Below are 71,771 nucleotides of genomic sequence, written 5' to 3' on the forward strand. Positions count from 1 at the left end.
ACAGATGGGGAAAACTGATGCAAACAAGGATAAGTAACTTGCCCAGGATCACACTGCTAGTAAGTGTCTAAGGCTGGATTTGAACTCAGGAAGATGAGAGTCCCTGACTCTAGACCCAGGGCTCTATCCATTGCGCTAACTAACTGCCCACTAGCTGTGAGAGAACTTGGCTGTTTTGTTTCTACTCGGTCTGCCATCTTGAGGAGACTGACCACAATTTCATGAGAAAAGAAACATTAGAACAAAATCAAAAGACTTAAAAGATTAAAATGTGTAAGGTATGTACTATCAAGAACAGCAGACCTTAAAAAAACAGTTTAAGGAGAGAATTTTAAGTATCACCAATTATGAATTTTATGACCAAAAAACTTGGATATCATATTTCAAAAAAAGACAGCTTCCCAGTTCTGCTGGAACCACAGGGCAAAGTAAAACCAGAAACCACCAATCACCTCCAGAAAGAAATCCCAAATTGAAAACACCCAGAACCAAAATCCAGAGTATCCAAGTCAAAGAGAAGAAAAAATGCAGCAAACTGCCAGAAGTAGAGTTCAAGGACCAAGGAACCACAGTCAAGATCCCACAAGACTGCTGTACCTTAGTCACGAAGGAGATTCGATCTTCTAAAAAGGCAAAAGAAAAGGCTTTTTATCAGGAATAACTTACTGCAAAACTAAGCATCATTTTACAGAGAAAAATGGCCCTTTAATGGGCCTTGAAAGAGAACTTTCAAGCATTTCTGATGAAAAGACCAAGCACAAGAAATAAGAGAAACCCAGAAAAGTACATCTGAGCATTTGGAAGGGGCTTGATGTTAATGAAACACATACTAATACGAGAAGAGATGAGCGTCTCTTTTGGATCCCACCATCTTTAGAGGTCACGGAAGGAATAACAAAAGAAAAAAACAGGGTCTGGGAGTGGTTTTTGTTCTGTCTTCTTGGTTTTAAGAAAGGAAAGAAAAGGGGGGAGGAAGGAATACACTAAGGAAGAAGGGGAAAGAAGTGACTTTTGCATAACTGAAGTGTATAAGAAGAAGATAAGCAGAGAGGGTGAGAGGACCAGGCATCTCATGAACCTCATGCTTACCCGATTTAGGCCGATGAGGGTTCATCATAAACACTGTTTGGTGTAGAAATACATTACATCCAAGAGGGAAATGGGCTGGGACAAGAAAAAGGAAGGGGTGAGTTAAGAGAGGGTAACTGGAGAGGGAATAATCAGTACGGCAAACCAACATCAGAAAGTAGGCCATTAAAGTGGGGGATTAAAAAGAGAGCAGAAGACGCAGTCGCCAGGAGAGACACAGGAGTGGCATCAGACCATACTAGAATAGATCCAATCTTTTCTCTTTCACCACCATTTCTCTTTGTAAAGAGGGGGTTGGGAGGCAAAGAGAAGAAGAGGTATGAGAGGTTTTGATGGAGGGGAAAACAATCATTGCAAAGAATGTGGCTGGAATAAACTCACTGGTCAAAAGGAATGGGTAGCAGAATGGATCAAAAACCACGTTTATAGGAAACACTCAAAGAATCACACTGTGTTGGAGCTGAATTGATTATGCTTCAGGTGAATTTTAAAAAGCGGGGAGTGACAATTATCTCAGACAAGAGTAAAAATAGACATGGTTAATAGAGATAAGCAGGGAAGCTTCATTTTGTTTATAATAAAATAATATCAATAATTTATATGCACTAAATGACATGTCATCTAAGTCAGGGGTGGGGAATCAATGGCCTCAAATTGGCCCTTTGACAGATTCCAGACTTCACAGAACAAATCCCCTTAATAAAAGGATTTGTTCTATAAAACTTGGACTCAGTCAAAAGGCTGCACTCAAGGACCTAGAAGGCCATATGTGGCCTCAAGGCCGCAGATTCCCCACCCCTAAGTACTCAAAGGAAAAGTTAACCAAATGACTACAAAATTATAATAGCTGCATACCTCAATGTGACCCTTTTAGATCTGGACACACATCTAACAAAAAGATAAATAAGAAAGTTAAGGACCTGAATAGAATTTTTAAAAATTGAATGTTATTTATTGATCCTTGGCAATTATTAAATGGGAATAGAAAGAATTATACATATCACTCAGCTGTACATGGCACATTTACAAAAATCAAATGCGCTATGGCATTAAAAAAAAACCCTCCAAAATCCAGAGAAGGAAAAGTATTTTAAGTAGATTTTTATTTTTACCTTTTGTTTTTATATCACCTACATTTTCTCCTACATCCCTTCCCTTCCTTCAGAGAGCCATTCCTTATAAAAAAAGAATTTCTTTTAAAAGGAAGAAAAAAATTTACAAAAACAACACATTTTTTAAAAATGATGTCATGTAATGTCCCACACCTGTGCCCCTCAAAAGAGCCAGGGGGGATGTGTCTTTTTGTATTTTTTTTTGGAGACTGGTTGGAGCAATATCTAACCTGTCACTCCTATACAAATTAGGAGAGTTTTTCCTTAAAGGATATTGAAACCGCCCCCCAAGACTTAATTGGTTCAGGGGACTAAAGGCTAAGGCTGTTGATATCACCTGGTCACTTGAGTATGAAACAGCTGTGAAGAGCTGGAGGAGCTGGAGAGCATCATGGACCACTTGGAAGGGGAGTTTCACTCAGGATGAATCAGCCTGTTGTTAACCATTAATAGCCTAGGAGTGTCTTCTGTCATTCCATTATCACACAAAAACTAGCAGGGGACTGGCCTGAGGAAGGGGCCAAGCACAGTCTTTCTAATTTCACCACACACAACTTCATTTGTTTCATGGTTGTTCTTTCCATTTATTGTAGTCATTGTGTATATTGTTCTCCTGGCTCTGCTTATTTCACTTTGCATCAGTTCACAGAAGTGTCTTATGATACATTAATACTTTACTGCATTCATGAACTACAATTTACATAGCCATTCCCCACTTCATTGGCATCTACTTTGTTTCCAGTTCTTTAACACAAAAAGTGCTGCTCTAAATATTTAGTGTCTATGGAGCCCTTTTTAAGCCACTATTTGCATACTTCCAAATTGGAAAAATGAAGCATCTTTGCTTTCCCATAACAGTAAAAAAAATAATCAATAAAGAGCATTTGAAGAAAGGAGTCAAACTTAAATGGAGACTATAATCCTAAAGGGTAAGTGGATCAAAAAACAAATCATAAAAACAACAGCTAATTTCATAAAATAAAATAGAAACAATAAACAACATATGAAGACAGCCCCAATATAGTCCTTGGGGAGAAGTTTATATCTTGAAACACTTACAACAAAAGAAAAATAATAGATCAATGATATAGGCGTGCAACTTTTTAAAAAAACCAGAAAAGCCACAAATCAGAAAACCTCAACTAAGTACAAAAATAAAAATTCTGAAAATAAAAAAAGATGAGGAAATGAAGATAAAAAATGTGTTGAGTTGATACATAAGCCAGGAGCTGGTAATTTGGAGAGAAAACAAACAAACCCTGATAAACAGCTTATTTAATTAAAAAAAATAGAGGAAACCCAAAGGGGCAAAAACAAACAAAAAAAAAAGCACAAAAAATAAAATTATTATAAACTGTTTTGGTCAATTTTATGCCAACAAAAATGATAAATGAAATGTATTACTATTTGTAAAAGTGCAAAATGTCCAGATTAACATAACAAGAAATGATTTAAACAACCCCTAAAGCTTTGTTTTAAGTAACAAAAAAACCCTTTAATTTTAATGGATTATTATAGGTATAAATGGACATTTCCTTAATTTTGATAAGCAATATCTCTCTAAAACCAAAAGCTAATATTATCTATAATGGAGGAATGCTAGATGCCATTCTAGTAATATTAGGGGTAAAACAAGGATGTCTCTACCATACACCATTATTTTCTGATAAAGTTCTTGAAATTCTCACTATAGCCATGATACAAGAAAAACTGAGGGACTAAGCATAAACAAAAAAGAAGGCAAAATTATCACTTTTTCAGATATTTCACTTAGAAAACCCTAGAGATTCAACTAAAATTGATTAAAACAGTAACTATATGGACATAAAATAAGCCCACAAAATCATCAGCCTTTCTATATATTACCAATACAACCCAAAGACACAGAAAAAGAAATTCCATTCAAAATTGCTACAGTATGTATAAAATATCTCAAATTCCACTTACCAAAACAGAGGAATTATATTAACGTAACTACAAGACAGTTTCCAGAAATACAAGAAGACTTAGATAACTGAAGAGATACTAATTGTTGTTGAGTCAGGCCAACATAATAAAAATGGCAATACTACCCAAATTAATTTATAGATTTATTGCCATAGTAATCAAACTACCAAATAACTATTTTATAGAACTATACATAATAATAGCAAAATTGTAGGAACAAAATATTAAGAAGTTCAAGATGAAAAAAATGGGAAGGAAGGGAGCTTAGGAGCAATAGATCTCAAACTATACTATAAAGCAGTAATCGTCAAAACAATCTTGTATTGGTTAAAAAATAGAACTACTGAGATAAGGACTCACACTATATGACAAAAACTGCTGGGAAAATTAGAAAGCAGTTTGGGAGAAATTGGGTTTAAACTGGCGTTTCACACCACACACCACAATAAACTCCAAATGTGTCCCTGACCTCGATGTAAAAGGTCATGTAAACAAATTAGGGGAGAAGGAAGGAGGTACCTGTAACAGCTATGAAGAGTTCTTGACCAAACAGGGAATAGAGATATTCTATTATCTGAAAGGTAAAATGACAGTTGTGATTTTGTAAAATCAAAATATTTTTGTACAAACAAAATGAATGCAGTTAGAACTTGAAAAGAAATAGTTGAGTTGGGAAAAATTCTCTGATTAAAAAAAGCTAAATATCCAAGACACAGGGAACTGATACAAATACATAAGAACAAGAGCTATTCCCCAATAGATTTAATAAATTATCAGGTAATGTGAATGGGCATATCCCAAAAAAATAAAGGTAAGCTATCAACAACACATGGGGGAGGGGTCCAAATCATGAATAATAAGAGAAAGGCAAATTAAAATGACAGTTTCAATTTTACCTTCATCAGACTGGTGAAGATGGCTAAAAAGAAGGTAAATGACAATTGTGGGAAGATTGACCACAGCTGTCCTGTTGGGGAAGGTGTGAATTGGTCCAACTAGATTGGAAAGCAATTTGGAAGTATATCCCCAAATTCATTAAACTCTGCATACCTTTTGACCTAGGGATACCATTTCTAGGCAAATACCCTCGAGAAGCTAAAAATAGATGGAAAGGACTCATATATATATATATATATATATATACACACATACACACACATACGAAAATATTTATAGCAACACTTTGTTGTAGCAAAAAACTGGAAACAAAATCTAATCAAATTATGGTATTTGAATGCAACATAATATTGTGCCTTAAGAAATGACAAAAAAAGACGGATTTGGAGAAACACAGGAAAACTTGCATAAACCGATGTGCAAAGTGAAATGAACAGAACCAGAAGAACAATTTCTACAATGACCCCAATATTGTAAGGGAAAACAACTTTGAAAGACTTCAGAACTAATCACAACTTTATATATATGACTGATGACGAAGGGTTCGTCCTACCTTTTGGCACGGAGGTGGTAGTCTGTGGATGCAGAATGGAACGTTTTCAGATACAGCCAATGCATCTTTGCTTTACTTAACTAAACTTTTAGTTATATGGAGAATTAGGTGGAGGGGTTAGTGATAGTAATAAGAAAAATTATATTAAAGAAAAACATCAATGAAACACTTAAAAAACAGAAGAAATCAGAAATGTTTAGAAGGGGAGAGAGAGTAGCAGGACAGCGTTGATACAACCATGTTAAATTTGATCTATGCTTGGAAAAAAAAAACAAATGTGATAGAGATTAACAGTTCCATATACAAACTTTTGCTGCTCCTCGTATATGAAAATATTCATGTTTGTCAAATTTATGAAAAGGGAAAGACGAGACCCAAAAAATTATGAGAGATTAGCTTGTTTGGCAAGCCTGGATGGACTTAAACAAACAAAAACCCCAGTGGACACATTTTTAGATTATGGCACTAAGGATTCACACGGCCGGGGCCGCAGGGGCCAGAAGAGTCACACTGATGAATGTGATCGGTCTCCATCCTTCCTCCCCGACCTTCTGGTTCCAGTTCACACCACAGCCTTGACTGACCTGCGTGCTGGGGTTCTGAACAGCGGCATAAAGAGTGCTGGAGGTGGAGTTAGGAGACGGGGAGGGGATTCAGTCTGTCTCCACGACTCTTCCTCTCTCTGGTCCCGTTTCTTCTTTCTAATGGGGTAAGTGTGTAATAATGCTCGCACCGCCTACCTCACAGAGTCATTGGAAGGAAATGATAATAAGCTTGGACATTTCCAGAGCAAGTTAAGGTTGACAAAGGGCTTTTCTGTTCACTTGGAGTCTCGTTGCAACGCTGGGGGTGGGGACTATAGCGATTATTCTTTCCACTTTGCAAATAAGGAAATTGAAGTTAACAGCTACTAATAGGCAAAGGCAGCACTTGAACTCAGATCTTGACTCCATCTGTGTTGCATCTATTACAACAAAGGAAACCTTAAAGCACTTTTACAAATGTGGCTCATTGTCACCATGTAATTTTATAACAAACACAGGGAGCCTAAGAGAACAAAAACTCGCTGTATCTGATGTGGAAGGAGAACAGAGATTAGGAAGGAGGAGACTGTATTTCAGAGAAGTGGATTTTATTGTGTGTAGGTTGTGCAATATGGTCAGTTCCAAAATCTATATGGTTGATACATTCAATGTATTACAAGATTACATGACTAATAGGGAAACACACATGTAACGGGCAGGATGTCATACACTGTACGAGTCAGCTCTCAAAAAACGTGTCCTCCCAGAGGAGGCCGGATTCCTTTGCTCCAGAGATGTGGAAGGAGAACCAGCAGCGGGGCAAGAAAACATCTCCAGGGACATTCCTGCGCAGGGATGAGCATCCAGTGATAAGCACGTGCTTAAGGACCCCCATGGCTGCAACGTGGTTAGCAGCGGCAGAAGCCATTTTACGGGGACACAAAAACCCAGGGCAGTAGACAGAGAGGACAGTTGTCCAGGAGGAAGTCGTGCTGGATCTACAGTGTGAATGCTTCCATCCATCCATATCTCCCATAAAGGATCTCTGTCCAAGAGGACAGCAAAAACACAGATGTGTCATTAAATCCTGATTTAAAAAAATCTCCATAGACCTGCCCACAGTTTCTGAGAATGCAGGTCTTCTCTGTGATCATTTAAGAAGATGGTCTTCATCACTATGAAAAAAAATGCGTGCTGCCCACACAGCCGAGGATTGGACAGCAGTCATAGGTAGTGTCAAAGGGCTTCGAAGTCAACGTGTTCACCCTATCGCTTTACTGATGAAGAAAATGAGTCCCAGAGAGGCAGACAGGCTGACACAAAATTACCTAACTTGCTCCTTATAGCTCCCTCCTCCCTACCTCCGGGCAATCTTTGCTCTGGCCATCTCCATTTCCTGCCAAAGTGCTATATGTTGTCTAAATTAAAAAGAACTGAAATCCTTTTTTTTTTTCTCCTTAAAAAACAATTTCAAATCACCCCTTTAAGATAATAGGAACCGACTTGGGCCAACACAGAAGGTCAATAAAACAGATTTAAATCCAGACTGTTATGCTCCACCCCTTCAGCAGTGTATAGCAACAATGAACTGGTTATAAACCACTGAGCAAAAGCGAGTCAACGAGAGTAAACGAACAGCCTTTATTCCTTCCGCACCCTGGAATCCCCACATCAGGGGTGGGCAGCAATCCTCCCTACCTGGTGAAAGGGGAAAGTGTTTTGTTCATTGAGGTGAGTCAGGGACTTTGCTGCCTGGGTCCGGTCTTCAGGGAGACACTGACGAGCCGTCTAGCCATGCTGATTCCAGTCCCGGCAATGCATGCATTTGACATCGTCATTTGGGGTCCGTGTCACAAAGTAGGATCCCAATGGCACCAGCATGCAGTCTACAGACATGTGCACTGCATGGCATATTCCTGGCCCTATTTGTGATGGATTTGCATGAAACATGCAGAACGTTCATCCTCCTGCACAGAATAAGCCATCTGTAGCTCCAGTCAACGGAGACATCGCTATTGTTAATGCTGTGGGGACAGATATCAGATCGCATTTGACCCTTCTTTACAGGACAGAACAAAGACCTCTCTAGACAGACTGACTGCAAGACGATTCATGGGCCTGTTGGACTCACATGGAGAGAAATCAGGAGCTCTCATCTGCAGATACGACAGTAAGACACACAAACGTTCATACACCTGGAGAGGTGTCACAAACAGTTCACTCAGGAAAGATGAGAAACACAGAGACATCATTTTCAGTGGCAGAACCTACAGATTGGACACCAGGTTTCCCGAAGGACTGAGAGAAGATGACAGACTGCACCCAGGTAGGAAAACCACATCTGTGAACTTTACAAGACAATGGTGTGTGTGTGGGGAGGGGGGTCACCAGGACTGGATCATGAAGCTCAGCTCAGAGAAATGGAACCAACAGAGAGAAAAGAAAGGCTGGGACGCAGACACAGGCTCCCCCTTCAAGTCAATGCCAGAAAAGGGACACCAGCCTCAGGAGAGTTTTTCTAGCTCGTCCAGAAAGGTCTCAGTAAGCCTCTGTTTTCACAGGGGTCAGAATAAGAACTGACCTTTCATCTCTTTTTTGAGGCTGGCTCTCTATAGGAAGTCTAAGGGAGACAGTGACTGCTCAGGCTGGGGCTGAACCAGCCTCTCCCCAGGGAGGGATGGCTGCGTGCCCTCTGCAGTTCTCCTACATTCCAAGAGCCTTCTGGGGCCGACCAGTGGCCAAGCGTCCCTTCCACAGCAGCGCGGGAGAATCGCTGCGTCAGTGACTGGCATCTTTGGCACTTCATGTCACTGATGCTAAGTCTGTACTGTTGTGTGGTCCTGACCCTGCTCAAAGTCAGAAGAGGAGAGAAGAGTGTTGTTGTGACCTCCACGCTGGGCTATATACCCAGAGACAGTCAAAAGCTGCAGATCAAAACTCAATTCAAACAACACCCCCAAAAGTCTGTGTATGGATAGCACTAAACTGAGGTATCATTGTCTTATCACGTAGTTTTCTGAGAGATGGAGACTCGTCGCTGTTTTCCAGTTAATTTGCCTTTACAGTTGGGTGGCAGACCAGCTCCCACGAATGAGCCTATGAGATGCCATCTACGTTTTGGATTAAGACAAGGATACAGTGGTCCATTTTTCTTCCAGTCAGAACTAATTAAGCATACATCTCCAATAGCCGTCAGCAGCAAGATGGTTGGTTTTTGTTTTCTTCATGCAGAGATTTGGCATGACTATGCCAGTCTGAGTTGGTGTCATGGCAGCTGCTGTCCATTCCACAGGGGATACCGCCCACCCTGCATCCCTTCATGTGAAATAGCGACATGGTGTAGAGTCAATGTAGCAGTGTGAAGTACATCTCAATTCCCCATAGGACCTGAGGCGAGAAAGAAAACACTGGGTCAGAAAGAATTCCATGGGTACCATGGGACCTTAGGATTTAAGAGCTGGAAGGAACCTGAATGATAACAGCTAGGAGCATTAAGAGCTTTGCAAAGACCCTCTCAATTCATCTTCGGGACAACTCGGGGCGGTCGGTGCTATTCTCATCTCCATTTTACAGATGAGAAGACCGGGAGATTGACTTGCCAGGGCTACACAGCCAGTAAGCAGCTGCAACGGGATTTGAACTCCTGAATCTGAGCCCAGCACCCTATGCACCAGACCACCTGGATACCTTCTTAAGGATCATCTAGTCCAAGTGCTCTTAACCCTTTTGGGTCATGGACCCCTCTGGCAGTGTCCAGTGAACCCTGTAGTCCCCTTCTCAAATCCTCACTTCAAATGCATAAAATAAAATACAGAGCATTGCAAATGAAACCAATTACATTGCAATGCAGTTATCTAAATATTAAAAACAAGTTCACAGACCTCTCAGAAATTTAGCCATGTCCCTCTTAGGAATCCATGGACCCCAAAATAAGGACCCCTGGTCTAGAGCAACATTCTCACATTTTAAAGATGAGGAAAAACCAGCCCAAACAGGGGGAGTCAAAGAACTGGGATTGGAACCTGAACTTTTGGATCGAGTGCCCATGAGATGGAGCCTCTCGAGAATCTCCCTCTTGATAGAGGAATAGTTAAAACTAATCAATCAAAAACATTTATTAAGCACCTACTACATACCAGTCACTGTGCTAAGTGCTGGGGATACAAAAAGAGGCAAAAGACGGTTCCTGCCCTCAAGGAGTTTATAATCTAATGGAAGCTCAGTCCATTATCCCAACCTTGGCTTCTCTTCGTTCCCTCCTGTAGTTAATCAGTCCAGCAAGGCACTGTCCTCCTCCTTGGAATTCCCTCCCTCCTTGTTGCCTCGTTCTTGCCCGCCAACTCATCATATTGGTTCACCCCCAGCCGCTGAACAGCGCCGGAGGAAATGACACAACCGAGGAACCCGGTCCACTCTGGATTCTTATCTTGCTTCACCGCTCCCTTGTTCTCACGGTCCTTTTCTTCTTCTTTGGTTGATATTCTATTGCACATCCACAATGGCCTTTCTAAAGGTCTTTCTCTCTTCCGAGGCCCCCAAGTGCACCCCCAGCACTCTTGCAACAAAGGACCCTGGCTCCTGCCCTAGTAAGTACCGGAGGCCCTGCGCGGGACCTCCCTTGCCTCCACTGCTCCCATCTGCCCCCAACTCTCTTCACCTTTACCTTCACTCTGCTGCTCCAGCCTCAGAAGAAGGGGCTCTTCTTTTCTAAAGGTACAAGGTTCGATTGCAAAGTTAGCAGGTAAACACCTCTAGCTTGCAGCCTTGGTCCTATCTCACCTTCTGGGAGTTTGCCTCATTGATTATTCCATCTCTCCCTCTCTACTGAGGCCTTCCCAGCTGCCTGACCACTTGATGAGGTCTCCTCATCCTTAAAGACAAGAAACAAACAAACAAACAAACAACCCCTTCACTCGACCTAACCACCCCCTTGAGCCAAACTCCTGGAGCGGCAGCATCGACCCTAGCTGCTTCCATTTGCTCACCAGCCACCCCTTCCTCACCCCTCGCAGTCTGGCTTTCCACAGAAAACACTTCCAAATGTTACCCATAATCATTCATTTCTCAATCAAGTGACCTTTTCTCAGTCCTCAGCCTCGCTGACCTCTCTCCAGTTTTGGACATTGTTGACCACCCCCTTTTACCTTAGCTTTTCCTTTTTTTTTTTCTTCTTATGTGAGGCAATTGGGATTAAGTGACTTGCCCAGAGTCACACAGCAAGCTATTAAGTGTCTGAAGCCAAATTTGAACTCAGGTCCTCCTAAATCCAGAGCTGGTGCTCTATCCACTGTGCCACCTAGCTGCCCCCAGGGCTGTGCTTTCTTGCTTCTCATAAATACTTATGTGACTATTCCTTCTCAGTCTCCTTTGCTGCATCACCCATCTTCTTGCCCCCCAAAGGCAGATGTCCCCCAAAACTATGTCATGAGCCATCTTCTCTATCTACTCTCCCTTCAGCTCCCATGGATTCACTCATTCTTATGCAGAGGATTTCCAAATATCCATCCATAATCTCTCTCAAACTCTCATCCTGCATTTCCACCCAGATGTTCTGTTGGTACCTCAAACTCAACATCTCCAAATTGGAAGTCACATCTTCCCCTAAACCCGTGCTCCAGATGTCTCTGTTTCTGATGGCTGCACCTTTGTTCATGCTCACTGGGTTTATAACCTCGACGTCCTCGTCGCCCACAGAGCCAATCATTTTGCCGAGTCTTATTGATTTTACCTCCACATGCATCACATGCATCCTTTTTTCTCCACTCACGTACCCACCCCCTGCCTCAGACCCTCATCACCGCTCTCTTCCACACTGAAATGGCCCCTTGATTGGTTTCCACAATTCTGGTCTCTGCACTTATAAGGCACGAGTGATCCTCCTAGAGCACAGGTCTGAGCACGTTACTGCCTTGCTCAAATACATTCAATGGCTCTCTGTGGCCTCTTGAACAAAAGACACGTTTCCTGACCTGGAACGTCTAGTTCTTGACGCCCGGGTTCCTCTCTCCAGCCTCATGTTATACGCTCTACACTCCTGTCCGCCTGGGTGATCAGCTTTCCCTGGACTAAGCATACCGTCACCTGGGGCCTTCCACACTTCCTGCAGACCAGTTCCCGTTTGTCTGGTGTATTCCTGCTCCTCTCTGCCTTTCGGGCTCCTTATTTTCCTTCCAGGAAGCCTTCTCTGATACCCCCGAGGCTGGAGCCCTCTTCCACCTCGACTTTTCCTGGTTCGTCCCAAGCCCCTGCCACCCCGTCTCGCACTGCATTCTGGATGTACAGAGCACATGCCCAGCTCCTGTCAAACGCAGCAGGATGGGGCTCCTGGAGAGCGGGGGCAGTTTTGTTTCTGCCTTGGCACCTTCAGTAGCCCACACAGCACCCTGCACAGAGCAAGCACTTGATCAGTGCTGGTGGATTTAGAGTTTGGAATGGAAAGGAATGGAATCCCAGCCTGGCCCAGGTTCCCACAATCCACCTGAAGGCTCCACAGTCTGGTTAATGAGTAGCTCCTGCTTGCTCGTCTTCCACTGATAGATAGGATGGCTGACAGGAAACAGAAGGTCAGACTGGAGAAGGAGGAATGCTGATGAAGGGACAAATGAGGCTAGTCAATAATGAGGAGATAATGTGGCGCTCCGGAGCCCAGCTCGGCTCCCCAGAATGGCAGCATTCCAGCCAAGGCCATGTGCTGCCCTGGGAGAGCCAGGAGAGCCACCCTTCAGGAATATGGCGGCCATACTCAAGAGCTGGGTTACTGCGGGCAGGCCTTCACCCACAAAGTCAGCAATGTAGCCTCAACAATCTCTGGGGTTCTTCTTTGCTCTCATTCTATACAACCCACCTCTTTCCTTGCCTTGGTGAGGGTTGTGATGTTTTTCTAGTGTAGAAAACCCAACAAATCTACCAAGGAAAAAAGAATGCATTGGGCCCTATTCCTCCACCTCTCTGAAAAAACGCCGCATCCCCTTCATCAATGAAAGGCATTATTCCCATTAGACTCCAAACTTCTTGGCAGCAGGGACTAGGGTTTTTGCCTTTCTTTGTAGCCCTAGTGCTTAGCACAGTGCCTGGCACACAGTAGGTGTTTAATAAACACTCATTAACTTGTTCATATGGAATGCTGAAAACAATGTACCATTTAGCGTAGCTACAGAATTTGAGAGCCTGAAAGTACCTTCAGGGACATCTATTCCAGCCCCTCCTTTCTCAGATAAGGTCACTGAGGCCCAGAGAATGCAAAGCAATGGTGTGGCTCCCCTCTACCACGCTGCCTGTCTCGTCTCCTTCACTAAAGTCCCACTGTGACCTCCTGACAGAAGATGGAGAACACAGGCTGTCCATGGGTCAGCTAGTCCCCTCTCTCATCTGGGACCAGTCCCTCTTTTTTTTCTCCTTATCACGCATCTCTGGCATAGCAGCCATTGGGCTACTGCTTCTTTATGTATAATAAGGTACAACCTGCTTATACCTGCCATGAGCCCTTCACTGTCCTGGGGTAACCTTGAAATACTCCTGTCCTCTATAACATCACCTTTTGTCCCCTCTCTAGGTATGTTAGGGGTGGCTCAGTGGAGAAAGCACTGGACCTGGAGTTAGGAAGGCATGGAGTTCAAATCTGGCCTCAGATACTTATTAGTTATGTGATCTTGGGCAAGTCACTTAACCTCTGAATACCTCCATTTTCTCATCTGAAGAATGGGGATGACAATGGCACCTACCTTGCAGGGTTGTTGTGAGGATCAAAGGAGATAATAATTGTGAAACAGCACCATGCCTGACACATAGCTATGTAAATACTAGCTATTATAATTATGTAAAGCACTTTTCAAACCTCAAAGAACTCCATAAACGCTAGTTGTTGTTATTTTGTCTTTCATTAAGAATATAAACTTCTGGAGGGCAGGGACTGTTTCTGTCTCTCTTTGCAGCCCCAGTTCTTTACATGGTGCCTGGCACATGGTAAAAGATACGGATGGATTTCATAGGTTTCAGAAGCCTTGGAGAGGAACTTCCTCTGCCAGGGCATACTGGCACCGTTCCTTTAATTTAGAGTCTTCAAGAGTTCTCTATAGCACTGAGATGCTAGCAAGTGTTTGATCCAGGATTGTACTGCACAGATATGTCCAGGGTACACTCGAACCTGGGCCTTTCTGCTTCCTAGGCTGGTCTACTCTCATAGGCACATAGTAAGCACTTAATAGTTGTTCAGTGATTGATTGATTCTTTACAAGCTGTAGGCATTCCACGTTCATTTTAATCCTATTTCCCTTTTCAAATAAGCAAGCTGAGCTACAAAATGAAGGATTTGCCCCAGATTATAGTTACTGGTGGCAGCAGGCCTACAATTCAGTTTGCCCGATTCCTGCCCATTCCCCTTTCCCTAGAGGACACTGCAGAGGGTGGGAACAGGACCCAAACGGGCAGGGGAAGGAGCCAAACAGTGAATCATCTCTGTCAGCCCACGTGGCTTCTGGCTGAAGTAGGTTCTCTGCCAGACTTAAAGCCAGACTTCAGGGATGGTTTAATCAAGACATCAGACTGGATGGAGGTTACTGAATGGGTGGGCCAGAGGGCAGCAGTTTATGGATGGAAATGCTTTAAAAAAGCAGTTTGTGGCTGGATGGCCACCAAGAATGGGTTAATGCCAAAGCTCCAAACATGAGCCCGTGTGATCTTTTTTTTTTTTTTTTAATCTATTTCTCTGTCTTGCTTGAGGCAAGGTAATATCTTGTAAGTAATTGGGTCCTGTCAATTTTCATAAACACAGCCTATCGCTATTTAAAACTGTCTATTCCAGCCACCTAATTTGGAGCTACCAGGAAGAAAGACCATGGGAAAATATCTAAAATTGTGATCCTACCAAGGTGATGCAAGGACAGTGTCGCCTTCTTCTTCATATCCCCTTCAGCACTTACCACAGTGTCTTACGTACAGTAAGTGCTCAATAAGTATTTGTGCAATTGAATGGGATCTGATGCAATTGCTTTGTTCCACTTGACTCTCCTTTCCATTCATCCCTAACTTCCTTCTCCAAACCCACGGTCCAGGAAGCACAATGTATTGAAGATTGTCTGGGGGCGGGGTGAGAAGATGCTTTTCTCATGAAATAAAAAAAAGGTTGCTTAGGAACAGATAGCTTTGTCCTCCCATTGGATCAAGGGTGATGCAAACTGTATCCTTGCTTCCCCGCCCTCTATCCCTTTTGGTGCCATCTGCTCCTAGGAAGAAACAGCTTTTGCTCTCAATTGTAGCTCTCTGAGGACAGACAAAAGTAGACTTGCTCAAACCCCTTTTGCATTTACTTAACAATGTATCGTTTATCCCTACCCAGGGAGATAGGTCTCACAAGTCAGATAGCCAAAGTCTCTTCCGTCACAGTCTTCCACACCTTCATGTCGATAACCATCTCCACAATATGCTCGATGACATCCTAGATGGACACAGGAAGGCAGGAACACTAAGGTTAAGGCTAATTGTGGAGACTGGCCTTGGATCACATGTAAATGCTTTATTTGTGAGGATGCTGTGGCTAAAAGGCCTTTCCCAGTTAGCAGGAAGCCTTGTGTAATGAGATCCATCAATGGGCTATGTTGACCATCAATCTCCATGTATGAAATTGAGAGATTGGGGCAAGTCAAGGCCCAGAGCCAACCAGTGTTCCAAGAGACCCTAGTAATTTGAAGTGGGATTCAGTAGTTTAAACAAGTATAAGTTGTTAGAAGGGATAGTCCTCTCATTTATTTGGGAAGGAAAGATCTAACTTATGGACCATCCAGACCCTTATTTACTAGTTCCTCCCCTGCCCCTCCCTGCCCCTAGCCATTTCATTGCTCATCAGTGTCTCTACTAATGAAGAAAGTGGATAGAACTCAAATCAACCTATTTGGAGGAGTCTGTGGCAAACCCTTTCTCCCCACCCCGTTAAAGAAAAGTCCATTCCCCAGTGATTAGATAAGACCCTTCATTTTACTCCTAAAAGCATCCCGAGAAGCTTGCTCATGATTCTAAAGGAAAGGAAGTTAGTGCCCAAGCCCATTATTACATTGCACCGACCTCCCCTATACCTCTCCCTCTCTCTCCTGCCCTCCCCTTCCCAATATAACCTCTGAACCTAGAATTGCTCCCGATCAGGACTATACTGAGCCAAAAGGAATTCTGGATCATGCTCCTCCTCAGCCCAGTAACCGCCAATCACTTACTTATGCAGTCATCAGCCACCATGTTGTTGCCATCATCACATTCCTCTCCAGGCTGTAGGATCCCATCTCCACAAGAGTGGCCATCGTCTACAGGGTAATCCACAGGATAGAAAGGGGTAAGCTATCCAAACAAACACACAATAATTACCGGGAGGGGACAACAGATGCCCCGAGGAACAAGAAAGAAAACATTTGAGCTTGGAAATAAAGACACTGGAGGGAGCTCCAAGAAAAACCCTAGCAAGGGGGCAATGGGATTCCAGGCACCACTGAAAAGTCGACCCCATTCAGGGATAAAAGCAGTCTTTCATTTGTTCCTTCTCTATAGACTCTCCACGGGCTTTAGAGTCGAGGTTCTTAACCTGGTCTCTGTGAACTTGTTTTTGTTTTAATATTTCAATGACTGTTTCAATATAATCAATTTCCTTTGTAATCTATGCATTTTGTTTTCTGCATTTAAAAACCCGACTCTGAAAAGGGAACTGTAGGTTTCACTAGGCTACCAAAGGAGCCCTGGGAACCAAAAAGGTCAAGGATCCCTGGCTCAGAGGCAATGTGGTTAACTGCATCGAGAGGGATGGTGGACTCAGGAAGCCTAGGGTTCAGTTCCAGCCTCCGATCTTCCCGTCCTGGCTGTGTGAATGTGGGCCAATCATTTAAGCTCTCTGAGCTTCAGTTTCCTCATCTCTAAAATGGATATGATATGGGGAGGGGCTGAGAGAGGGAGAGAATTTGGAACTGGAAATAATGTTGAATTAAAGGAAATTGAGTGAGTGTAATAATACCTCTATAGCAGGTACCTCCCAGGCTTGTAATGAGACTCAGAGGAGATCACAAACCTTGAAGCATTACAGAAATGCTGCAGTTATTTCCAGGTGCTGGACAAGTGTGACCTCTACCACTGAATACAGGAAGCTAGTCTGGTGTTCAAGAGGTTAGTGTGGAGCTGGCAAACCTCCACCTTGAGCTCACCTATGGGCTTCTGTCCAACAATAGAGAGAAGTAGGGCAGTGTGCCAGACGGGGGGAGTCAAGGGCCTGGCAGGAGTCAGGGGAGGGTCTGTGACTCTTTGGAGGAGCTGGGGAAGAACTCAACATGTAGCCAAGGCTTGGGATCTTCCCATGTCTTTAAGGCTCTAAGAGTGGATTCTGAAATGGTCCCCTTGGGTTACCTGGATGGGGAGCCAGCCAACGTTGTCCTTGAAATAGAGAGCCCTCTGGTCTTTACGAAAAGCGATGGCGTTTCGGGTGTTCAGACGCTCCAGCTCCTCACCATTGTTCACCACAAAAATCTGCCCAGAGAAGAGGTCAGTGAGGACTCCAACCAATGCTTCTCTAGAGCAGAGACGAGATGGCGTGGATAGGGCGGTTGGCAAGGACACAAAATCCCCAGCCCCATGGCCTTTGACCAATGGATCCTAAGAGCGTAACCCGTGATTTTTTTCCCCTAGACACTAAAGTCCGAGTTTTCACTCTACAACTCCATAATGGACGAAATGAGTCTCCGCTGGGGAAATCTGCTGAGGGGTGCCGAGGAGCCAACATTTAGAGGGCGTGACACACATTCACCATTAGCCACTGGCATCATACAAAGTAACCTTACCACAGGCACTCTGGGGTAGTTGGGTCCATGCTCATAGTCTTCATGTGATGGGTTATTCATATTCATGGAGGATTTACAAAGACATCTCCCCGGAGGTCCAGGAGGTCCTCTTTCCCCTTTGGGTCCAGTTATAGATTGTCCTGGGAAACAAAACACCAGACCGCCATGTTTTATGGCAAAAGTCCAAAAAGCCAGTTCCTAGAAAAGGAGCACTACATTGTTACCAGAATGGTTAATGATAGCTGGTATTGATACACGTGCTACCTCAAGTGATCCTTACAACAACTCTAAGGAGGAAGGCATTATTAGCTCCATTTTACAAATGAGGAAACTAAGGCAAAAAGAGGTTAAGTGATTTGCCCAGGGTCACACAACTAGTAAATGCCTGAGGCTGGACTTGAACTCAGGTCTTCTCAACTCTAGGCTCAGCGCGCTATCCACTTTGCCACCCAGCTGCCAATAGTTATAATGGAAAGAATCTTGGATGTTGGAGAGTTCAGGATGAACCTGAAGGAGAGTGATTTTAAATGCTGCTTTTAATTTTTAAGTGTTTAGAAAAAATGAAAGGTAGTATGGTGTAGTGGGTAGTGTTGGCCGTCCTTGAAGCCAGAAAAACTGGTTTAAATTCCACCTCTGACATATGCTGGCTGTGGTGCCCCAGGCACGTCACTGCACCTCAGCGTTCAGGGCTTCTTAATTTTTTTCCCCGAGATCCCTTTTCACCATTCAACAGCATGCATTGGCACTGCATGGCATGCACAGTGCAAAGTGCACATGTTTTGTGTTCAGAACCACAGCTGCAGTTAAGTTGAGTAACGTAACACTAGCAAGCCCTGCCAGAAGCACCTTGGATTCATTATGCATTTGATTTTGAATTAATTTTTGACTGTTGTGCATTCAGAAACTTTTCACTGTTGCCGATTTTTCTTGACCCCATATGAAGTATCCCCGAGTCCTGTGTGGCCCCACCCACCCCTGCAGTGTGCAGGAGAGGGGGCACTGATACTGCTCCACCATTAGGCCACCTCTACACCCGGACTGTTTGCATTCTCCAGGTGAGATCTCAGTTCAGTAGTTCTTATGATCCAGGAGGAATGAGCCACACCAATTCTGACCTTCTCATTATAAAATGAAAACCAGAGGACAGAATGAGAGACAGCCACATGGACATGTGTCCTTGGGGGGACCAGGAGGTGGTGAAATCCAAATGCAACAAAAAACATCACATGAGACACGTGTTCACCTCTTTGCTGGAAAATGAGCACGAGGACCACCGTGAAACTATTGCTAGTGCATGGGCAGACAGTTGTTGCCAAGGATGAAGAATTTAGTTCAATCCAAAACGTATGAAGTGTACTGGAGCAAGGCATTGTGGATACAAAAACCAAAACAAAGTCATCTCCATTCTCAGGGACCTTCCACTCCTCTGGAAGGATACCTTATGCACACAGATAAAAGCACTAACAAGGGGGGACTTCGGGAAGCCTTCCTGTGCAGGGAGGCGCCTAAACGGGGCTTAAAGGAGTAGAGATGAGCTGGGGAAGCATTCTAGGCCTACAGAAGCGTGGCGAATGAAGGTGGCGAGCTGGGTCCTGAAGACGGCCAGGTCCTCTCTCATCACGGCCAGCAGTCAAGGCTGCACCAGGGAACAGAGCTGCAGATGAGGAGAACCTGGCCCCAAACGGCTTTGTTCAGTCCAGAGACCCACTTCCCATCCTTACACACTTATGGCAATGGTCACGTGACCCCCAAAGCCAAGCCCTCGAGGGTCCATGGAGTAGAGTAGGTGGGCCAGCTGGAGGGGAAGGGTTCACGGGACCGCAGACGCTCCTTACCTGAAGCTGGTGCTCCTGGGGGGCCGGATTTGCCAGGAGGTCCAGAGCGGCCAGGCGGACCCGTGACTCCGGCGTCACCCTTTTGTCCCTGGCAGAGAGGAAAGCGTGACCCGTTAGGATGGTGGGGGCTCTCTTATAGGTTAGCAGAAGTTGACACTCCTAACCACTCAGTCTCAGATTTACTCCCAGAACAGAGAATGCCATTTGCAGCACAAAACTGAATAAGCTCTTCAGTCAAACATGAGAAGTCAAAGGTGAGAAAAGCCTCAGGGTCAGATAAGAAGGTGGTAGGTTACAGACTCCCCTTCAGTTTATTGAATAAGAAAGAACAAAAAGAAACATACTGGGTGGCTGTTCCTTCTTACTGGTCACTGCGAGCTTTCAATGTCCTCCTCTGCCATCGTCCCCCCAACCAATGTGTAACATCACCCTTAACAGCTGGGTGGCACAGTGGACAAAGCATTGGACCTGTAGTCAGGAAGACCTGAATTCAAATCCAGCCTCAGACACTCAGTAGCTAGGACCTTAGGCAAGTCACTTGACCACTGTTTGCCTCAGTTTCCTCATCTGTAAAATGAGGATAATAATAGCACCTGCCTTGGAGGGTATTGTGAGGATCAAATGAGGTGATATTTGTAAAGCACTTAGCACAGTGCCTGGCACACGTAGGTGCCACATGAGTGCTTTCGTTCCCTGCCTCCCTGTCCATCCCTCTCTTCCCAACCAGACAACATGAGTGAAACAACCAGACCATTACGTTACGGGAGCTGTAGGGCCCCAAGCGTTCCGAGAAGGTTGCTGCCATGGCGGGAGTGCAGGGAAGGCTTTGTGGGGGCTGAGACCCAGACGGGTAAAGAGAAGGAGGAAGAGACATTTGTTACAGAATAACGTGTAAAAGGTCAGGAAGAGGGAGACAACGAGCGCCACGGAGATGGGGCGTCTCCACTCTGGGTTATCTTTCTGCTGCGGATGTTATTGCCGTCTGTTTCTGGGCGGGGTACACATTGGGGAGGACACAGTCCTTTGCATCAAAATATCCTGGGCATTCTTTGTGGTCATCTGGAACCCAGCGTCTTGGGGCAGTGGCCACAGCACAAGATGGAGTCCCAAGAGCTCACTCAGCTCTGATAGCCCTATAATCTGAGGTAAAGCTCCATTTCTCTGAGCCTCAGTTTCCTCGTCTGTAAAATGAGTATAATAATCCCTACCCAGCCTCCCTCACAGGGACACTGAGAGGTTCAAATGAAATAATGTGCGTTAAAGTGTTTTCGTGGGTTAGGGGGAAGAACCCCAGCCTCAACAGCAAAAGAACAAGGTTCCTCTCTGAGCCTCAGTAATCTCATCTGTAAAGAAAAGGTAACCATGCTGACACTACCTCCCTCACAGGTATGTGTGAGCAAAAATGTTTAGCAAACCTAAAGAGCTACAAAAGCTGTCACAGAGCACTGAACGAGTCCAAACAGTCCAACTCTGGCCCTGCAGTAGCAGGAGTGAGGGCCAGACCCTCAGCTCATTGAAGATCTCTGAGTTCTAGCTCGGATGCCCCACGTTCCAGCTCAGATGTCCCATGTTCCAGCTCAGATGCCCCACGTTCCACTCTGCCATCCACTCAAGGAAAAGAAAGGGCAGGGATTTTGCCACAAGGGAAAAATAACCAAACCAACAGTCCAATAACCAGCAAAGGCCACGGTTTATACAACAGAACAACCAATTCTAACATTGGTGTTCCACCAGGGCATGTGTTGACAGCGTTCATTTACTCTGAGGCTTCTCCATTTTCTCCAACTTGACCTAAGAAGAAACCGTTCTACAGACCTTACACTAATGTGTTCACCATGGTGAAGATTGCCACACACATATGGTGGGCACTCATGCTTGATATTTGAATGAATGAACATCGCTGATGCTGCACAGCCAGATGAATTGCTTTACACATGGGGAAAGTGAATCCCTACTCCCCAGGTTAGCTGCTTTACAAACCTGGATCTTCCCATTTTCCTATCAGGACAGAGACAACTATTATTACAATACCAAAGCCCCAAAAGGCCCATGCATCCTGCAGTCCCGGTTCCATTTGTTTCTGAATGCTCTCCTCTATTATAGGAATGATTTCACCAAGTGCTGGCACCTTGGCCTTGTGGCCAGGGACTGCTGGTGACCGAAATGAGCCAGGTTCACTCCCTGTAACACCAGGGCTGGGCACTCAGCTATGTGCTAATTACTCTTTGGGGTCTAAGCAGGACAGTGATTTATGCCCCCAGCACCTTTGGCCTGGATTCTTTGGCAGGCTTGCCCTCCTGGTGAAATGCAATCTCCCCTCTAGTGGGGAAGCAGCCCCTTCACAGGGCCCTTTTCCCATCAGGCCTGGAAGGTAGACATTCCTCCTTGTGAATGGGGCTCCTTCTTTGATCTTCACTGGCCTGTTTCAAGTCTCTGGAAGGGTATTTTGGGGTTTTGAGTTTTTTTTTAAATCTTGGGCGGGGAGGGAGGGGTGTGAGGGTGACATTGGAGGACCCAATTCAATGCTACTTTGAAGACTCCTTTCTGAGCTGAAGTATTCAATGAGATCACCAAGATGGATCTCGTAGGAGAGGAAATCACACCTTCTTAATATAGCTACTCACGGGCTTTTTTTAGTCAGCAATCTGAGCTGGATCCCAGGACGGGAAGCAAGGCCTGGGGGAGCTGACTATCACCCCTGACTCTTACACAAACAGCCACTAACTACTGCTTCTCAGTTGGATAACAAGGAATGCCTTGGTGAATGGCATTCACCTTACCTAAAAAACACATTTTCCCGGGAAGACATGATTCATTATGTGCTAATAATTTATAAATTCTCTCTCATGATTGCCTACCTTTGACCAAGAGGTGGTGGACTTTGGGTGCAGAATGAAGCACACGATTTTGGACAAGGCCAATGAGGGATTTGTTTTGTTTGATTCTGCATATTTGTTACAAGGGCTCCTCCCTCACCGCCCACTCCAAATAACAGACTATAGAAGGGAGAGAAAATAGATTTTTAGCAATTGAAAAATTAAATTAAAACAATTTTTTAAAGACTCTTTCCCCAGAAGATTATAAGAACCAGGTCACCTTCCAGCCTGAAACAAGAGACTGAATTAGATGACTTTCATTTTTTGTTTTTCTCTGTATCTGTGGTTTCTTCACTGATTTGAAAGCTGGCTCCCCCTGTGTAGACTGGCAGCTCTCAGGGGACTTGGGGGGCGTTGCCAAGAGCACTAAGAGGCTCACTGATCACACTCGGGCAATCAGAGCCGAGGCAGGGCTAGAACCCAGCCTTCCCGGACTCTGGGGTGCCCAGCACCCAATCCACCAGGTGTATGGGACCCGTGATTTTTATATCAGGTAAACTGCCAATAGCCAGTCTTTCTTCTTTTGTGATCTGGAAATTTCACAGCCACCCACGTACCCATGGAAATAAGAGCTCCCAGGAGTCTGCCCTGCCCCTCACATCCTGCGCTGAAGCTCAGCTAAACAGCCTGCCGCCACCCGGGGAGGGGATGTGGGCTGCGAGCACACTCAGGTTGATAAGGACCTTTCCTGGAAATGATGATTTCATTTGACTTATTTATCTGGCTTTCTAGTACTCCCTCTCCTTCTGATGAAAATTTTAAAGGGGCCGTAAACTTGGACAGAGGCAGCTAGATGGCTCGGCAGATGGAGTGCCGGGCCTGGAGTCAGGAAGAATCACCTGCTTCAGTTCAAATCTAGCTCTTGTGACTCTGGGCAAGTCATTTAACCTCTGTTTGCCTTAATCCATGGGAGGAGGAAAGGGCACACCGTCTTAGCATCTTTGCCAAGAAAACCCCATAGACAGTGTGGTCCATGGGGTCACAACTGCACAACAACCACAACAAACCTGGAGCCCCAAGAGAAAGGACACCACGCGTGGTGTGGTGGGATGAGTACGCAAGTGAGAAGGGCCCGGGTTTGAATCCTGACTTTTCTCCTCCTCCCTGGGTGACCTTGGGCAAGTCACTTAAACCCTCTGGGCCTCAGTTTCTTCCTCTGTAAGTGCAGGGGCTAAACTAGATGGACTCTGGAGTCCTTCCAGGTCTAAGTCTATGACCCCCATGATCGTCTTATCTTGGGTGCTCCTCCTCATACAAGGTTTACAACCAACGTTTAAGAAAGGAGCCAGGACATCGACTGAGTACAAGCCTGACTCCCTGAACCACAGCCAACTGCACTTATTAGACACCTATGGAGTACAGGGGCAGCGAGGTGGCACCGTAGTACACAGAGCACTGGGCTTGGAGTCAGGAAGACTCATCCCCCTGAGTTCAAATCCAGCCTCAGAGGCTTACTAGCTATGTGACCTTGGGCAAGTCACTTAACCCTGTCTGCCTCAGTTCCCTCATCTGTGAAAATGAACTAGAGAAGGAAATGGCAAACTACCCTAATATCTCCACCAAGAAAATCCCAGATGGGGTCATCAAGAGTCAGAAACGACTGAAAAACAACTGAACGACAACGACATGATGTGCTGTGTACCAGGGGTTCTTTGATCCATCGGGAACACAGACTTTTTTTGTCAGAGCCTGACTGAGCTCTTAGAAGCTCTCTGTCCAGGTCATACAATGCTACACTAGCCCTTTGCTAAGGGAAATGATGGATGAAGGACGGCTTTGCTTCCTAGGATGCATGCTAACCATCCAAGGACATTTTTGGTACCTTTATGGAAGCAGCAGGACAGTGGGCTGAGTGTTAGGCTGGCAATCGGGGAAACTTGGGTTCAAATCTCACCCGGGACACTTGTTTTCTGTGTGACCCTGGGAAAGGCACTTCATCCCCCTGCACAGAACTCAGCCCACTGAGCCCCAGCCAAGGGAGTCTGCATAGCAAGAGTGCCCACTGACCTTGCACGAGGGCCCATGGAGGCAGCACTGGCCCCTCTGTCCATGCTGTAAAGGGCGTCAGGTAGGCCCAGTGGAAATCAGGGAGCTGGGCCAAACGAAACTGAATTATTCTCCACCTTTCTTCTTTTAGCTTTAATTTAGTTTTGGTCAGAATTCATACTGATCAGGGGCTGCCCAGTCTACAAGCCCAAAAGGCAATGGGCACCTGTTCAGTTTATTTGCTCATAGTAGAGAAACAAACCAGAAAATTCAAGTTTCAAAAATCTATTTTGGATTATCCAGACTGGTTGTCTAGTTTGTCTGCGATGGTACCTAGAAAATGACCAATGGGCCTTTCTTTGCACGGGCAAAGTTGAGCTAGGTTGGCAGTGCTGACTTCTCCTAGCCTACTGATATGGAAGGACTGGAGCTGGTAATGGAGGAGGGCTCCTGCTAGGTTTCACATCCAAAAGAACCTTTTAAGTCTATTGATTTTAGACCAATAGAATACCTGAGAGTCATCATAACGCAGAAGGAAGAGCAACCAGCCTAGAAGTCAGAAGACCTGGCTGGATATAAGGTCCAGCTCCAACATTTATGAGCAGTATGACCTTAGGCAAACCTTGTGACCTTGGCTTACCCATTTGCAAAATGGTGACTTTAATACGTGTCTAGCTCACAGTTTCATGAAAAAAGCATTTTGTAAGCCTTTAAATGCTACTTTGCACATAAGCTATTATAAAGTGGGCTGGTGTAGTGCAATGGGGGAAGGGAACATGCATTTATTAAGCACCTGCTGTGTATCGGGCATTAAGCTGGTACTTTAACCTTTCAACCTCATCTAATAAGAGAGTCAGAATGCACTGGAGTCAAAAGCCCTGGGTTCCTATTGGAGTTCTACTCTCTTACTACCAACTCCCTAGATGACCTTGGGCAAGTCACTCCCAACTTTAAATCCTAGGATTTGTAATCCTATTCTTAAGACTCCAAAAGAACCTTAGAAAGCACCTATTGAAACCCTTTTACAAAACAATCTATTGAATGGATCAGCCAGAAAGCAGCAGGCCCAAGATTAGGCCTGTGAGCTCATTCCTGTAGAATGGACATGCAAGGGAAACCCTCAAGGTAGCCTAGGTCAACCTGGGGCCAAAAAGAGGACAAACCCCCTTCCCTTTCTTCAAGTTTGAAGGGCAGGATTTCCACGCCCCCTGCCATAGATTTCTAGTGGCAAAAATACAACCTGCCCACGGCCCATTCTGAGTGGCCCATCCCCAGAGCCAGCAGTGCCAACTAATGACCAAGAATGAACCTTCTCTCCTTAATGATGAGAGTGAGAGACAGAAACAGAGTCAGATAGATAGAGAGCCAGAGACAGTGGGACAGAGAAAGAGAAACAGAGTGATGGGGAAGAAGAAGACAGATGGACACACCGAGAGAAACACAGAGAAAGAGTGAGAGGAGAGAGAAACAGAAAGATATTGGGAGAGACAGAGAAGACAGAAGGGGAGATAAAGAAAAGGAGAGAGACGTGCGTTCGGTTACACATTAGGGTACCTGAGCATAAACAATCCCCGTGACCTCATACACAATGGGAGATAGGAGACCCCCCCCCTTAGAGGCCTGCTCCACTAAGCTGTCATTTCCTATGGACCTTGGGATAGGGGATGGGGAGGAGAGACATAATCAGTCTCCTGAGTCTTTGATGAATTGTAAAACTATTCCTCAGAGCCGGATCTGTCCCCAAGTGAACAATTTATGAAGCTGAAGGAAGAATATAGCTTTGAGCTGAAGTAAAAGTTTAAAAACAAAAAACCCTCAACCATCTGTGATGAAGCTATCTGGCCTGCTCAGCCCCCATGAATATCTGCACAGGCTTCAACAGAAGGGTTCTGCAACACAATTAGTCACCATCCTTCCCAACATGATGTGTGTGTACCCCTAGACACACTGTTTTAGCTGTTCACAAATGACTCCAGTGTCCCAGACTAAGATGAGTGTACCTCATCTGGGCCCCAATTGTGTGCTAACGCATCAATGGGCCAACGCGGATGACTGTACTGAAACAGGAAAACCAATGTATGTGCCGCTAAAGTCTCCTTCACAAGATCCAGCACCTAAAACAGTGCTCAGCAAACAGTAGGCACTTAATAAATGCTTATCAAATGAATGAACAGATGATAGTGCGAAATGTTTCTACTCCTCTGGCCTGGCTGTCTCCAGATTGCTCCCTGATGAAGATCCCAGCCATCCCCATGATGCTGGAAATGTGGAGCCAAGCATTTGTTTAATTTAAAAGCTAGTATTTACAGAGGGCTTTAAGGTTTGCAAAGTGATTTATAAGTATTATATTAATCTCACAACAACCCCAGGAGGTGGGTGCTATTATTAGCCCCACTTAACAGATGAAAAAACTGAGGCACGTAGCATTTAAGTGTCCAGGGTCACAAAGCTAGTAAGTCTCTGAGGCCACATTTGAACTCGGGTCTTCCTGCCTCCAGACCCAGTGAACTGTCCAGGCTCTGTCCAGCTCTAGACCTGAGATCTCATGGCCCCACGCACAGCTGGGTCCGTTCTAACATCTTAGGATTTTATGAACTAGCCTCTTCTCTCAGAAGGCTTCAGAAAAGGGAAGGGAACAGGTCATGTGACTGGAAGGACTGTCATTAACAGGATTTGATTGAAAATGTATTTGTCCTTTAAAAAGACAAGGGGAGCAGCCCTCTAATTTAGCACAGACCAGAATGCAGAAAGGACAATTTTGCTTCCATGCCTTGGGGTGTGGGACAGAAAAGCAAATTATGAAAACTCTAGCGAACAATTAAAAAAAAATTTAATGATAATAAAAATAATTTTAAAAAGAAAACTCTAGGAAGGAGGAATGTGGCCCACTAGACTAATGGGAACAACATGAGGGTGCGATGGGTCCACTAAGACCTTTAGCTCTTCATGGAGGGCAGACAAGGTGGTAAGCTCTGCTCACCTCTCTCCTGGTGGGCAGAGCAGTAGCTGGTAACAGTGCTCTGTATGTGGGAGGAGGGAAGGGGAGGTGTCTGGGGTATGTATGGGCAGGAAGGGGTGGTCTTGCTTGGTTTAAAGCCAGGAGGCCCATCTGGCCTCATGTAAGGCCAAAACCACCCACAGGACTAGGGAGCCATCTAATTCCATCCTTTTTGTAGCCGAGCTTTTATGTCTAATTCTTTTACGACATTAAGGACATTTAGGACATTAAGAATTATGTCCTTTATCCATGGGAGTATTATTGATGTATTTGGATGTTTGCACAGACCTAGACATTTTCCCCAAATCTCATTAAATGCTTTCCTCCCTCTCTCTCTCTTGATTCAGTGGTGCCCCTCAGCAATGTCAACGCCCACTGCTCCAGACACGGAGCTGCTTAGGGAGGGGGCAGCAGTCGGCTCTGTCCCCAAATCCCTTCCAGGGACTGTGCTGTTAATAACCTGGCCAAGGAAAGACAACAAAACAAATACCTGAAGAGCTCGAATTTTACACAGAAATTGACACTTAGCTGGAAAATTAAAGCAAAGAGCCCCAGGTCTGGAGTCATCTGACCCAAGGTCAAATCCTGCCTTGGCCATTTACTACTTGTGTGGCCGTGGGCACATTACAACCTCTTTTGGCCTCAGTTTCCTCATCTGTAAAATGAGGGTGTTGGCTGAATGGCCTCTGAAGATCCGTCCAGCTCTAAGGCCCTCGATTTCTCCCTTTTGATTCCCTGAAACCGGGCCTTAGTGACCTGAAAAGTCCATTGGACCTTGTTGGTTTGACCCAGTTAACTGCCCTGTCCCCCCTGTCACCAAGTCAAGCAACTGGTGGTGATGACCCATGCAGCAACTCTCCGCCGCTACCTGGAACACAGAGCACTGAAGTCCACATTCAGTGCTGAATAACGTTTTCCTTCTTCCTCAAACCAGCTCAGTTGTGTGTGGGGCCCACCCCTGCAAGAAGCGGGGAGGGAGTGCATGGGGCCCTTACTTGCTTGCCTCGTTTTCCTGGTCTTCCCGTAGGTCCCCTGGGTCCTGATGTGCCAGGCTCTCCCTTGGGGCCCATTTCTCCCTGCAGAGAAGGAAGAGAAGGGAGAGGAAAATCAGGGGAGGAAAGAGCACCCCTGGCAACCAGATTCCACTCAGCAGCTCAGTGGGACATTCTTTCCAAATTTATCACTCATGAAGAAAAGGCTGGGGTGGAGGGCAGGGTATGGAAGAAGGGCGACGAGTCTTCCAGGGAGGATGAGGGAAAAGGAAGATGTCTGGTGGCTAGAACCGAGAGAGAACCCGAGCCACAGAAATCTGATGACCAAGTGTTGGCAATGGACCCCCCTTTCTACTAGAGCCTAGCTTAGAGAGGAAGAAGGACAGGAAGACCTCTGGCCCTATGTGGTTACTCTGTCACCACGAACTGTTTGGCAAGTGCTTAGAGTAAGTTTAAAAGAACCACAAAAACTCAAAAAGGAATTTTATCAGAGATTCTTCTTCTTCTTTTAAATTCCAGTGTTTTTGCCCCAGCAAAATTCATCTGTGGGTCCGGAACAATCCTTGTCAGTTCCCATGATGCTCTTTCTGAGCAGGGTTTTGGAGTGTTAGTGATCCTGGAGCTAGCTCTTTAGTAGATCTCTTTAGAAAATTACTTTTCCTCCCTTAAATCCAAGTTATTTTCATTGTTACCTCCTCTCCATTTTATTTGAATGGAACTTCGGCAGGGGTAGGGGAGAGGGACTGTATTTTTCTGACTTATGCCTAAAAGGTGAGTGTAAGTGGGTTAGAGCACATGACCAGTGATGCCGTGAATAGAAGGAATGGAATAAGAAAGACAGTATAGGAAAGGGGTGATTGGAAAAGGTGATGGGTCCCTCATGTGACAAGAAGGAAGGCTCACAGCTGGATACAATGGCGCCTTTTAAATGGAAGGGCCTCCTGGGTGCTGGGTAGATGTCCAGTAGGATTTGTGGGAGGAGATGAACAAGATGGTGTGGGATGATCCTGGAGCCAAGTAAGTGTACCATATGGTTGCATGGTGAATATTTTTCATTAAAAGTCATGAAGGGAGGGCAGGGATAAAGGTGGTAGACGTCCCTAACCGAAGATCTGCCAATGAGCCAACGTCAAATGTATCAACTACAAAAATTCAAGTTTTTTTTTTTAAGCAAAACCTTAAAATAGCCTATTTCCCCCATTCTGCCCTATGTGTCTCCCCATTTCTATCCAAGATTTCATATGTCTGACTGCTTGTTATTATTTTTTTGGCCACGTCTACTAGGTGACAGCTAGCTCATCCTCTCTGCTGTCTACAGCCCTAAATGCCCTGCCAACGCTTGCTAATTTATAGTCACCATTGCAAAGACAAAGTGCATTTGTCCGGGGTCAGGCCAGAGCATACAAGCCAAACAGCTGCCCCAATATTTATCAAGCCTGTATTTTTGACGTTCAGTGGCATGATGAAAATTCCCAGCAAAAACCAACATATAAGAATGACGTATTTTTAAAGGCCAAGCTTATAAACCTGAAATTAGTTTCAATAAATGTAGTCAGGACCCTGAGTCTATTCTTTGCTAGGCATTATGTAAGACCCTCCCAAAAAAAATTCTTGCCTCCCCCCCCCTTAAAACCTATTATTTCCTCTATGGACCATTATTCCATGGTCAGCTTTAGGTAGAAGGGAATGAGATAATTCATGGATAAAAGTTAAATTTATTGTAGTATTAGACATTTAAATATCATATACTTATCCCCTCCCCATCCTTTAAATGTTTTAAAGTTCATATGTAAACTAAATAAGCCAGTTCTCTAAGAAGTTAGTTCAAATAAAAGACTTATTCACGTAACATATCTGAGGCCTCTTTGTAAAGAGTTTGTTGGGGAATAAGACATGAGCGTAAGGAAAAACAGACTAAGACAGGCTAAAAAGTGCCCCTTTCTTCCCGAATAGTAGTCATAGGGAAACCTGCCCCATTTGAGGACTCCCTTGCCTCTGCCGAAAGTTTTGTGTGCACACACACAAACATTATTTATATTTTTATGTAACTATTCCTAGGACTCCATTAGCACAAAATTCTTGCAATCCCACCCTGCCCTTCTCCAACCGGAAACAGCCAGCATTTTCTTGATCTAATTTCTCTCCTAAGACTCAATTACGGGTATCATATATAGCTCTGTCTTAAAGGAGCATGTCCAAGGATGGAAAAGAGCATCCTGTAGATTGCTGTGGTAATTACCAGTAGATAACAGGGAAAGATCTGTTCTCCTTGGCTCTCCTGTTTTCTCTTAGTTGCACTGAATGGAAATTTCTAGAGAATTATTTAACCCAATGTGAAGAATAGTCTTTCTCATAGGTTATCAAGGTAGTGATGAAACATAACATTTTGTACAATATATGACAGCCCTGCCAATGAGATTAGACCAGAATAAAAAAATGTACTAAGAATTTGAAAATATGGAAAATTAGGATGTAGTTACACTTACCAGAAAAGGATTCTATTAGTCTGTCTTAAAGACAGCATCCTATGAAGGAGAAGAGGTTTTAATCTCCAAATGAGGCCTTCCATCGTCACTCCCCAGAATCCAGAGGAAGCCTCTTAACGTTGGTAAGTTAGGAGACAATAATACAGGGGCACGAGCGTGTCTCCCCCCCACCCCTTCCCTTCTCTGCTTCCTCCAACCTTCAGATACTTACTTTCTGTCCCAGCATCCCAGGAAGGCCTGGAAAACCCTGTGAAGGAAATACAGGCAGGGATCACCTGGGGAAGGGTGGTTATCCACACCAGCTGTGGAGGGAGCGAGGTCCAAAGAGGCCTTTTCCAAACGTTAGTCAGTCAGTCTGGGCCCAGCTGCTCCCCCATCTGGGTAACTGCCCAAAACATTACCTTTTCTCCTTTGGGACCCAAGATGCCCTGGTCGCCTTTGGAGCCCTGGGGGGAAACCATAGGAGAGACAGGTAGTGTTAATGCCACGTGAAAGAATCACAGAACCCTAGATCAGAGAGCAAGACCTGGAGGGGACCCTGGACATGGCTTGGTTTAGCTGCCCCTCCACTGACAAGTGAGGAAACTGAGGCTCAGGGAAGGGAAATGACTTGCCCAAAGTCACATTGGAGCAGGGATGGGATCTTAGATCCAAGCTTGTGTTTGAACGTATGAAGCGGGAGATAGAGTATCAGCTTGGAGTTAGGGAGACCCGAATGTGCACCCTACCTTGCTCACTTACTAGTTATATGGCCCTTGGGAAGCCACTTAACTGCTGTGCCTCAGTTTCCTCATCTGTAAAGTACAGGAGTTGGACTCAGTGGCCTTCAGTTCCCTTCCAGCCCTACATCTATGATGCTGTGGCCCAGGCCTCCTCCGGTGAATAAGGACATTAATCTGCAGAGAAGGGAGCCCATTCGACAAGCCCAGCCTCCCCAGCTCTCGGCTCCACCCTACGAACTTGGTGTCCACAGCGGCCAGCTCAGGTGCGGGCTACAGGCCACAGCTGCCCACTGGGATTTTGCCGTATATCACATTGGTGGGAGCATGGAGAATGGATGCTCTCAAGGCCAAAGAGAAGGCCGGATCACTTGGGGAAGGGTCCAGAAGAGAAACCAGGAATTGGGGGAATGTAGAGATTTCAACTCTACCTCCACCTGCCTTTTTTGGGGGGGGGGGGAATCAGGGTTAAGTAACTTGCCCAGGGTCACACAGATAGTAAGTGTCCTAGCTGCCCCCTCCCCCTGACCGGATTGGTCAGACCCCAGTGAGCCTCACTGGCTCTAGCACACGCTAGCCTTCTCCTCCCCTCCCCCTCCACAATCAACCCTTCCTGGATGTTGTCTCAGAAGGAGGCACATGCATCCTCATGGGGTCACGAGTAGATGGAAGTGGGGCTGCTCTTGGAGGCGGGCCTGGGACTGACAGAACTGATTTCCAAGCAACTGTAGCCTTGGGGAGACTAGCTGAACTGGATGTCATGTAGAGCTAGCTAAAGATGAACTTTTAATCATTTTTTACTATTTAACATGCTAATAGTCTGGGCTATTTTTAGAAATTAACACCCCAATGGGCAGTTTCTGTTGACATGTTTATCTTCCACAGAATTCTTCTGCTGCCCCTTGGGGGCAGGGAGGAAAACCTGGGATGCTCAAAGGTAACAGACACCAGCCGGGCACAAAATCTGGCACATTCTCCCAAGCGAAGGAAAGCTCCAACAGGGTCCCCTGGACCTCCTCTGCCTACAAGCCAAGGACCAGTTGGCCACGGCCTCTCATGACACGAAGACAAAGATGGAATAACTCCCGGTCCTGTGGGACCCCTATCTGCATCTACAGGGACGGTGGCAGAAGGTGGAAGAGGCTGGCAAGGGAGACTAGGCACCTGTGAACAGGAATGTAATGGCTCCTCCTCTAAACTGAGCATCCTTGCCCAATGGCCAAGCGATATCACACAGAAGGAACTAAGCCATGTGCATATTGGTGTTCAGTCATTCAGTGCTGTCCGACTCTGTGACCCTGGATGGAGTTTTCTTGGCGAAGATGCTAGAGTGGTTTGCTGTTTGCTTCTCCAGTGGATTAAAGCAGAGGTTAAGTGACTTGCCCAGGGTCACACAGCTAGAGAGGGTCTAAGGCTAGATATGTACTCAGGTCTTCCTGACGCTGACAGAAACTGAGATCTTCTGACCTGCTCATGCCAAAAGAACCTTCCCCATTATTCTTCCTTATAAGAGAGGTTTGGGGTTGTCCCACTGGGGAAAAGGTCAGAAGTGGCTTGGAGCATTTTATAAGAAGAACTGAACTTCCAAGGGACTCCAGGAAATAGAATCCAAGGGAAATTCTGGGTGACCAGGTAGGGTGTGGGTATTCCTGTTATCCCAAGAGCTTATCTGATTTTAGAATGGGCTGCCAGGGAGGGAGGGGGCTCTCCTTCCCCAGAGATCTTTCAGCAGAGGCTGATGGCCACTTGTTGGGTGTGGAAGGGGAGGGGCTCCTTTTGGGCAGGGTGGGACTAGAGGCCACCAAGCTCCCTTCCAACTCTTGAGCTCTCTGTTTCTGGCGCTGGGCTGCTGGGACGCTGCACTATTGTCTTCCTCCAGAATTCCTGCCAGCCTACCTCAAGCGATTCTGAGAAGGGATCCGTAGGCTTCCCAGCCAAAAACGTATGTGGCAGAACAAAGTTGTGAAGAAAGCCCTAATATGAAGGCATGGCCTCACATTCCGCTGAGCTAGCTATGGGGTTCATTGATAACATACAAATAAATTTAACAGATGAAGGATTTTGCTGATACACGTGTCCTGACCACCTCCCTGCCAGCAGGGGTTTCTGAGGAACAGTCCCACAAGAAACTAGGCCTGTCCAGAACTTGGCAGGCCACTCAGGATGGTCTACGTGAGTCAGGGTCTAAAGTCAAGAAAGGAACTGGAAACTCTTGACAATCCCACCAGTCCAGAAGAAGACGACCCCCAGCACCTTTAATACCCCAACTATGAATAGGTCCGATAAGGATAAACACAGAAGCTGGTAGAATTCCTTTGGGTATTATTACTTTGCAACAGTCATCCTAGCTCTCTCCACCTGCATGTCCCCTCTCCTTTCTCTGTGAGGGAAAAGACATGGTCAGTGATTGATTATCTTTCTTTACACATCTATGAGGCCATTTTTCAACTTGGCTTGTTGTGAGCCTATGGCTATAACCTCCATGGCCCATATTCATCCACCTCACCTGTTTTGGATCATAGTATTTCAGTCCTCTCCTCAGGGCCCCTGAGAAGATGCCAACTCCTAAAGAAATGCCCACCCACCCAGCCCTCCAGCCCTCCAGCCCTCGGCCTCCCTCCCTCCCTCCATCCGTCACTTCTAGTCTACTATCAAATTCCCTTAGGCACTTACACAACCGGTCTCTAATGGACCATCTTATTGTCACACTGACCTTTTCCCCTCTGGTTCCAGGGTAACCCTGAAAGAAAGCAGAAAGTCCTTTTACAATCCATACACCTACATTTGCTGCATAGCCTTTGAGATTAGCATAGCCAGTTCTTGCTCACATGAAAGAGACCAGGGCATGCAATGATTTAAATACATCCCTACATTGATTCTAAGGTTTTTACTAGCACCTGTAGGGGTCAGAATTCAGGACACACAAGTGTGACTCTGCTGCTGGTTGAGTTTCCAGGGTTCTGAAGGAACACCATGTTTTTCTTCTTCATCCCTATAAGGTATAATAACGTCTTCCCTTCAGCAGCCCTTCCCCCATTCTTTGGCTTGGGCTTTTTTTCCGCAAGAAAAACAAACAGGGCTGCCATTGTAAGTATGAGCCATTTTTTTTCTCTGAGCATGACCGTCATGCATAGTATTTATAAAGAACACTTCAGAAGACGGCAAAAAGCATCCCAGAGTTAAAGAAATGCAGCTAAAGCCATTTTCCAAGCGCAAAATAGCAACCCAGCAGTCTCACTTTAAGGCTATGTCATGGCTTGGAGGTGACCTTGGGGCCTGGAAGGCTACTCCATCACAGCATAAGCACTGGCAATGTCTATGATGGTGGAAGGGTTTTAGGGATGGTCCTGGCAATAGATCAAGGCTGGTTTCTGAGGGACAATCAAACTAAGCATAGAGAGCTTCATCACTGTTAGGGGAGCTATTTGGTGATTAGTCCTTTGTCCATGATAGCTCATGACATCTAGACATCTCTCTCTCTCTCTCTCCCCCCACCCTTCTGTGTATGTATATACACACTTATATATGAATTATAAAACTTTTCATACCCTCTGACCTTGAACAATGAATGATTTAATGGAAAAAGCATTTATTAAGTACTTACTAAGTACAAAGCATGTGCTAAGTGTTGGTGATACAAATAAAAAATAAAGATAGTGCCTGGTTTTTAGGCACAAATAACCCACTACTAGGACTTATATAATCTAATATAAGCAATTCATATTATTCATAAAGGAAAAACAAACAATCGGCTGGGGAATGGCTGAACAAATTGTACAACATGAGTATAATGGATAGTTTTGTGCTCTAAGAAATTACCAGTATGAAGAGTATAAAAAATAAGAGACCTGTTTGACCAAACAAGGAACCAAAATGTGCCCATTGATTGCAACTAGGCAAATAATACAACACTCTTTCCATGTGTCACAGACCTGTGCTAGCACAGCTCCATTGATAACTTAGAGACTCAAGGTCAGAGGTTAAGTGAGTTTCCCATGTAGCTCTAGCTAGTGGGTGTCAGAAGTGGGATCTGAATTCAGGAATTCCTGAAGGCAAGTCCAGGACTATCCACTATGCTGTTCTGCTTTTCATTGATAAGAACAGCAACAAAATCATAAAAATAGAAGAAAAACAGGTCAAAGGAGAAGAGAGAGAGACAAATCAGCTGACTGAGCTATCATCTTGTTAAAGTTACTTTGCATAATTTTAAACAAACTGCAAATGAAAGAAGTTTGTTATTTCATGTACAATTGTTCTTTTATTCACATTTGTTCTTTTGCAAATCTGTTTTTGTTGACTATGACTAAATTTTAAATAAATAATATTTTAAAAGCACCACATCTTACTGACAATGTCAGTTTGTTTTTGTTTTTGTTTTTTTTTTGCTAGGCAATGGGGTTAAGTGACTTGCCCAGAGTCAAGTACCTGAGTCAAATTTGAACTCAGGTCCTCCTGACTCTAGGCCCAGTGCTCTTATCCACTGCACCACCTAGCAGGACAATGTCATCCTTATCAAATCTTTACCCAGAATTAGGAACAAGTAACCCCAAGGTACTCTTTTATTTCCAGCCCACCTTCTGTTGAAGGGGTTAATGTATAGTGATTGGTATGAATACATCAGAGGAGCAAGCAAAAACAAGCTGGACCCTCCACAAACATCATTTGCCCCTGAAAAAGCGAGAGCTAATTGCAGGACCAGGATGAAATAAGAGGGGACCCCATGAACGATCACTAGCTAGTGCCATGAAAACTGAGTGATCTCTTCGCATCAGGCGCTCAGTGAACCAGATCACAGAAGCTCCCCTTTAGATCATGAATTCCATCAAACTATACATTGAAGTCTTTCATACTGAAGCAATAATGCTTATACCTTAGAGTTGTTTTTTAACCAGACTTGAAATTGAGCCCCCAAAAGTTCATGTGACCAGCCCAAGGACACTCTGCTGATAGCTATAAGGGCCCAGGTCTCTGGATGCTCCGCCATCTACACCAGGGTAAAGAGGGAACTGAGTAGGTCTAACCTGTGATATGGGGCTGAGCCTGAAGGAGTCTCAGTCAGGGGTGCGGCTTAGAAAGGCATCCTGATAGCTTGGAGCCATTTTCACTGCCCTTATTCCTCCCTTCCCTCTCCTTCTACATTCTGCTGCTGTTATCCACAGTGCGCCCAGTACTGACCTCAGGGCCTACAGCCCAGGTTGGCTTCAACAGAGAACTAGAAAACAAAATCTGAAAATGCACCGGGTTCACAAACCTGAGAGCCCACAGGTCCTCTTGTACCTGGTAATCCCATCAAGCCCAGATCACCTTTTTCACCCTGCCGGGGTTGGAAGAGAGAGAGAGAAAAGGTTACAGTTCCAATGAGAACCAGCTGCCCAGAGACATCAGACCATCAGTGAGCAAGGGAGACGGCAAAGCCAGCTCATCCCGGACAGAGTGGATGGTGACCTCCAGAGAGCATGTGGGGGCTTGGAACACCTCCCTTACCTGATCCCTAAATCCCCTGAAAAGGGGAATTTTGTTTTCCTATGAGAGATCAGGCTAAAAATGTAAATATCCTTTCACACGGCCAGAGATCACAGAGTCGGAGAGCTGGAAACCCCCTCTACATTTCCCCCCACAAATGGCATCCAGCTTTTGCTTAAAGACCTCCAATAAGGGGGTCCACTTTGGAGGAACTTGAGCAGGAAGTATGTTCCTCAACCAAAGCCTAAATTCACCCTTGGCAACCCTGGGTAGCACACATATAATTAGAGTTTCTGGTACTGGCCTAGGTTTCATGTCTGGAATTTTTATTTTGAGCAAAGCAAAAAATAATAGGACCAAAGATTTTAGATTTGGAAGAGACCTTGGAAATCACCTACTCCAAGCCTCTCATTGTACAGATAAAGAAACTGAGGCCCAGAGAAGTAAGGAAGTCACAGAACCTCAGAGCAGAGAAGGCCCTCTTACGACTTCTACTTCACCCTCCATCCCAATAGAATCGAATTCCCCTGGCTGAAATTCACCCCACGACTCCTAGAGCAGCTGCCTTGTACACTAAGGAGGGATGCCTGTAGATATCTCTCCTCTGCCCCACCCCAAGTGCCCACTCTGCCCCTCTTCCTTTCCAACTTTGGGGGTTTAATCAAATACACCCCTGCCAAAAATACCCCCTGATCTTGTCCAAAGATCCAAACTTTCTCAGCTGACACCCTTCTTTCCTGACACCTGCTGATACAGCCTAATTCTGCTCCATTTCAATGAGAGGGCCACCAAGGTTTGCACCAAGGTGTAAAACGGATATTTGGCTTCAGCTAGGTGAGAAGGCAACCTACAGTCATCAACATGTGCACTAAGGTGTAAACGGTCAATGCCCAATCCTCTCCTGAGAGCAGGTTTGACCAGGGATGGGAGAGAACTTGGTGGCTTGGGGCAGGCCCTGGAGGTGGGGTGGGAGTGCAGAGATGTTCTGGGGGAGAGACCCTGAGCAAGGATCTTTCTCCAGAAGGGGCTGCTCAGCCCCTGCCTAGGCTGCCCCAGCGAGGGAGGGAGCCCATCCCTTTGGGGAACGATCATACGAATTGTCATCCAAGATCGAATCCACACATCCTGACCCTCCAACCCAGTGTCCTTTCTAGGAGAGTCATGCATCCTCTCTGGAGCCCACGGGCACAGAGCAGCAGGAAGGATGGCGGCCTCTCCTCCTTGTCCCTCTGCCGGCAGACCAAGCTTTTCTGCATGGCTCGTAGGGGGCTGGTGTTCCATCTTCCCCTCCCCTTGCTGATCTGGTGCAATGTGAGGTCCAAGAGGTTCAGCACTTACCTGAGGTCCGGCAGGGCCTGGCCAGCCAACAGGCCCAGGCATTCCGGGGTCTCCTGGAGGGCCGGGTCTACCCTTCGAAGACCAATAACAACAAGCATGGCAACTGGGTTAGTTTCCCTCCAGGGCTAGGGTCATCATAAGAGCTGACACTATGGTTTCACCTTATCTCTTGAGCCTCACTACAACCCTTGGAGGGCAGTATTATGCTTCCCATTTTACAGATAAGGAAACTGAAGCTTAGAAAAATTACATGATTTCCCCATGGTCTCACAGCTATTAAACGTTGGAGGCAGGAAGGGCCAAGTACATCTTCTCTGCCTACTGCTCCATGCTGATTTTTTCAGCATGTACAAGGAGGCAAGGGAATTGGATTCCCTCAGATCAAAGCTCCTGGCGCCTCCTAGACTCCTAATAACTCGCAAAAGATTTATCTGTGGCTAGTTCCCATCTGAGCCAAACTCTCTGGCATGCTCACTCCCTGCCCCAGGTTGACATCTAGCAGAAATTATTAATTTTTTTGTGCCACTGACTCTTTGGTGTCTTCTCAGAAGAATATAAAATGAAATACATAGGATAAGAAAGGAAATCAATTACGTTGAAATAGTTATCAAAATCTTTCACAAAACAAGTACATACACCCCAAGTTAAGAATTCTTGCTGGTACAGGATGGGCTGACCGTGTCCACTTGGAAAATGTAGTGGGCAAGGAGAGAAGGCATATGGGTCTTCTGGTATTTCTGTTTTCACCCCAGAAATCTCCCTCCCCCACCCCTCAGGGATAGGCACCCTGGAATGCAGGTGAGAAACACAGCAGTGCTTTTGGCTATACAAGGAGGGAGGGAGCCCAGCAAAAGGGGATGGGGGCAGCTAGGTGGCCCAATGGATAGAGCCCTGGAGTCAGGAGGAACTGAGTTCAAATCCAGCCTCAGACACATGATACTCACTAGCTGTGTGACCTTAGGCAAGTCACTTGACCCCGATTGCCTAGCCAATAAAAAGGGGGAGAGGGATGAAGGAAAATAGTGAAAAGGAATGTGGATCCACCATTGCTGATAAGCTATGGAATATAGACCTGAAGGGCTCTTCTGAAAATGATTTCCTGTAGATAAAGAAGAGCTTAGTCAGGAAACTGATGCAATTGTGCATACGAAACCTAATGTATTCTGCCTTCCTTTGTCACCAAGACCTAGCCTTCCAATGTCAGAATCCACTGGCCACAGAGAGTAAGGATGAACCCCGACCTTTTCTTAGGAGTATCTCACTCGCTTGTCACTCTAGTGAGGGCCTTGTTCAACTCTGGCAAAGCTTAGAATCTGGTTGTTCATTATGATCTTAGGTGAACCCCATTTATTTCAGCTGGGAAAAAAGACAGCACCCCCAAATCCCCTTCAGGTTGCTTGATAATTCCTCCTTAACTGGCCAGTTCAGAAGAACCAGTTCTGTTAGTGATTTAAGGTCAAATGGCAGTGAAGTGAGGGAGTCTGGAGGTTTGGCAGCCCTGAATCAAATTCAGGATGGTTTAACTATGGCCAGGCTACAATACCATTGGTTGCAACCTCTGGTTCCACTGGAGATTCCCCTATGTCTGGCTCAGTATCTGTACCAAGTCACTGCTAAGGGGCAGGGTGATGTGGTACCTCACTATGACCAAGATGATTTCATCCTGGTAGCACTAGGGATGCCCACACCTGCCAACAGCACCGCTGTCAAAGGCATGAATTCTTGGTAGCCAGCAAAACATAAAGAAGGAGGGAAGGAAGGAGGGAAGGAAGGAAGGAAGGAGGGAAGGAAGGAAGGAAGGAAGGAAACCCAGAACTGGGTTATTTACTTGAAACTGGCCCAGAAAAATACACTTACCTTTCTTCCCGGCCGGCCAAGCTCCCCCTGTGGAAGGAAAAGACACATCAGCTACACTGGGGCGTCAGAGGGGTTCATGTGGCAATGACTCTAGAGCACACACTCACGCTCTCTGCTTTGATCATAAATCTAGAATCGCAAGAGGAATTAGCTGTCACCTAGTCCAGCCTTGTCCTTAGGCCCACAGAGATGAAGTGACTTGCCCAGGGTCACTCAGCCAGTCTCTGGCATTCAAAGCCAGCTCAATGCTACCCTACTAGTGATTTCAGAGCACCCAGGTATCTCAATGGTGCAAGAGGACAGGCCAATGAGAAGTTCCACGCAGCCCTGGCAGCGATTGGCTAGGACCCCTCAGGGCCACGGCATCTTCCTTCTCCCTCTGCACCTCAGCAGGATGTCACTGGGCAGAGAAGGGCTTTAAAGTGTGCTGGGCCAGATGTCGTGGCTTTCTCCAGTGGACCCACAGAATACACAAACACCTCAGTGGCAGGCTGTCTTCCCTTTACCTGTTTCCTATTTAGGCCCTGTCACTATTTGTCTATTCGATCCTGCCCAGCCCTCAGCTTATTCCCTGTTAAGGGGCAGAAAGTTCTGTGCTGATTTGCAGCCATACCCTTCCTTATGTCCCTGGAGAAGAATTTTAAGTCTCTTGTGGTAATACATCAATGTCTCACCACCCTTAAACACCCAAATTTGAGCCAATTTGGTCTTGCCCTCCCCACCCCCACCCAGACTCAAACTCTCTCTCTCTCTCTCACTCACACACACACACACACACACACACACACACACACACACACACACATCTAGTCTGAAGAAAAGGTCAGTACTCACTTTTTCCCCTTTTGGTCCTCTTACTCCAGGAATCCCCGGGGGGCCCTGCATGATGGAGACAACAAATTTTAACAAGGGTAGAGGACATCTCTGTTTCCTACCATGCTTATGGATGAAAGAGCCTCACTCATTTCAGGGAATGATGTTAGCCCATAGACACTCTTTCTACAAAAGCAATGATTAAGACAGCCCCGTGGCACACTGGAAAGAGCCCAGGACTGAAATCAGAAGACTGAATCTCTGCCAGGTGCTTTCTGTCTGCATGACTTTAGGCAAGTCAATTCGGTTTCCTCATTTGTAAAATTAGGGATTGGGCCTGATGACCTCTGTGCTCTCTTCCAACTCTGAATTTGCAATCTGTGCCCCTTTGAGGCAGGGCTCAGGAGGGTAACCTTTATGTGGTCTGTGACCGGCGAAATGGACATGCTTTCCATGGCAGACACATGGCCCCAGGAGATCCCCCCAATTCCTACAAAACAAAGTCTTTCCATCTCCTCCTCCTCTCCTCTGTGCCTGCTCAGGTTCCATTCTGGACTTTGTTCTTGCTAGGCTGCCATATTGGCTGTCCTCACAGATGTCCTGCTCCTACCTCCAACTTCCTGAGGCAGAAGCTCCTCCATGTTTTACTCACCTTTCTGGGCTATTTAGTGTGTCAGTAACATCGGGAGTGCCTCTGTGCACTTGGTAAGAACATCTGAAGAGGCATAAAATGATCTTATTTTCCAAAATGAGCGAGTGTGACTGCAGCTCCTTACTCAACAGCTGATCTACCCAAGCCTTCCCAGGCTGCTCTGCTGCCAACCGGGAAATTGGACTTTGGCAACAGAGGAAGCATTCTTCTTGGATGTTCTCAGGCTGAACCTAGTCAGCAGCAGCTTCGGTAATCTCCCTGCTCCCTGCATCCTCCATAAAATGTCCTCTTAAAACAGGAGGAACTGTCCAAGAAAAGTTGGCATTTTTATTCCCTGGGTCAGCTGAGGAGCTGAAATGAGCTCTGGCTTGGAAATGAGGAGTCCTGCAGAGTGAGCAATACTGCTTCCAATGACCCTTCCATGGGAGATGCTATTTTCTGCTCTGCCTGTCTGGGAGAGATCACTCAGCTAATTGCTTTTTAAAGTCCCCAGAATTGGGGGCTGGGGGTGGGGGTAGAAATCCATCAGAGTTCCCAGCCATGTTGCTGAAGCCCGAGACCTTCATGCCAAAATGCTGACTGTGAACGCTCTTTTGAATCGTGGGAACGAAGAGCTTTGGTCAGGATGACAAAGAGGGGCCCTTCCCCATGCTCACCCCCACACTTCTTTGGGGAGGTTTTCATTCCTGAGGCAACAGAACCGCTCCCGCTTCTTTTCACGAGGGGTGTGGTCCACAAGCATTCTAGAATCATGGAACTAGAACAAGGCTCAAGAATAATCTCTGTGTTCCAGAAATATTTGTGTTTTCCTTCATGCCAGCTGCAGGTCCTAAAGTGATGTTCTAAAGTGTGTTTTCTTTTGTATGGGCTCAAAGTTCTAGAACAGTCCAGGTTTTCTTTCACTCAAATGATGGGTTCTAGCACATTCTGCTATTAAAACAGCCACTTCCCCCATCCGCAGCACTCTCAGGTCAATGGGGCACAACGACCTGGTGAGGCAGCCAGTGTAATTACTCTGAGCTCCATTTTACAAATGAAGAAACTGAGGCTCAGGGAGGTTAAATAGCCTGCCATGTCAATAAACTCCAGTGTCTCCCTATTAGCTCTAGGATTAAATATAAAATGTCCTTTTTGGCTTTTAAAGCCCTGCATAATCTGGTCCCTTCCTACCTTTCCAATCTTTTTGTACCTTACTCCCCCCTCCACATCCTTTTCCATTCAGTGACACTGACCTCCTGCCTAATCCACGAACAAGACCCTCCATCTCTTGGTTCTGGCTGCCCCCGGCTGAGACACTCTCCCTCCTCATCTTTCCCTCCTGGTCATCCTGGCTTTCCTCAAGAGTCGAAGTTAAAATCTCATCTTTCCCAGTTCTTCATTGCAGTACCTTCCCTCCAAGATCACCTCCAATTCACCCTGTCTCTATCTTGTTTCTTTTTATTCATTCATTCATTCATTCATTCATTCATTCATTCATTTATTTATTTATTTATTTATATTTTTTAACTTTTTTCTCGTTTCTGCCTAATTGTCTGCAGATATCTCCTCCATGAGACTGTGAGCTCCTTGAGGGCAGGGGCAGTTTGTGTTTTGTTTTGTTTTGGTTTTTTTTCACCTTTCTCTGTATCCTCAGCACTTAGTACAGTGCCTGGCACAGTTAGTAAATGCTTGCTGATTTGACTTGCTCGGGGTCACACAGAGAATAAGTGTTAAAGCTGAGATCTGAACCCATGTCTAGCCTTTCTCCACTATGCCATGATATGATTAATGCCCACAATAAAAAGTAAGAGTTCCCATAGTAAGAGGTGCAGAGGCCACCATTCAGATAGAAATATTTCCTCGTGACCCGTCTCCTGCAAGCAATTGATAGAAGGGCTGAGGCAGAGCCAGGGCCGGCCTAGGCCCTCTGCTGCTCGGGAGTTTGTGCCCACAGACCCACAGAAGGGAGATGCATTCAATTCTTTAATGTTTCCCACTTGTGAAAGCAGGAATTGCAACCCAAGGACCAATGGCCTATTCTCCCGCATTTAGAAGAGATCTCTCTCTCAGGTGCCTTCAAAAGAATTTCTATTAAAAATAATCACTCACAAGTTGGCGGGAGACCTGAGGCCCGAAAGCTTTGAGAAAGTGGATGTGGAGATGAGGGAGTTAACAAGCACTGATGTGCTTGGCATGTATGAGGTACTAAGACTACAATGACAAAAATGAAATTGGTTTTGCCCTCCAGAGAGTCTCACTGGCTCTCACACATTTCTTTATCCACTACCTATTTCAGTTTATTGCGTCTGCCAGCTCTTTAGCTTTTGTCTTCATTTTTATGGGAAGGGCCCTTAATGCTAATTGTCGGGAGCACCTGGAGGATGGGGACTGGAGAGCTCCCCAGAGCTCCATTTCTGTGCACACCTCCCTGATATTGCTTCTGCCACCTCCCCGATCCTGGGTAGCAGGGAAACATCAAGAAAGGGATTTTACCTTCCAGTCAAACTGGGTAACTAGCTCCTCCTCTGACTCAGTGTGTCACCTCCTGTGGAAGCACTTCCCACACCTGTAATGCCCTCCTTCCTCAGATTTTCCTTTAGCATTTTATCTGGCTCTCTTCTTGGCACTCCCTACCTCATATTAGTTATCTGCATACATATATTCCTTCTAGATGTAAGCTTTCCTTGAAGGCAGGAGCTCTTTGTTTTGTCTATATCCCCACTACCTAGCATACACACTTTGAACTGAATTGAATTGAAAATTCAGTATATCATCATGGCCTAGATGATGGAACTGGAGGTGTAAACTAAGGAAGTGTCAAGATAATCTATTTTTTTTTAAGGCAATTGGGGTTAAGTGACTTGCCCAGGGTCACACAGCTAGTAAGTGTCAAGTGTTTGGTCTGAGGTCAGATTTGAACTCAGGTCCTCCTGACTTCAGGGCTAGTGCTCTATCCACTGCGCCATCTAGTTGCCCCTTGGATAATCTATTTTTTAAAAATAAAATATTAAGGGAAGCAAACACCAGTGTAGAATAAATTCCATGTAGAATATAAGCTCCTTGAAGGCAGGAATCACTTTCATTTTAGAATTGTATCCCCAGTGCCTAGCACAGTAACCCTGAGCACAGTAGGTACTTAGTAAAGATTTGTCGAATTTTATTTCATAGAATGTATCTTAAAGTTTTAAACAGAAAATACCAAGAGAAGGCTCAGATGATGATACTAACCTGGGGGCCCGGAGGCCCAGGGGGGCCAAGGGATTCTTGAATACATGGAGACTGGGTTGTCTGTAGCTCGAGAAAGAAATTTGGCATATCCGGGGACAGAAGCTTCAATAGAAAACAATATACAGGATGAAAGGTTAGAGCCAGAGTCCAAGTCACAGGGTCTCCAACTCATTAGATGGACCTACTCAAGAATTAGCCAGTTACCCTGGCTGGTTTCCAGCCTCCTGCTGCCACACCTGTATTCCGCCATCTTTTGTGTTCCTGGGATATTTAAAACCCAGGATGGCTGTCCTGGATGGCCAATGGCAACTTTTGAAGAAGTTAGGAATGTACATGTGTTACAAGGGTTTAGTTTTTCTTTTCTTTTTCTTTCTTTTTCATTGGTGGGGAGGGGTCAGGAGGGAGAGAAAATCAGTGTTTGCTCATTGAGAAAAGAATGTTTTAAACAAGTTAGGGAACATGTTGCAGTCTCCCTCACACCAAACCTGGGAACTTCCCGAATGGCCTAAGAGCCCCAAGGAGGGGCGCACACACACATCTCCATAGTTACATATTCCTTTTCATCCAGAGGGCCCTAATCTCAGATGGTGTCCCCAGGCAGCAGGAATGGGAAACTGGGATGAGTCAGTGTCCTTTGTCTCCCTAAAATGGTTGTTATGTTTCAGCAATAAGAGAATTTTACTGGCCAGTTGATACTTAAGGCAAAAAAAAAAAAAAAAAAGAGGCAAAGAAGGGGAAATTCTGCTTCTGAGGTAAAGCTGACTGGAGCTGAGAAAATGGAAAGTTATAGGTAGACTTGACTTCTTCTCAGGGGCATCGGCCCCAGAAAGACACTGATGACTTTACAACTCAGATTAACAAATGAGAAGAAATTTCCTGCAACCGTTGATGTCTTTAACAGGAAGCCCCCAAATCCCCTAAACTCATGGAGAGACAAGCCAACGCCCAAAACTATAGAACACATCTACTTTTAGGGACCAAGCTGAAGAGCTGAGGTAGCAATGTCTTTATACTGATCAGGAAAAGTCACTGGGAACAGAGAGCTTTTTGTCTGATGAGGAATCCTGCAACTTCCTCCTCAAACAAGTCCCAAGATACTCACAGAATTCCGGCCCTCTCTGAAAAATGGTGGTGGAAACATGGGCGGAGGAGGAGGGGTCAACAGGCAGCATCCTTTCTGACTACCCCGTTTCTTCTCTTCCAAACCGGGAAGGGCTGTGCAAAGAAAGCTGTCACTCAGTGCCAGGGTGTGGGAAAGAAGGGTTAGAGTCAGGGTACTGTGCTTTACAATAGGCAGTATAGACATACTAAGGAAACCATCCTGTCTTCCTTCCTACAGTCATCAGGGGACCTATTTCACTGGATTTCGACCCATTGGGATCAGACCATCTATCTGACTCATAAAATGCTTCATAACCTGCCTAGGCTTGATTAGGAGGTTTAACAAATATATTGATCAATTTGGTCAATATGTGCTAATTACATCCCCAATAAATATTTATTTTTTATTTTACATACAAAAAACCCCCAACCAACAATAGCATCAAGGGGCTCATAGTAACAATAAAGACGATTACTCACAGCATTTAAAGACTGACAAAGCACTTCCCAAAACAGTGGTAAAAATATTAACATTTAACATATGAGACTTAAAGAAGTTAGGTGATTTGTCCAAGGTCACACAGACAGTAAATGGCACAGCTGAGACTCCAACCTTACCCTCCTGACTACAAGTCCAAAGCTCTTTCCACTATTTCATTCAATTCGACAAACTTTTACTAAGTGCCTACTATGTGCCAGGTACTACATTGTGCTGTTTAAAACCTGGTGGGGATAAGCGCTGTACACAAATAATATCAGTACAAGGCAGTCTATGAAACATTAATGGTGTAAATGAAGAGTTCAGAGGAGAAAAGAAGGGTCCCTTCCAGCTGGGGTGATCAGGCAATCTATCAGAGGACAGAGTATTTGAACTGGGACATAAGGCAGGGTTCTTAACTTGGATAGACTTCAGGGTGTCTGTGATCTTGGATGGAGAAAAAAAGAATTATACCTTTATTTTCATAAACCTTTGTAACCAACCCTATGTATTTTATTTTATTCATTTAAAAACATGATTCTGAGGAGTCTTATCAGCTTCAGCAGGCTGTACCAAAGGGGTCCATAGCACAACAAGAGTAAGGACCCTGAAAAAAATATTTCAACAGGCAGAGATGGGGGTGGGACAGGCGGAGCTGGGACCAAGGATCAGAAAGGTAGGCAATTATCTGAAACACAACTGGGCACAGGGACACAAAACAAAGGACATTTCTTATTATTTTTCATAAATACACTTACATTTAAGGCCAGAAAATCCCACGCTTTGTGGAACATAGGTATTTGTTTTGTGAGAACACTTAAGATTCAAGACCCCTCACTGGACAGCAAGGCACAAGGGGTACAATTTTTGAACCATGCCCAAGGAGCACAAATGCCTTGTCTGGGCTCTTGGGAGGAGGGATAGCAGGCTGAAAAGATGGCAAGACCAGAGCAAAGATCAGGAGGTATTACCACAGCAAGGAAGTTAATTCAGCGTGTGGTGGTAGGGGGAGGGGAGGGAAGAGGAAGAAGGAAGGGGGAAGAGAGGGGTGGGGAGAAAGCAGAGAAGAGGGAGCAGGTGCAGCTGTTTGCACTAGAAGAGTGCACTAGTGTATCTGTCTTTGCCATACATTGCTGATATACTTAAAGTAACAAAAGAGAGAGTCGTTGCTGGGGTATTTGAGACTGCAATTCTGCAGCTTGACCCAGCAATGGGAAAGAGAGGGACAGAGTCAGATAAGGGATGGTGGTGGTGGGGAAAGCAAAGTGGCAAAATTTAGGTCCCCAGGGTGTTTCTGCCCTTTGTGTATCAGGGTATCTGGCTGGAATGCCAATATTCTGTGCTCTAGGTGACTCTCCCCACCCCCTAGCCCCCACTACACAATTTCTCCCTGAACAGAAACTAAGAAGGGTGCAGAGAACCACCATTCAGATACACCATTTGAAACAAAATTTGACCGTACAAACTTTTCACCATTGTTGGAGCACTATGGGAAGGGGGTGGGGAGGCACTAACAACCAGGACCCTCACTCACTGTATTACCCCCATCCAGTCTTTTTCATACTGTCCCACATTGTCAAGGCCTGTCAATTTCACCTCTCCAGCATCTCTTGTCAATTTCACCTCTGTAGCATCTCTTGTTGATTTCACCTCTGAAGCATCTCTCCACTTCTCTCCTCCACACTGCCGCCTCCCTGGTGCAGATCTGCCCTCATCACTTCATACCTGGACTATTGCAATAGCTGCCGGGGCGTCTGCCTGCCTCAAGTCTCTCCCCACTCCAATGCATCTTTCACTCACTCATCTGTCAAAATGATTTTCCTAAAGCACAGGTCTGACCATGTCACTCCTCCTACCCAGTAAATTCCAGTGGCCCCCCCATTGCCTCCAGGATCAAATACAAAATGCTGAGCCTGGCATTCAAAGCCCTTCATATCCTAGCTCCCTCCTACCTTTTCAGTCTTCCCACACCTTACTCCACAACATGTCCTCTTTGATCCAATGACACTGGCTCTTGGCTGTTCCATGAACAAGACCCTCCAACCCTTGGCTCTGAGTATTTCCTCTGGCTGTCTGCCATGCCCAGAATGCCAAATGCCTTCCTTGGCTTCCTTTAAGGACCAATCCTACATTCTACAGAAAGCCTTTCCCAACCCCTCTTAATTCTGGTACCCTCCCTCTGTTAATTACAGGCATGCCTCATTTTATTGTGCTTCGCTTTACTGCCCTTTGCAGATACTGCAGGTTTTTTTGTTTGTTTTTTAAATTGAAGGTTTGCAGAGATTTTGCATGGAGCAAGGCTACGAGTGCCATTTTTCCAACAGCACGTGCTTACATTGTGTCTCTGTGTCACATTTTGGTATTTCTCACAACACTTCACATTTTTGTTATTATCATATCTGTTATGGTGACTTGTGATCAACGATCTTTGATGTTACTATTGTAATTGGTTTGGAGTACCATGAACCATGCCCATATGACAATGACTTCATCTCTAAATGTTGTATGCGTTCTGACTGCTAACAACTGGTCGCTCCCCATCTCTCCCCCTCTCCTTGGGCCCTCCCTATTCCCTGAGACAGAACAATGCTGAAATTTGGCTAATTAATACCCTATAATGGCCTCTAAGGTGCAAGTGAAAGGAAGAATCAATCAATGGGGCAAACTCCTGGTCTTATTTTAAGAAATTGCCATGACCACGCCAGCCTTCAGCAACCACCACCCTGATGAGTCAGCAGTGGGCTACCTGGAGGCAAGCCCCTCCATCAGCAAAGAGATCAAATCTTGCTGAAGGCTCAGATGACCATTAACACTTTTTAGCAAAAAGGTATTTTTAAATTAAGGTATGTACAATTTTTAGACATGATACTGTTGCACACTTAATCGACTACAGCATAGTGTAAACAAAACTTTTACAAGCACTGGAAAACCAAAAAATTTGTGTGACTCACTCTATTATGATGTGTGCTTTACGGCTGCGTCTAGAATGGAAATCACTGTATCTCCAAGGTATGTCTGTATTTTCTATTTATCCTGTATGTATCTTCTTTGCACACATTTGTTTGCATGTTGTTTGCTGTTGAACTGTGAGCTCCTTGAGGGCTGGGACCATCTTTTGCCTCTGTATCCCTAGCACTTAAGCATAGTACCTGGCACATGAGCACTCCATAAATTTTTATTGGCTGATGATTGACTGATTAACTGGATCTCCTGACTCCACCCTCAGGGTGCTGTTCACTCCCCAAACACCCCACTCTTTCACTTCCCACCTTACTGAAGCCTCAGGCCAGCACCAGCTTCTCTGTAGGATCATGCCCTACAATTGGAAGAGGCCCAAGAGGACTAGTCCATCCCTCTCATTTTATCAGTGAGAAAATTGAGACCCAGAGGGAGGAAGTGTCTGATTCAGGGTCACTCAAATATAAGTGGCTGGCATTTGAACTCAAGTCCTCTGACCCCGAATCCAGCACTCATTTTGCGTGAACAGTGTTGTCTCGGAGGGATTACTCAGAAGAGACTCTCGGCTATAATAATGCCCAGTTATCAAGCTCCTACAGTTTTCTGTAGCTCCCTTCCTAAACTGATGCTTTGCCCCAGCTGGTTGCCACGGGAGGTCCAGAAGAGAGGGCTCTTTTTTAGTAGCGGGAGAAAACATGGTGAGCCATGAAACAGGCCAGAAAGCTGGGACCCCTTTTAAGGAGCATTAGCCCCTTCCCTGAGGCTGTAATAACCAGAACTGCTTTCCTCGTGTGAGAGAGGGTTAAGCAAGTGGGAGCGAACAGCTGAGGCCCGAGGGGGCAATTTTCCTCCGTGCTTCTGGAAACCCCAGGCAGGAAAGCTTCAGGGGTGGGGAGGGGGAGGATCTGGGAGGTGGGCAGATTAGCGGGGCTATTTGCATTTGCTGCAATTTATCGATTTTCCAGTCCATATATAGCCTCTGAGTCTTGCCTCCTCCCTACCCACTAATGGAGGGGCCGATGGCTTCCAAAGCGCTTTGTGACTTAGGTCTAATACCCAGGCTTCCCCAGAATGCAGTGGGGCGGCCTTTTTGTGCCGGGGCCGGCCTGGAGCCCCCTCCCTGCCCCTCTGCTTCGGGTACCCTCCCCCTCCCCACTGTCCACTTTGCTCAGCATCACTCTGCCCAGGCAATCCCGATCTATTTCTGCCCAAGCCGACTCCATGGAGCTGTTTGTTTTTAGCACAGTCTAGTTTATTTACGGCTCGTTCCAGCTCGGAATATTTCCACCAGGTGGACACGGTTGAAAACAAGGCTGCCCTGTGAAGTGAGCTCAGAACTTTGAGTGGATTCTGTCTGCAGGGGATCTTGTGGGCCTCTCCCTGGCCCCTGCTGCCTGCCGGTCCCCCTCCAGAGCCTCTGAATTCTGGCTACCAGGAGCCCTCATATTGCATGTGGTCTTGGAAACAATGGCGTGTCTCCCTGTGGCATGGATCCCAGATTTAGCCCTACCCAAGAGGCCATCCAGTTCAACCACTGAGCAAACTGAGGCAGGCTGAGGTTAAGTGACTTGTTCAAGGACACGCAGGTAGGGATTGAACCAGAAATCACAAGGAAAAAATAAGAAGAAACCAGGTCTTTTGACCCCAAACCCAGGAGTTTTCCTACCACACCATGCTGTTTTCACAGTCTCCCCATTCAAGTGTTCTCAGTCCCAGATAGCACACCTGCCCCCCCCACCTACAAGGTCAAATTGGGGGGAGGGGTTAGAATTGCTCAGTGTGCCTCAAAGTTCCTGAAATTCCCTGCCAAAATGGTTAGAAATAACAGTGATTCGGATTCTAGGTTTACCAAATGCCTTTGCTCCATGGGTATGCTAACACTTTTTTAAGAACTCTTCCCACTGTCCAGCATGCAGTAGGAGAAACTGAGGAACAGGTTAGTGAAATGATCCAATACAAATCAGTGTAGGAAAAGCAGGAGATTGGGTCAAAGATAAGGGGGAATCGGAGTGAATGGATCCACTCAAACTTTTCGGGTCCTCTGTTTTCAGTTATAGAACAAGAGCTGTAAAGAAGAAGCTCCTTGCCAAGCCCAAAGGCTTCTGGCTGTATGATTGCAAACCCCAGACCATCTAGAGCGGCTAGTATGCAAATCTTGCATTAGTCACACCCATAATTTCCTACAGCTAATGATTTCTAGCTCTGCTCTTGCTCCAGCAAAGGTAACAATGAGAAAGTAGGAGCCAGTGAAAGAAAGAGGAAATAGAGGCTGAAAACTGGTAGGGTGATTGCAGTCCCCCCTGACTCCAGTTCATCATCCAGACCTTTGCTTTGGGGACTTTGTTTGCACATGTGTGCAACAATGCTCACGTGTGGGCAAGGGAAGGGGAAAAAAAAAGGATGCTCAAATCCACCAACCTTATTTCATAGTAACCACACCAGAAAAGACAAAAGTTTGGGCTCAAACACAGTGGAGGGAGTTATAAGGAATTTGATTTCCCTAAGGTCCCCTTCACTCTACAGCTGGCCCGATTTTCTCTGGTTCCCCCGTTGCAATAAGGGCCTTTGGGGGGTGGGGAGCACCAGCTCACCAAGGAACGCCAGAGAAGCATTTCCACTTTAGAGATCTAAACGCATGACTGATCAGTTCAGAAGATTCACTGAATTTCCTCAGGCTGCTGGTGCCTGCCCTTGCAAAAGTTGATTACTTCAGGATTCGTTTTGGGAGGTGTATGACAGGTAAGGGAATGTATGTTTAAGGGATCAGAAGGACATGTAGCAACGCAAGCGGTCAGCTTGCATGTTTGCCCTCTCCCCAGGTGGGTCTCATGCCTAGAAACCAGATAGGTTGCAGAAATGAGAAGACAGGACTCAGCTGGCTGCAGCCTGGTACCCCACTATTACCGAGGCGGCCCCATGTAAGGGAGCCTGGGAAGGAGGAGGGCTGGGTCCCAGTGCAACCTTGGGCAAGTGACTTAACATCTCTGAGCTTCCTAGGGGAGGAGGCTGGATTGGAGACATGGAAGAGGGGTTGAACTGCGTGGCCGCTGAGATGGCGTCCAGCCCTAGCCTAATGCTGCCGCTATCCTCCTGTGATCTCTGAAGACCCTCCAAGCACTTATATTCTACCGTTCTATGATGATCTACCTGCTGCAAAGACAGCTAAAAGGACAAAGGCCAAGGCAGCCACTTCGAGCCAAACGTGAAGAAGTCCAAGCAAGCATCAGGGGATCAGGGGACACACACAAATGCATACACCTGCTAGGGATACACACACACACAGGCAGGATGATTCCATCATCCAGTCCCCATACCTGCACAACCTACCGTGTCTGACGATTTTTTGTAAAGCCCCCCTTCAAAAGCTGTAAGAACACCACAGATTTCCCAGAGGATCTGTCTCCTTTTGATTTATTGTTTTTCCAAGAAACCACAGACACTTTCACTCCCTCTCTCCTTTCCTCTTCCCTCCCTCCTTCAACTCACCCATACAGGTGGAGTAATAGAGCAGCCCCGAGATGGTGAAGAGATGAGAAGGCCTGAAGGATGGGCTGGCCATAGTGGACCCCAGCAACTCAGGCTAGCCCAGGCCAGGAGGAGGAGTGGAGGTGCAGCTTGGGATCAGAAGCCCTGCTCTCTGCCTGCTCCCTGAGCCCGCAGCATGTGCTGTGTGCCGGGAGACGCCTCCTCTGACCAATGAGAGCTTTAAATATCTCTCGCTGTCTTGCTGCCCCAGAGGCCAATGGTCCAGGGGCCAGCCCAGAGCTGTCTCTCCCCAGCATGAATGGGCAGGCAGCCTGTCCTGGTGGTGAATGAACCAGGGGGCGGGGCGACAGCCAGAGGGACTGGAGAAAGTTCCCCCCTTCCCCCAGAAGTGAAGGCCAAGTTAGCCTGACCTCGGAAAGCAGACACCACCAGAGTGGAAGGGCCATTAGCCTGAAGGGCTTTTCACTTGCTGTAAGAACTAGGCAGGGCCAGTGCCGATCTCCCGGCCCTCCTAGCCCAATTCCCATGACCATCTCTGGAAAGAACTTGGCCAATCTCGTCTTAATTAAGGCCTGGATATTAATGACGCTTTTTCTGTTGGCACCTGGTTTGGGCAGAGTTACATTTCATGAAACTCAATTCAATCAAATAACCCAGAAGTTATTTGACCAGCTGACCAAGGAAGTAAAAACAGTGACAGCTAACATTTACATACTGCCTGAAGGCTTGCAAATCACTTTATAGATATTATCACTCCCAGTGATACCAGCATTTCCATAGCGCCTTTAGACTTACAGAGCACTTTTAAAATATCTTATCCTATTTGATCTTCATAACAACCTGGTAAAGTAGATACTATTATCTCTATTTTACAGACCCTGGGCTAGAGAGGTTAAGTGACTTGCCTAGAGTCACACAGCCAGTGTCTGAGGCAGAATTTGAACTCAGATCTCCTGACTCCAGGCCCAAATCTGGCTCCAGTCCATTGTTTCAAGCTTACCTTTATTCCCCTGGACATACACTGTGTCCGCCTGGGATGCCCTCCCCCTTGCCTCTCCCTCTTGAAGTTCTGAACTTCCTTCAAGGCTCAGCTCAGCAGCCACCTCCTAAAAGAGGCTTTTATTCAGTGATTAGTTTCCTCCTCCACCTCCAAGTTGCTTGTATTTACTTGTCTGGTTCCATGTCTTATCTCCCCTGTATTAGAAAGTTTCATTCTGTCATTTTTATCTCACTACCCAGCATAGTGCATGGCACCTACTGTAGATGCTTGATAAATATTCACTGTATCAACCTGCATTTCATTTGATCCTGTCAACAGCCTTGTGAGATAGATGCTATTATCCCCATTTTACAGATGAAAAATTGGAGAGTCAGGAATGATGGTCAATGGCTAGTCTGTGTTAGAATCAGGATTCGAACTCAGGTATGTCTCGACTCCAAAGCACTGTATCATAGATTAGAGCTAGACGAGGCCTTCCCCTTTTTCCTTTCCCTCTCCCCATTTTATAGGGGCCTAGAGAGGGTGATTTGCCCCAAATCATGCAGGCAACAGTAGGTGGCAGTGTTGGGACTTGAACCTATGTATTCTAACTTTAAACCCAGCACTTTCCCCCGAAACAACACTGCCCCTGTGCTCTTTTCCCTTATGGATGGGAAAGGAGACAGCTTCTCCGAGCCACAGGTGAACATCGGTTCCCTTGTTTTCTAGTCATGCATCGGCTAATCGAATTGTGAAAAATAACCTGTATTATAAAATGCATAGCTCAGTGATTGTTAATCATAATTATTTCAGACTGGCCAGTAAGTAGTACAAGAGGTATGATGTATTATACAAAAGAACTGTTCTTAAACTCACTTAGAAAAGAGCAATTTAAAAAAAGGACTCTGCTCTATGCTTGGAGACACAGATTTCTTTGGTCTCCCCTCCCCCCAAGAAAACTCCATCGTGAACTTTCTGAGAGATCAGAGAAAGTGGGAATGGGACAATGAAGATCTCATTCCACTTTCAGTGATGACTGCTGAAAAATTAGCTATGTTACCTTTCCTGAAACTGTCCTATGGCGGTTCTTGTTTACCTAGCTCTTGGGTCTGCAGTCCTCAACTTTACTGGCCAAGTCATCATGATTCTTTCCTGACTAACTCATCATCACCACCACCACCACCACCACCATCATCATCATTGTCATCATCATCATCATCCTCATCGTCATCACCACCACCAGACAGAACAGTTAAGTCCCTGGCTACTTGGAGATGACAAAGGATGAGTCATTTTGGATCATTAACGTTTCCAAACAGCCAAGAATCGAGCCCCCTTTAAATACCACAACTTATGTTTTAATCCTTTTGCATAAAAATCTTTCCAAAATATATTCTAGACATCTCTGTCTAATTAAGGTGAATATGTTGAACATTAGGGGGTTTTTTTTGGTTTGTTTTTTTTTTAATTAAGCAGTAGGATTAGATGACCGCTCAGGTCTCCTTCAGCTCTAAAATTCCCCAACTCTATAATTGTACCTTCTCTCAATGTTTCAGGTTTATCATTAGGAACATTCATTATTATTCTGTGTTGTAATCCAGTGATACTCTTGGGGCTTATTGAGTAAGGTTTATGGCGGTATTTGCTCATATACTAAATGGCTCCAGACTGCTATGTCTTTTGCTTTTTACATTTTATTTATTACATTTTTAATATATAATTAATATATTTAATTTAAATTATATTTATATTTTATATTTTATATTGTTAAAATATATTTTCTGACTTCCCTCTTGCTGTCCTTGTTCCCTGCTGTCTACCTTTCTCACTGTGGTCGCTGTGCTGCCTGAAAGCAGACACTCTCTCTGCTTATTATTTGCTTCTTTTGATCCGTTCTGGACTGAGAAAATATACTAGGCTTGATAGAATTGTGTGCAGGGTAAGAGTACGTTGGTTCTTGGAGACTTTCACTGTGAGGCAGCGCCTTGGAAAACCACCAAGAAGCCTCATGGACCTTCCAGACCAAGGGATGTCTGGCCCTTCATCGTCTCAGCCATAGTGGTGACACCCCGTCGGGCTGGACAGATGTGTGGCTAAATGAATTTCACAGTCATAAAGTTCTTGGAGGTTTTTGAAGGTCCTTCCCCTGTAGCCCTGACTCTGAGTCCTCTGTTCCTTCTATGATAACAGCCTGCCTTCGCAAGAAAGAACAAAAATAAACCCCAAGCCCTGAGGCTCATGGATAGAGACTGACTGCATATCTCCTCTCTGGAGCTTATAGATTTTAGTTGCACAGTGGGAGGAGCCCTGGATTTGGAATCCAAAGTTAGAATGCTGCTTCTTCTCCTTACTAGCTGTGTGACTCTGGGCAAGTCACTTGCCTTCCTAGGGCTCAGTTTCCTCATCTGTAAGATCAGAAGATGGCCTCCATGCTGTTTACATCTGTGATCCAACGACTTTAGAACTTATCCAGAACAACCTTGTCATTTCACAGATAAGGAAAGTGGAGATTCAGAGAAATGAAGCTGTCCATAACGGAGAGAGTCCTGGACTTAGACCCAGGAAGCCCTGAGTTCAAATCCTAGCTGTGTGGCCCTGGGTAAACCACTTCACCTCTCTCAGCCTCAGTTTCCTCATCTAAGTATTTATCTCAAAAATTAGCCAATCTTCAAGCATTTATTAAGCACCTACTCTGTACCAGATACTGTGTTAGATACTGTGGATGCAAGTACAAAGAATAAAATAATCCCTACTAGCAAGAAATTCACATTCTAATGGGGTAGACAATAAGCACACATATTGATATAAATATAATAAACATAAATTGAATAAATATATATGAATACATACAAAGTAGTTAAATACAAGGTGGATGGGGGGGATGAGCATTTAGGGGGAGGAAGAATAAGAAAAGTTTCCTCGCAGAAGACAGACTGGGGAGGCAGACTGACACGTTTTCTGGACACAGTGAATATCGGAATTTATTTTGCTTCTCTATATATGTTTTATTTTTCTTTCTTGCTTTTGTAATGAAGAGTCAAGGGAGAGGTGGGAGGGAGAGAAAGCAGATTTTTGTTTATAGAAAAAAACATTTTAAATTAAAAAAAGATGTAGCACCTGATTGGCTGTCTGGGGTAAGGGAGGATATGATGAGGTTATAAGCCAGGGAGGCTAGAAGGATGGTGGTGCCTTTGACAGACACAGGGAAGTTTGGAGTAAGGGAGGGTTCGGAGGGAAAACTGAGTTAATGAATTTGGTTTTGGGTGGGTTGAGTTTTGCATGTCTCTGGGACATCCAGTTTGAAATGTCCAATAAGAAAGGATAAAACAAGCACTTATTAAGTGCCTATTATGTGCTAGTCATGCTAAGTAGCACAACAACCCTGAGAGGTATGTGCTATTATTAGTCCCATTTTACAGTTGAGGAAACTGAGGCAGACAGAGGTGACATGACTTGACCGGGCTCACACAGCTAGTAAATGGCAGGATTTGAACTCAGGTCTTCCTGACTCCAGACCTAGCATGCTACCCATTGTGCTCCAGAGATGCCTAGGCAGCCAATAAACAGTAGACTTAAGCTCAGAGGAGAGACTGGGGCTAAATAGAAATAATCTGGGAGTTGATAGCACAGAAATGATCATTTTTGGTGTCTAAATGCAGATCAAAGCATACTTTTTTTTTTACTTTATTCTACTCTTTATTTATTTACTTTCTTCTTTATAAAATTTACTTTATTACTTTCCTGGTTTGTTGTTTTTTGGTCCATGTTCTCTTTGGCAGCATGGCTAATATGGAAATGTTTTACGTGACTGCACATGTATAATCTATATCAAACTGCTTGCCTTCTCAAGGTGGGGAGGCAGAAATGGAATCTGGAACTCAAAAACGATAAAAAAAAAAAGTCAGAAATTGTTTTCACATGTAATTGAAAAAAAAATTAAAACAGTCTTTGAAAAAAAAAAAACGACTATTTAAACCCAGGGTTTCTGATACGGTTACTAAGTGAGGAAATGTAGAGGGGGGGTCCAAGAACCTTAGACAACCTTCACTGGGTTGAAGTAAGTATCAAAGAGTACACGTAACACTTTACAAACCTGAAATCTCTACATAAGCTATTATTATTCAGGGCTGATGAGGCCCAAAGGAGCGGAGCGGAGCTGAGCTGACATTCGAGTCCATGCCTTCTGCATCTAGACGCAGGGAGGGCTCTTTCCGATCGACCACACGGCCTCTGCGCCTAGCTTATGAGTCAGACCTAGCATGCAGAGTGGCCAGCCTGGAGCCTAAAACACAAGAACCCGCTTGGTCTCTTTACTCCTCAGCACCCTCTGATTGTGTTGCTAGGGCAGGTGGACAGCTGAGGCAGCAAAGGTCAAAAGGCTTTGGGCTCCTGGATGCCTTCTATTAAGTTCGAGACACAGCTTGGCCATGACATCTCAGAGGCTGGAATCCAGCTCTCCCGTCCGGTGGACGGATGGTGTAGGGGCTCTTTGTTTCTCCCTGCCCTTGCCTGAGCTCTGGCAATTAGCCAGCTCCCAAGACTTCCCTCATTTGGCTGTTTGTTCTATCACAGGCTATACATAAGCAAATTACCCTGCCTGACAAGCTGCCCAAAAAATCCTCTTCAAGGACCAACCCGGACTGGAGAGGGGGACTGAAGGACAAGGGGCCTGCATCCTGTCACATCTCCCTGGTTTCGAAAGTCCCAGCCTGTTCTCTTTTAATCTTTCCTAATCCTGGGTAGAGTTTTAGCCCAGCATGGCCAATCGCCCAGGGCGCCTACAGGCCCACACAGCTGGGAGTTCAGTCCTTCTCAAGGGCAGGGTCTTTGGCACAGTTTGCTCCCCACGTGGAGCAGGTGAGCCACACGGCTTTCCATAACACTTGAAGGTTTACAAAACCAAAGACTGGACACTCCTTCCAAAGGGGGCAGTCTCCAAGAAACCTGGGAAGATTTGTTTCAACTAGTGCAGAGGTCAGCAGAAGGGAGACAAGCGTTTACACAATAATAACAGCGTTGTAAAGACCCAGGCAATGACCAGTACAATTGAGGGGTCCAGGATGATGCCTACTACTCACCTCCTGCCTGAGAGATGATGAGCCCAAGAGTCAAAATGAGGCCCAGGGAATTGGTGGCTGGCCATGTGTTTTGCCTCCTTGTGCACATTTATTCCAAAGGGTTTGGTTTGGTTTGTTTTGATGAAGAGGGAAGGGAGGGAAAAGAAATGGTTGGTAATTGAAAAGAAATAATTTTTATACCCTGCTTGAGGACAGAGCCTAGTTTTGTTTTTGGTTTTTTTCATTTTTGGCTTTGCATTCCCAGCACCCAGTACTACTTTGCTCACAGTAGCTCCTTAATAAAATGTTGATTGAATTGAATTGGTGACTTGGATGGACAGGGTTCTGATTCTTCTCATTTGTATATTAGGAGAGTGAAAAGGAATGATCTGCCCACATCATTTTTTCCTGCTATCGGTTTTGCTATTCGGTTCTCCTTAACTCCTTTGCTATTTGATTTATGCCTGTTCTGCCGGTATGCTGGGCATGAGATGAGAGCTTGAACTCTATTTCTCTCCCCCCCAGAAACAAAATAACCTGTAAACTCCATTCCCACATGCTAAGCCCCTTCTGCATCTCTTCAGAAATCAAAACACTCCCCTGGGTCAAAACCCTCTCCGGATCACGGTGTCCTGCCTGACCTCAAACTCAACACTTTCAAAACAGGTACAGCCTTCCACCCACCCACCATTCCCTTTCCTATGAATCTGCCTATTTCTCTGCATGGCCCCACCCTCCTCTCAGTCACTCAGGCCTGAAACCCTCTCTAGGGTTTATCTTGTGGTCATTTGTCCACGTGCCCAGGCTCCCCCTCCACTGGGGGGCTTTCTCCTCACCCCCACCTTTCAGGACACACCAGCCCCACTCCTCATGCCACGCCCCTCACACCTTTGTTCTGAATTCACTCATCAAAATCCTTCCCATAGTTTCTGGAAAGATGGAAAGGGGAGCTCAAGTGATTGACTTTTGGAGCAGCTCCCCATCCCGGGGACCTCCCGGGCCTGATCTATGACCTCACCTTACCATGGGGGGTGGGGGAGCACCTGTTGTTTCCCCCGTTAGAATGTAAACTCCTTGAAGGCAGACTCTGGGTCTCCTTTTTAGGCAAGGAGCTCCACTCATCCATCCATTTCACTCCTCAACAGCCTTCAAGGCTCTACTCTGAAGACCTCTCCCCCAGCTTCTGGGCTTCTCTTGTTTTTTTCTATTATTCTTCAAGTTTTTGGTCTGCCACCTCCTACCCCTTGTCTTTAGAGCTGAAAAGGCCCCTAGAGATCATCTTGTTAACACCCCCTCACTTTACAAATCAGGAAACTGAGGCTCACCAAGGTAAGTGACTTAAGCACCTGATCAAAGACAGGATTTGAACCCAATCCTTTACACCCAGAGCCAGTTTGCTGGTTTGGTTGTTTCCACTGTATCATCCCCGCTTCCTGGACCAGAACACTTTCCGGTCTTAGTGTCCCCATCTGGAAAATGAATGGGTTGAACTAGGCAACCTTGAGGATCTCTCCCAGCTCTCTACCTCTGAATTTCTGGTTCTAATTAAAGGCTGAGATCGGGTCTTTCGAAGGCATCCCACATTCTCTTTGTCATTCAAGGCTCCACTCAAATGCCACTTCCTCCATGAAGCCAGCCCTGATTCCCAGTAGGAAACAATTTTTCCTCGCTCAGATTTTGCACAGGCATCATGTGCCTCTCTTAGCTGCTTATGTTCTATCTGGTATCTAATACATTTATATATGTGACATATACCCCTTAGAGACTGTAAGCTCCATGAAGGGCTCCTGACTTACCGAGACTCTGTCCTCTACCTGCCCACCCCATGTGCCCCACCACCAGTGCCTTGCACAGGGCTCTGATTAATAATGTGCGTGGAATTTAATTTGCTGAACTGACTTCCTCCCAGCCACCTGCAGAAATGTATTTCTTCAACAGTTTCCAGTGGCTGCCCAAGAGCCAGCCAACAGGTGTCGTGTTTATGGTATTTCGTCTTCATTGCAGCTCTGGGATTCATCAGCTGAGAGAGAAAGCTGCTTCTGTGATATGGTTTCCCTGGGATGCCTTCCAGGAGCTGTCTATACTTGTCTCAGATGCAGGCCTGCTTCCACTCCAGGCTGGGCTCCAAGATAACATCTTCTCGGAAGGTTTCACTTCATTTACCTTTCTTAAGGAGCCTGGTTTGCATTAGGGTTGCCTTTGTTTGGGCTCCCTGCCACAGCAACATGGCGCTTTGAGAGATGGACTGATTCTGACCATCATGGGGGACAGATCACTGGACGGCCCGATCCTGGGCCGGTATGGGTCTCCACTCAGCCTCATGGGTCCCTATTTTCTGGTCAATGAACTGAGAGTGTTGGTCTGGACCTGAAGGTCCCTTCCACGTTTGTGGTGTTATTTACAGATGTTACCAGGTTTGATCTTAATACAGAAGCAATGGGCACACAGCATAACATAACATGGGAATCTGAGAGCACGGGAATGGTGAGAAGGCTTCGGTCCACATCTCAGCTCTAACTCTACAAGTCATTCAAACCCCTGGAACCCTCAATTTCCTCGCCTGTAAAATGAGGGACTTTGACTCGATATCTTCTGACGGCCCTTCCAAATGTGAGGGCTATGATCCAATGAGTCATTAATTATCTCATTAGGATTGTCAAATCCTAATTTGAGAGAGTCAAATCAGATAAATCAGATACAGTGTGCCCCCTCCAAAAAGGTGAGGTGGTCTAGGCCTGAAGTATTAGCCTAGGCTGTCTGCACTGAGCCATCTAACCCCCAGAGAGCGGTTCAGTCTTCACTCATAGGAAGCTGTGTAGACACAGTCTTAGTCGCTGATTCACCTCCATAGTTACAGCCTGTGATACCCTCTGCCCCTAAGGACAAAACTACTTCATGTAAGAGGTGAGATACCTAGGAGAGCTAACCTGTGCCTCACTTACTCAGACTCAGAAATGGGATCATACAAGTGGCTCCCTCTGAAATGTTTGTCACGTGGACTACGAGAAGTCAGTGTGGTACTGAGGAAAGAGCCCTGGCAGAGGAGTCTGAGGGCATGAGTTCAAATCCTGCCTCTGACACTTCCTGGTAGTGCGACCTCCAGCAATCTTCTTCAGTCATTCTCCATGGGCTGTGGGAGTTGGATAAGATGGCCTCAGAGTTCCCTTCCATCTCTGGAGACATGATGAATCTTTTATTTTATTTTTTTTAATTAATTTATTTATTTTTAGTTTTCAACATTCACTTCCACAAGATTTTGAGTTCCAAATTTTCACCCCATCTCGCCTCTTCCCCCACCCTAAAATGGCATGCATTCTGAATACCCCTTCCCCTAATCTGCCCTCTCTTCTATCTCCCCCACCATCTCTCATCCCCTTCCCCTTCTATTTTCCTGTAGGGCAGGATAGATTTCTATACCCCATTGCCTGTATATCTTATTTCCTAGTTGCATGTAAAAATAATTTTTAACATGTGTTTTTAAAACTTTGGATTCCAAATTTTCTTCCTTCCTCCCTCCTCACCCACTCTCACTGAGAAGGCAAGCAACTCGATACAAGTTATACATGTGTAGTCATGTAAAACACCTCCATAGTAGTCATGTTGTAAAAAACTGTATTTCCCTTCATCCTATTCCTCCTCCTGTTTATTCTATTCTCTCTTTTGACCCTGTCCCTCCTCAGAAGTGTTTGCTTCTGATTACCCCGTCCCCCAATCTGCCCTCCCTTCTATCATCCCCTAGCTCTCTTATCCCCTTCCCCCTATTTTCCTGTAGGGTAGGATAGATTTCCATATCTAATTGTGTTTATATTATTCTCTCCTTAAGCCAAATACAATGAGATTAAGATTCACTCATTCCCTCTTACTTTCCCCCACTTCCCCTCACTGTGAAAGCCTTTTCTTGTCTGTTTCATGTGAGATAATTTACCCCATTCTACCTCTCCCTTTCTCCTTCTCCCAGTATAATCCTCTCTCACCCCTTAATTTTATTCTCCAGATATCACCCCTTCATCTTCAACTCACCCTGTGCCCTCTATCTGTCTCTCTGTCTATCTATCTATAGATAGATATAATTTCTCCCCCTCCAACTACCCTAATACTGACAAAGGTCTCATGAGTTACAAATATCATCTTTCCATGCAGGAATGTAAACAGTTCAACCTTAATAGGTCCCTTATGATTTCTCTTTCCTGTTTACCTCTTCATACTTCTCTTGAGTATTGTATTTGAAAGTCAAATTTTCTATTCAACTCTGGTCTTTTCATCAAGAATGCTTGAAAGTCCTCTATTTCACTGAATATCCATTTTTTCCCCCGAAAGATTATACTCAGTTTTGCTGGGTAGGTGAATTCTTGGCTGTAATCCTATCTCCTTTGACCTCCAGAATATTATATTCCAAGCCCTCCAGTTCCTTAATGTAGAAGCTGCTAAATCTTGTGTTATCCTGATTGTGTTTCTACAAAACTTGAATTGTTTCTTTCTGGCTGCTTGCAATATTTTCTCCTTGACTTGGGAACTCTGGAATTTGGCTATAATATTCCTAGGAGTTTTCCTTTGGGGATCTCTGTCAGGAGATGATTCGCAGATTCTTTCAACTTCTATTTTGCCCTCTAGTTCTAGAATATCTGGGCATTTTTCCTTGATAATTTCTTGAAAGATGATGACTCTAGGCTCTTTTTTTTGATCATGGCTTTCAGATAGTCTAATAATTTTAAAATTATCTCTCCTGGATCTATTTTCCAATGAGATATTTCACATTGTCTTCTATTTTTTCATTCTTTTGCTTTTGTTTTACAGTATCTTGATTTCTCATAAAGTTGTTAGCTTCCATTTGCTCCATTCTAATTTTTAAGGAAGTATTTTCTTCAGTGAGCTTTTGGACTTCCTTTTCCATTTGGCCAGTTCTGCTTTTTAAGGCATTCTTCTCCTCACTGGCTTTTTGGACCTCTTTTGTCATTTGGGTTAGGCTATTTTTTAAGGTGTTATTTTCTTCAGTATTTTTTTGGGTCTCCTTTAGCAAGCTGTTGACTTGTTTTTCATGATTTTCTTGTATCACTCTCATTTCTCTTCCCACTTTTTCCTCTACTTCTCTTATTTGCTTCTCAAAATCCTTTTTGAGCTCTTCCATGGCCTGGGACCGATTCATATTTTTCTTGAAGGCTTTGGATGTAGGAGCTTTGACTTTGTTGTCTTTTTCTGGTTGTATGTTTTGATCTTCTTTGTCACCAAAGAAAGATTCTATGGTCTGACTTTTTTTTTGCACAGTTTGCTCACGTTCCCAGCCAATTACTTGAGTTTTAAACTCTTTGTTAAGGTAGAGGTCTGCTTCCAGTGTGAAGGATGTACTATCTCAAGCTTCAAGGGTTTTGTGTAGCTGTTTTTAGAGATACTTCTAGGAACCTGTAAGTTTTCCGTTCTTCCAAGGTGATATGATTAAGGGCAAGGTGTTTACTCCTTTCCTGGCCTGTGCTCAGGTCTCTGAGTGACCACAAGTGCTCTTTTGTGCCTTGGAACTGTGAGGAGGATTCCCTCTCTACCACCACTACAAGCTCCACCACGCCAGCATTCCTCACCCCAGGATCTCCACTGTGACCCAGATCCAAGCACAGGAAAAGCAAGAGAATCCTGCCTCAGCACCAGCAAAGAGATTCCTGCAATCTCTCTTTGACCAGCCACTCGATTCCCCCTCAGTTTGTGGGCCAAATGCTCTGGAAGCAGCCACTGCCCTGGGGCTGCAGCCAGGGCTGGGGGTGGGACCAAGCTTCTCTCTCACTGCAGTCACAGACTTTTCCTAATGACCTTCTAAGCTGTCTTTGGGGTTTGTGGGTTGAGATATTTGGAAACCACCACAGCTTCACATGATTCAGTCCCCTGAGGCCTGCTCCAGGTTTGCTGAGACCTGATCTTTGCCTGCGCACTCATGCTGAACTGTGCTCCTCTCCCAGCCTAGTGCAATAGACCTTTCCAATCAACCATCCAGGTTGTCTTGGGCTGGAAATTTGTTTCACTCTGTGTTTTCACCCACTCTGTGGGCTCTGCTGCTCTAGAATTTGTTTAGAGCCATTTTTTACAGGTATTTGGAGGGGTTTGGGGGAGAGCTCAAGCAAGTCACTGCTTTTACTCCTCCATCTTGGCTCCGCCCATCATGAGTCCCAGACGATAACAAACCTCTTAAATGCTCAGATGAGCACCTATTTGTAAACCATGTGAACTGAGTCACAGAATTTTAGGGGAATTACGGGAAAATGAACTTACTGAGTATCAGAGCTAGAAGAGACATTCAGAGGTTATGAAGCCAGTTCAGCCCCCTTCATTTTACATCAAAGCCCCCAGAATTTCAGAGCTGGAAGAGGCCTTGATGGCCATAGTAGAACCCATACCCAATGAAGACTCCTTTCTATGACAAACCTGACAAGTGGGTGGTCATCTGGCTTTTACTAGGAAATCCTCTTCTAGCCCCAGGCAGCTCATTGCACTTTGGGGAGAGCCACAGAGAGGTGGGTGTTCTATTGAAGAGAATACTGGATTTGGAGACAGAAAAAACTGAGTTCAAATCCTAGTTCTGATCATTCTAAGCTGTGTGACCTTGTGCCAATCCCTTCAACTCAAAAACATGACAATCTTAAGTGACTTATCCAAGGTCACATGGGTAGTTACCAGCAGTGTTCAAACTAGAAATTAGATCAAACCAGGGCTCCTTGGTTCTGAGCCAGTTTTCTTTACATTAAGAAAAAGAGCTAACACACTTATATAGCACTTTAAGGTTTGCAAAGCACTTTACAGATTTTATCTCATTTAATAATAATGGCTAATATTTATATAGCGCTTACTATGTGCTAGGCACTGTGCTAAGCCCTTTATAATTATTGTCTCATTCGATCCTCACAACAACCCTGGGAGGTAGGTGCTATCATTATCCCCATTTTACAGATGAGGAAACTGAGGCAAGCAGAGATGAAGTGACTTGCCCAGGGTCACACAGCTAGTAAGTATCTGTGGTAGAATTTGAATTCAGGTCTTTCTGACTCCAGCTGGCTGACTCTTTAGATAATAGCATCTTCCCCTGAGAGGCTTCCAGGTAAACAAAGCCTCCCTGGCTACTTTAATGTGATTTTTTTTCAGCTCCCTTTCCTCCCCCCCCCTTTTTTTTTTTTAAAAGCTCATGGTTCCCCTCAGCTTCGTGGGGCTTGGCTTCCAATCACCCTGGATTTGGAGGCAAAGGACTTAACATTCAAATCTCTGTGTGCATCACACTGAACAAGTCACTTAAACCTCTGGATGTTCAGAATGACATGCTGGGCTCCCAGGGCTGGCTGCCCACGGCTCAATGGGCAGAGCCACGTAATCAGAGACCCAAGGCAGAGCCGGCCTCTGCACCCTCCTCACGCAGGCCCTTCTCCTGAGCAGGGGCCCTGCAGTCTAGCTGCCCCGAGCCTCTTCTCTCCAGGGACCTTGCAGTGCTCCTGACTGACAGGCCCAGCCTGCCCAGGTCTCTCTGCTTTGGGCACAGTCAGTCACAAACAAGAGGAACAACAAGGCAGCCCAGGCAGGCTTCCCATGGATTCTCTCTCTGACCTTCCATTCATTCATTGCGAGCAAAATGTTCCGATGCTCCCAGAGAAGCAAGGCCGTGCTACTGCTTGTCTCTGCTGGGGGCTTTTGTTTGTTTTTGACACTGGCCCTCTTTCCACTGAGCCCATGGGAAGTTATGCCAGGTCTGCCAGATGATAAGAAACTGAGGCACAGAGACATTTAAACCAGTGATTTCTTACACACATGTAGAGAGCAGTTAAAGGTCATGAAGAAACTTCCATATACCTGACAGTGTTTGAACCTCAAAACAACGTGGGCTGGATTCGGAGAAAATGGATCTGGGTTCAAATGGCAGCTGGGTCATGTACTGGCTGGGTGACCTTGGGCAAGTGACCTCGTGTTTCTGGGCCTCATTTGTCTCACCTGTAACACGAGAAGGCTGGCCTGCACGGCCTCCAAGGTCTCTCTCTATTCTAAGCCTGTGATCTAATATGCACATCCTCACATACAAAAAAATAACAGAAAAAGGATTGCATGTCAAACTGCGATTGTAATCGATTCCTTTAAAAATAAATCTGAATTAGCAGCTTTTATTTTTACATTGCCCACATTTCCCCCCATCTTTTCCCCTCTTTCCCTTCCTGAGAACTATCCTTGTAACAAAGAATTTTTTTGAAAGAGAAAAAAACCTCAGTAAAATTAATCAACATGTCAGAAAAACCCATTGCTATCGATCAATTGTCTCCGTAGTGTTTCCTATCGGGGATTCCCACCTCTGCAGAGGAGCAGGGGGAGACAGCTCTCCTTTGGAGACGAACTGGCCGTGGATAATTTTGCATTATTCCAGGTCAGCAGTTTGGGGGTTATTTTCTCTCTATTTACACTGTTGCAATCACGATGTATCTTGTATTCCTGGCTCTGCCGACTTCCCTTCGCATCAGTGCACAGAAACCTTTCCAAGTTTCTCTGTATTCACTGCGTTTGTCTTTTCTTACAGCACATTGAGAGATGTATCACAGTCTGTGTAGCCCGACCCCAATTGATCGTCATCTACTTTGGCTACAATTCTTTATTACCACAAAAAGTGCTGCTGTAGATATTTCATCGTATATGGAGGCTTTCTTTTTGTCAATGACCTCCGTAGGGTATAATCCCAGCAGTGGAATCTCTGAGTCAAAAGCCAGGGACTTTACTTCCACAATTCCAAATTGCTTTCCCAAATGGTTATATCAATTCACAGCTCCACCAACAATGTACTAGCATGCCCATCTTTCCACAAGTCCTCCAACATTGACAATTCCTGTCTTTTGTTACCACTGCCATTTTGCTGCGTGTGAAGTAAAATTTTAGAGTTTTTATTTGTATTTCTCTTATTATTAGTTATTAGTAGCATATAATTGTTAATAGCTTGCAATTCTTTTGAGAACTGATTGTTCATAACCTTTGACCATTTATCTACTAGAGAATGACTTTGCAATACACTCCTAATGAGTCTATCTGCTTTCTCCTTCTCCCTTCTCTTTCTCCCCCAGCCAAAGAAGCCTTCACATGATCACCAGAGCTGCCTTCCTCATTCACAGATCTGGTCAAGTTGCCTCTAGGTTCAGTGGCATTCTGTCATCCTCCTTCAACTTTTCAGCCTTAAATGCTCTCAGAATTATCTGAGATAGGTCTCTCACCAAGCAAACTTCAAACTCTTTATCTGTCACTCAAGGACCTCCATAATTTGTTGCCACCCAAGTTCTCTGGCTTTATTTATCTCCCACATGTTCCCTTCATATTGTCTACTCCTCAGACAAGTTACTCGGTGCCACCCCCCCCCACACACACCTTCAGCTTTCCATCAGGCTGCTCCCCATGTCCTGAATAACTTGAATAATCCCTTCTCCCTGCCCCTCCCCCCTTGTGAATTCCTACCCACTCCTTTAAATATGCTGCCTCTCCCAAGGATCTGGGAGGAATCCTCTCAGGCCAGCAGAGCCTTTTGATCCAGAACTCACAAGACAATCCACGTCTCTTCTTCCAAACACTTTTTTGAGTCTACGGAAGTAGACCCATGGTCTCTTTGGTGTACCAGCGCAGATCTGCAGCTGACAACCATTTATTTTGATATCACTATATTTCCTCCTGCATCTTCTTCTCCCCCAATCTCAGAGCACCATCTCTGATAAAAAAGAATCGCAATTTATAATATTCTATTTATAGTGTGGCCTTGGCCAAGTCATTTACCCTCCCTGCATCTCAGTTTCCTCATCTGTAAAATGAGGGGGATGGGCTCAATGGCCTCCCAGGTCCCTTGGCTAGCCCTAAATCTACCTCTGTGTTTTTGATAGCTCTAGGAAAGATCTGTGAGATTCATCTTGTGGTTTCATCATTTCCTCTGTGTATATAACCCCTTACATACTGGATAACTGTCCACAGAATAATAATAGCTCATATTTCCAAAGCCGTTTAAGATGAGGTAGGTATTATTATCCCCACTTTACAGAGAGGAAACTGAGGCTGAGAAGTTTAAAAGACTTGCTCAGGGTCGCAGAGCTAAGAAGTCCTGGAGACAGGATTCAAATTCAGGGCTTCCTGACTCTAAATCCAGCACAGTATCCTCTGTGTCACCTGGCTGGGTTACCTTTTGAAATGAGCAACAGATGGGGACTTGGGCACCTGTGTGGAGGGCAGGCATGAGCACTGGTGCCTCACAAAGGGAACTCCTCTGATTGGTCCCAGTGTCTGGGGCTTCTGCCAAGATGACTGTGGACTCACAGAGTGGATTAGAGATCCCTCATCAGGTACTCCCTTAAGGGACCAGAGTAAGCGGACCCGAAGCACCTGCTGGGAAGGCTCTCAGCTGCCATTTGTGCACAGGTTATGGGGATGACCAGGCTGTATCCCAAAGCCTGTCATCAATGAATGTGTGACGAGTATAGCCTTCTTTCTACAACAATGCAACTTCTAGTTCCTTCTATTTCCCTTATAGGGATTCTGTAAGAAAGCCACTTAAATTATTTAGATATATGGAAATCCTCTTAAATGTGTTATTGTTTTATTATTACCACTAGTAGTAGTAGTAATGGCTAAACCTGATGTACTACTTCAAGACTTGCCAAATATTTTAGATATTCTACCTCATTTGAACCTCATAATAACCCTATGAGATGGACGTTATTATTATGCCCATTTTACAGATGAGGAAGGTGAGACTGAGACTTCAATGATTCCCCCATGTTCTCACAGCTAAGTGTCTGAAGTCGAATTTGAATCAGGCCTTCCCACTTCCAAGTGTGGTCATTCCAAGTCATGGATCATGAAATAGTTGGCTACTCTCAGCTAGTATAAGATTCAAACAGGAAAATACGCCTCCTTTTTTTAAAAACACTGTTGCCCAACGAAACCAATTCTCCAATAGTTACACCAACTATACGTGAATTAATGAATTACGATTGTGTCACAAGAAACAACAAACACGAGAAATCCCCCAACATGGGGAGAGTTGGATAACAGGACACCCAAAGTAAACTGAGCCAGGGGACTTACATACAGAATGACTACAGTAACGCAAACAGAAAGAACATGAGAACAAGCAAGCTCGGCCCTGGGGAAGAAAGAAGGTAATGCACCTCCATATTTTGGCTGAGAAGTGGGAGATTATCAGCATGGAAGGTGGAACACATCGTGAGCTTCGGCTGATGTTTGGCTGGCTTTGTTTAACTGGTTTTTCCTTCCTTCTTGTAAGAGAAAGTGCACAGGAGGTGGTGGGGAGGGGGGATAGAAGAGGGACATATTCGGAAATGACTGTGATGTCAAGCTGGAAGGCATCAATACAATTTACAAAACAACCATGCTGGTTGAGGGAGAGGGATTATTGCTGAAGGAATGTTTTTTGACCTTATCTAGGAAAAGACATCAGCTTTGAGAATTTGAGTCATCATTTGTCCAAATGACCCAGGGCAAACAAAGAAGGAGGAGACAATGTCATTCCACGGCTAAGGGAACAGAAAGAAACCTCTTAACTCTCTTGTCCGTGCCTTTTTTCTTAACTTGATTAAGGGGACAGGCATAAATCCCTAAGTGCCATTAAACTGTCTGGTCAGGAGTCAGGGGTAGGGCATGAGAGTCGGGGGACCTGTTTTATAGGATAATTCTATAGGACCGGTCATTGGCCAATAACAAAACTCCCTGGCCGCCTCCCATACAAAGAACAGATTATTTCCAGTAACAGAGGCTGACCATAACAGCTGGATGGAAAGACCCTCTATTTCCAGCTTTTACGCTCATCTTCTGTTTTTGTTTTTTTCAAGATGAGATTTCAACTAGGAAGGAGTTCTCCTGTCAAATGTCTTCAGTACTACATAGTTTGCTTAGCTTTCCTCCTAGGACCCACGTGGTATCCAACACTGATAGGTGGCATCCCTAGCAAGGAGAGCAGGGTAATGATCGGTTTCATCCTTCGAAGCAGGAGGTTGCCATGTTCCCGGGACTCTGCAAGACCTGAGACAAGTCCCTGAGTCTGGGCCTCTGTTCCCCCCTCTATAAAATGGAGGCATTGGGCAGGATGGTCTCCAAGGTCCCTTCTAGCTTGAAATTTCCGTGATTCTGTGATTTCCAGCTGGATGGCCCATCGTAATCTCAAATTTAAAGTGACTACCACAAGATTCATTATCTCTTCCCCAAAGTCACTGCTCTTCTGAATTTCCCTATTTCTGTCAGACAGTACCGCCATCCTTCTAGTCCCCCAGTTTCCATCCCTTGTATTCTTCAACTCTTTGCTCTCCATATTTGGAATCTAGCTAGTGGCTGAGCCTCATTGATTCAACTTTCACCACCTCTCCCTCTTCCTCCCTCTTCTCTCCACTCTCAAGGCCTCATCACCTCTCACCTAGCCTAGTGCAGGGATCCCAACTGGCCTCAATTTTCTCCCCTTGCCAATCACCCTCCATCCATATTTTCCCCAAAGACAGGATCCTGATCCTGGCTCAGGAAGCATCAGCGGTACCCTATTGCCTCTTGTATAAAATATTAAGTCCTCTGTTTGACATT

At 45.3% G+C, this 71,771-nt stretch overlaps 1 protein-coding gene across 2 annotated transcripts; it reads right to left on the bottom strand.

Moving 5' to 3' along the window:
- Nucleotides 1–6,752: 6,752 nt before the first annotated feature.
- Nucleotides 6,753–42,016, bottom strand: COLQ (collagen like tail subunit of asymmetric acetylcholinesterase). Of its 2 annotated transcripts, XM_027872369.1 has the most exons (15): nt 41,942–42,016; nt 41,311–41,355; nt 40,477–40,503; nt 38,620–38,691; nt 37,070–37,132; nt 34,532–34,558; nt 31,501–31,545; nt 31,311–31,346; nt 28,617–28,697; nt 19,762–19,849; nt 17,927–18,066; nt 17,496–17,615; nt 16,325–16,445; nt 15,453–15,555; nt 6,753–9,509 (listed from the first exon to the last, which is right to left on the bottom strand). In XM_027872369.1, exons 4-15 carry the CDS (start codon nt 38,659–38,661, stop codon nt 9,440–9,442), a joined length of 936 nt encoding a protein of 311 aa, XP_027728170.1. In that variant the 5' UTR covers nt 38,662–38,691; nt 40,477–40,503; nt 41,311–41,355; nt 41,942–42,016; the 3' UTR covers nt 6,753–9,439. The 2 variants fall into 2 exon arrangements, with proteins under 2 accessions (XP_027728170.1, XP_027728168.1); XM_027872367.1 differs by lacking the exon at nt 41,942–42,016 and having other exon boundaries at nt 41,311–41,421.
- Between the last annotated feature and the right edge of the window lie 29,755 nt (nt 42,017–71,771).

Source organism: Vombatus ursinus, unplaced genomic scaffold (assembly GCF_900497805.2).
Source record: "Vombatus ursinus unplaced genomic scaffold, bare-nosed wombat genome assembly UNPS02014799.1, whole genome shotgun sequence".
NCBI classification, from domain to species: Eukaryota; Metazoa; Chordata; class Mammalia; order Diprotodontia; family Vombatidae; genus Vombatus; species Vombatus ursinus.

Excerpts from the sequence above, each read along its gene's own strand:
- COLQ (XM_027872367.1), bottom strand. The coding sequence starts at position 41,361 with ATGCAGGGCCCCCCGGGGATTCCTGGAGTAAGAGGACCAAAAGGGGAA. Across the intron at positions 37,133-38,619 it reads CAGGCCCTGCCGGACCTCAG|GGTGAAAAAGGTGATCTGGG; the intron begins GTAAGTGCTGAA and ends CAACCCCGGCAG. Across the intron at positions 17,616-17,926 it reads ACTACCCCAGAGTGCCTGTG|ATTTTTGTGGTGAACAATGG; the intron begins GTAAGGTTACTT and ends TTCTCTGGGCAG.